Source organism: Quercus robur, chromosome 2 (assembly GCF_932294415.1).
Source record: "Quercus robur chromosome 2, dhQueRobu3.1, whole genome shotgun sequence".
NCBI classification, from domain to species: domain Eukaryota; kingdom Viridiplantae; phylum Streptophyta; class Magnoliopsida; order Fagales; family Fagaceae; genus Quercus; species Quercus robur.
The window spans coordinates 1,249,009-1,316,694 of NC_065535.1; the positions used below are offsets into that span (position 1 = coordinate 1,249,009).

The 67,686-nt window shown below is 34.4% G+C and overlaps 4 protein-coding genes, 2 long non-coding RNA genes and 1 pseudogene across 8 annotated transcripts; 4 read left to right on the forward strand and 3 right to left on the reverse strand.

The window, feature by feature from the left end:
* Positions 1–5,515: 5,515 nt before the first annotated feature.
* LOC126708470 (calcineurin B-like protein 9) lies at positions 5,516–8,343 on the reverse strand (annotated as a pseudogene).
* Positions 7,244–19,954, forward strand: LOC126708487 (uncharacterized). Its single transcript, XR_007649189.1, has 2 exons — positions 7,244–7,333; positions 19,728–19,954. It is a non-coding gene; the product is annotated as an uncharacterized LOC126708487 (long non-coding RNA).
* Positions 8,885–10,595, forward strand: LOC126708491 (uncharacterized). Its single transcript, XR_007649190.1, has 2 exons — positions 8,885–9,144; positions 10,384–10,595. It is a non-coding gene; the product is annotated as an uncharacterized LOC126708491 (long non-coding RNA).
* On the reverse strand, positions 17,916–21,581 carry LOC126708455 (calcineurin B-like protein 9). 2 transcript variants are annotated; one of them, XM_050408252.1, is made up of 9 exons: positions 21,363–21,574; positions 21,087–21,252; positions 20,638–20,720; positions 19,956–20,015; positions 19,113–19,221; positions 18,970–19,022; positions 18,743–18,823; positions 18,546–18,658; positions 17,916–18,400 (listed from the first exon to the last, which is right to left on the reverse strand). In XM_050408252.1, exons 1-9 carry the CDS (start codon positions 21,381–21,383, stop codon positions 18,346–18,348), a joined length of 741 nt encoding a protein of 246 aa, XP_050264209.1. In that variant the 5' UTR covers positions 21,384–21,574; the 3' UTR covers positions 17,916–18,345. The 2 variants fall into 2 exon arrangements, with proteins under 2 accessions (XP_050264209.1, XP_050264216.1); XM_050408259.1 differs by lacking the exon at positions 20,638–20,720 and having other exon boundaries at positions 21,363–21,581.
* An 8,783-nt stretch (positions 21,582–30,364) lies between these two features.
* On the forward strand, positions 30,365–35,426 carry LOC126708496 (histone deacetylase 2). The gene is made up of 13 exons (XM_050408288.1): positions 30,365–30,621; positions 30,691–30,746; positions 31,901–32,018; positions 32,244–32,306; positions 32,668–32,736; positions 32,824–32,990; positions 33,170–33,234; positions 33,314–33,360; positions 33,740–33,784; positions 33,875–33,925; positions 34,101–34,187; positions 34,338–34,425; positions 35,002–35,426. Exons 1-13 carry the CDS (start codon positions 30,391–30,393, stop codon positions 35,091–35,093), a joined length of 1,179 nt encoding a protein of 392 aa, XP_050264245.1. The 5' UTR covers positions 30,365–30,390; the 3' UTR covers positions 35,094–35,426.
* Positions 35,427–38,688: 3,262 nt separating this feature from the next.
* LOC126708504 (K(+) efflux antiporter 6-like) lies at positions 38,689–47,682 on the forward strand. Its single transcript, XM_050408296.1, has 20 exons — positions 38,689–39,220; positions 39,319–39,362; positions 39,660–39,718; positions 39,838–39,916; positions 40,004–40,065; positions 40,164–40,239; positions 40,360–40,434; positions 40,918–40,989; positions 41,074–41,157; positions 41,994–42,062; positions 42,172–42,249; positions 42,423–42,511; positions 43,353–43,449; positions 43,587–43,640; positions 44,920–45,015; positions 45,279–45,467; positions 45,556–45,633; positions 45,853–45,897; positions 46,934–47,023; positions 47,180–47,682. The coding sequence occupies exons 1-20, from the start codon at positions 38,986–38,988 to the stop codon at positions 47,261–47,263; spliced, it is 1,755 nt and encodes a 584-aa protein (XP_050264253.1). The 5' UTR covers positions 38,689–38,985; the 3' UTR covers positions 47,264–47,682.
* Positions 47,683–52,028: 4,346 nt separating this feature from the next.
* LOC126708510 (probable transcription factor At5g61620) lies at positions 52,029–53,948 on the reverse strand. 2 transcript variants are annotated; one of them, XM_050408308.1, is made up of 3 exons: positions 53,563–53,948; positions 52,587–52,780; positions 52,029–52,456 (listed from the first exon to the last, which is right to left on the reverse strand). In XM_050408308.1, the coding sequence occupies exons 1-3, from the start codon at positions 53,852–53,854 to the stop codon at positions 52,229–52,231; spliced, it is 714 nt and encodes a 237-aa protein (XP_050264265.1). In that variant the 5' UTR covers positions 53,855–53,948; the 3' UTR covers positions 52,029–52,228. The 2 variants fall into 2 exon arrangements, with proteins under 2 accessions (XP_050264265.1, XP_050264259.1); XM_050408302.1 differs by having other exon boundaries at positions 52,029–52,460; positions 53,563–53,947.
* Between the last annotated feature and the right edge of the window lie 13,738 nt (positions 53,949–67,686).

Below are 67,686 nucleotides of genomic sequence, written 5' to 3' on the forward strand. Positions count from 1 at the left end.
CCTCTTTGTGATCCTTTCTTGTAACTCCTTGAACGTTCCCACTTTTGACTTTCCATTGGGCATTGGGAGGCCCAAATACTTTTCACATTCCGTCATGACTCGTGCCCCCAACAATTGTTGAATTTCATTTCTCACTTCCCTCTTCGTATTTTTGCTAAAGAAAACTGATGTCTTCTGTCTGTTGATTGCTTGTCCAGATGCACCCTCATATTTGCCCAGTAATTCCAGCAGTCTATGACATTCATCAATTGTTGCTTGGCAAAACAGTAGACTATCGTCGGCAAACAAAAGGTGTGAAATGCATACCCCATGTTTGCTAGACAACACTCCCTTGAGAGATCGGTTTTCTTCAGCTTTTCTCAGTAAAGCAGATAGCCCTTCTGCACATAGTAGGAACAAATATGGCGAAAGTGGGTCCCCTTGCTTTATTCCCCTTGAAGGAGAGATAAAGCCCTTAGGCTCCCCATAGATAATAGCTGAATAAGATGCTGTGGTGATCGTTTCCATTGCCAAATTCACCCATCTGCGATCCAAGCCCAATTTTATCATTATGTTCCGCAAGAAACTACATTCAACTCAGTCATAAGCTTTGCTAATGTCAAGCTTCACCGCGATTTGGCCCACCTTGCCCTTTCTCTTATTCCGCATACTGTGTAACAGTTCATATGCCACAGTGGTATTGTCCGTGATCAACCGATTTGGAACAAATGCGCTTTGAGTCTTCGATATTATGGTTGGTAAAATAGTCTTCAACCTGTTCGCCAAGACTTTAGAGAGAACTCTAGATACCACATTTCCCAAACTAATGGGCCTGTAGTCAGACATCTGCTTAGGATCATTCTTTTTTGGGATTAGTATAATGTGAGTATAATTCATTTTACGCAACATATGGCCAAAATTTAAAACTGACAGGATAGCCTCAGTTACATCAGATCCAACTATATTCCAATATTTTTGAAAAAAGAAAGGTGACATACCATCAGGACCAGGAGATTTTGAAGGATGCATTTGAAAGAGGGTCTGTCTAACCTCATCTGGTGTGTACCTTTGTAATAATGCATTGTTCATGTTTAGGGTGACACGTCTCTCCACCGCCTCTAGTACACTCCCCATTTCTGTGGGGTTTGCTGTGGTAAAAAGCTCTTTGAAGTATTGCTCGGCTACTTGGGCAATTTGCTCGTCTGATGTATGCCAATCCCCATCCGTATCCTGAACACCTGATATATGGTTTTTTCAACGCCGTTGACTTGCCCGTTGGTGAAAAAATTTTGTATTCTTGTCACCTGCAGGTAGCCAAATGGAACAGGACCTTTGTCTCCAAGAAAGCTCATCATGATGCAGGATTGTATTTATCTCGGATTTCAAGGTACTAATGCGTTGGGCATTATTGGCATTATTTTGCAATGAAAGATCTTCCAGTTCTGCATGCTTTGCCTGTAGTTTGGTTTTAGAGTTCCCAAAAATGTCTTTGCTCCACTCCACTAATGCAACCCAGCATTGTTTGATTTTCTCAAAGAGCTTAAACATTGGACTCCCATTATGAGTACCCCTTCCCCAAACTTCACGGATCAAGCCTTCACAATTCGGATGGGTGGACCATTTTTCTTCAAAACGCCTAAGATGCCTTTTCCTTCTCATATGACCTATAGGTGGGTGAGTTGATATAAGAATGGGCACATGGTCCGAATATGTTACCTGGAGATGATTGACTTTCACATGTGGAAAAAGATCCCTCTACTCAATGGTTCCACAAGACCTATCCAATCTTTCTTGGACAAAACCCTTGCCTTCGCGTCCATTGCTCCATGTAAAAATGTTACCTTGAAATCCCAAATCCACCAACCCACATTGCAGAAGTGCTTCTCTAAATTCCTGCATCGGTCTTAGGGGTCGTATGAGCCCTCCTTGCTTTTCCACCATGGTTAAAATCTCATTGAAATCTCCACAGCACAGCCATGGTGCCGTACTCCTAGAATGGAGATGTTTGAGTAAAGTCCATGACTCATGTTTTCTTTGCATCTCTGGCCGCCCGTAAAAGCCGGTAAATCTCCAAAATGAATTGTCTGACTTTATCAAGGAATCAATGTGATTGGGTGAGTAGGTTTGGAAATGCAACTCCACCTCTTCCATCCATAAGAGAGCCAAACCACCACTTCTATGAACACTTGGGACCGCCACCATACACCGGTAAGGTAAATCATTTTGTACGTTTCGCATTTCGCCTACAGATAGTTTTTGTCTCCATTAGAAACAAAACTTTAGGAGCTTTCTCCCTCACTAAATGAGAGAGGACTTCAACTGCCGTCTGGTTCCCAAGTCCACGGGAGTTCCAGCTTAGGAGATTCATTGTGCTCGGCGGGGCTGCTCATCAGCCTCCGCGGTTTGGATAACGTTTTCATTGTCTACCACCACTAACCTTCCCCGCTTACCACCCCTACTCTGTCCATTCACTTGCTCGCCCTCAAGGTCAGATTCAGACCCATGGAATTGCCGTTTTGAACCCACCAAGATAGGCGCCTCAGTTTGTGTTTGCGTAGTAGTGTTTTGGGCACGAAAATTTTTTTTCCATGTTTTGGTCGTGTTGGGTGTTATTGACTCACGTGTACTCCCACGTGATGGCTTAAGTGCTGTGTCTTGGTTCACTTCCTGAGCCGCATAATTTACTGGGACATTAAACAGTTGGTCTGTTGCATGTTGTGTGTCCGTTTTCCTCCCTTCAGTTACTTGATTACTTGGTTTATTGCTCACCGCCAATTCATCATTGATTAATTCAGTTTCCATATGCGGAATGATTGTTTCCGGATTGAGGTGCATTGATTCCGTGTTTATTATTTCCATAATTGCAGAGCTGACATCATGATTAGCGGCTTCCGTTACGTTCGCACTCGAAGTTTCCGTAACGTGTGGCTGTCTCGTTCCAGCACCAGCTGTGTTACCGTCTCCCTTCCCTGTCGACGGTGACTTGGTGGACGTCGAAACATTCATGCTCTGGCGCTCCCCGGTATCTGGTCCCATGTTTCTTCCTCTACCCTTTGTCGCCAACCCCTTCCAACCCGCCTTCAGCCACTCTCCGTAAGGAAGCTCACCATTGCCATGTGATTTCGGACCAATACACTCCTTTGCTTCGTGCCCCATTATGCCGAATTGATAGCAGAAGCCCACCAGCCGTTCATATTTGAAGCCCACCCGAACCTTGTCTCCCTCCGGATTTACAACTACGGCACTCCGACGTACCGGTTTATCAAAAGGTAGTTCAACTCGTATTCTAACGAAGCGGGCTTGTTCAGGTGAGAACACCTTGTTATCAATCTCTATCACTTTACCCAGTCCTCCACCAATGTCCTTACTTGCATCCTCAGATATGAGATTGAACGGTAGACCCCATACTTGCACCCACAATGGGATGTGTTTGAAGGTCACTGTTCTAGCCGTCATACCCCTCTCCCACCTCCGAAGGGCCAAAAGGTGATTTTCGAAACTCCATGGACCGTTGTTGAGAACCCAATTCAGCTGACTTTCTAGTGTGAACTTGAATTGAAACAAGCCTTCTCCCACGTCCACAATCCTTAAATCAGATCCCATCTTCCATACCGATCTTAGAAGTGATTTCGCGGCAGTTTGGTTGTAGGGACGAGATGTGAGAAACTGACCCAGCAAGCTAAGTGAACATTCTTCAAGAGTTTTGCTCCTATGTGTTCCCCCTACCTTGATCTCTTCCCCTTCTTCTTCTGTCAGAGCAATATTTTGTACCCTTTCTATGAAGTCTAAATCCATGCTTCCTGTGGTAGAGACTAGACTTTAAGGAATAAAACAGCGTACTCGCAGCACAAAAACTGTTTCAGAAATGAGAGAAAAGAAAACACCTGTCTCACCTAAAGTGAGAAGTAGTAACCTCACCAGAAAACGTGAGAGAGAGAGCTCACCCTACGTGAGAGAGAGTTTTTTGTTAGGAGAGTTAAGTATAAGTTTCTTATAGGGTTAGAATATTACCCTTCTTCCTCTTTTTTCCTCTATCAATCATTGCGAAAAAGTAAGTGCAACTGCAACCCTCAAAGGGTTAAATACAAAGAAATTCTTGTGATATGGATCATTATCAATACCTCCCTTATACTATAAAATAAAAAAATTTTAAATCCCTGTGTTATTTAAAATAATGCGATAAACCATTCTATTAGACTTGTGTACTTTTATTAGATGAAAAATGATGATGTAGAAAAAAAAAATCCGTTTTCATTAATTGTCCTTTTATTAGAAAGGTAAAATCATAAATAATTTCCATCGATCCATGAACAAAGCATGATCTTCAAAGAGTAACAATGAACACACTTTGTCGATTAGATTGAGATATGATTGCCAGATGCCACAAGGGTCTTGCACACATTAATATTATAGTAGCTTTGGAAATTGGAACCCCAAGACCAATGGTTGTTCGGGAAGACATTCTTGGTCAAGTTCGTCTTGTCTTGAAAATAAACTAGCATTTGTTAGGTCATAGGTGTGTTAATTTGTGTTTGGTGCGCTTGTACTTAAAGTTTGTGTTTGGTTATTTGTGTTAAAAATTGACTTAGGGAACGGAAAAAAAAAAGGATTTAGAGCTCATACTTTAAGGTTTTATGCACTCATTGGCAGAGTTAGAATATTTGTTAAAGTGGGCAAACTAAATATATCATAGACTTCATAGTGTATTACACTATTTTTTCTTTTCTCTTTTTTTAATGTAGGGGGCCAATTTTATTTTTTATTTTTTGTAATGAATAAGTAATTTTATTGGTAAAAAACTCTTAAAGAAAGAACTTCAAACAAAGCAAGGCACTCAAGCTGCCCAGTAACTACAACAACACTCAAATGACACAACAATCTCCCCTGCTACAAACTACACATGCAGCCCTAACCTATAACTACCTGTGTCATATTTACAGAGGAAGAGATAAACATTCTCAATCCCTATGATGAGCCGTGCAGCATTAAAATACCCTAGAAGTTCAATTAGTTCTAGATTGGTAATAAAAAATGGTGAATAATTCACCTTTATCAATAAAAATGGTAAATAATTCACCTTTGGTTGGTGAATAATTCACCGTTAGCAATAAAAAATGGTGAATAATTCAAGGAATCTATTAGTATTTCGTAAGGTACTAAGTCAGCAAAGTGACATAGACAATAATTGAAGATGAAATGCCAATGATTTGAGAAGTGATTTATTTTAAGGCTAGAAAACGAGTCAATAATCCCCAAATTCATGAGATATTCATAAAATAAAAAATTGAAATATATGCAATTCAAAATTAATTTTCACATATACTAATAAGGCCCACCAAAGAGAACATCATCTAAAAGAAAATCAAGGAATATTCAGGATGAACATATTGGCCATGCTTTAATTGATCAGTTAGTTTATTTGGTTATGTCCAAATTTTTTAAAACTTTACTTTTTCTATGTATAATTATACTTTAACCAACTTCAAACAAATTAGCAAATCTGCAAAATGGTCATCCAAAAGCACTAAAGAAAGACTTCTTCAAGCTCTAATTTAAATTGCATCAGATAAACATTATACGAATCAAGACAGATTCTGTAAACAATCAGCAGCATTTGATTATCCAGGAAAAAAAAAACAAAAAAAAACACACACACACACAAGGTAATCAAAAGGCTAAAGTTTGAGGCAACAATGCCATACAAACTAATTACAAGAGTAAGTTCTTTGCAGGCTGAACAATGCATGCTTTGAATGGTGCTGCTTAATTATAAAGCTTCTCCTGGCCTTTTTTACACCAAAGAAAGCATAGCGGCTACCCCTTTTTAGGGGTAATGAACGATGATGAACAATCTGTCATGATTCAAAACCATTTTTATTAGCACAATCCATTGAATTTGCCAATCAAAGTAACACTGCATAGAATTATAGCTTAGAACACCTTCATAAGGACTCTGTTGATGGAAAAATTTTAGGTTCTCAGTCTTCAACCTTTGTGTTAAAAACAAAACTCGGAAATAACGTTGTCAGATCCCTGCAGTATGTACAAATATTAACAAGCACAGTCAGTACTTCAAGATTTATGGAATCCACAATATAGTTGGGCACATAGATTCAAAGAAGAGTAAAAGAATTAATTGGGGATAAAATAGCATGTAAGGGTGTAAGTTGCATACTTCAAATAAGGAAGAGTCATGTTCTTCAAGAGGTTTGGGTTTCTAAGAACAAAATCCTTCCACTCTTCGCTATTGATTCTACCATCCTTGTCGGCATCAGCATCTGCAAATGTCTGCAACAGTGATCTTATGAGTACTAGTATGTTCCAAACAATGACAAAAATTAGAACGATCAAATTTGGATATATGCTTGCTTACCTTGTCAATGATAGCCTCAAGAAGATCATCTGACAATGTCATATCAGACTCCATCAAAATGGTAATTACCATTTGCTTAACCTGATATCAACCAAAGGCTGCTTAGCTAAAATATTACATATGCACTCAAGGTTTCAAAAATCAGTACCTTCAGGAACATAAAATGGCTTACAATTTAGTTTTTGACAATAATTGTTATAGAACCAAAGACTACAGAGTATACTTACTTCTTCTCGCTCAATAAACCCAGTTTGTCTCAGATCATACAGCCTGAATGCAACTGCAAGAACTCAACAAGAAACAAAGATTGAATAGATCCATGAATTGCACTCAATTGTATAAAACAAAAGATTGTCTCTTGAACACTTACAATCAATTTTGTCTTCCATGGGAGAATTGGGATGGAAGACACTGAGTGCATGGACAAATTCGTCAAATTCAATGACATCATTTTTCTTTTCATCAAAAAGATCAAAAATCTAGAAAAAAACAAAAAGTTGTTGAATATATATACTAATAAAGAAAGGAATTGGTTGTTATGGATTCACATCACGAGAAAACAAAAAACATTTAATTTCTCAAGTTTTTGTGTAGATGTTGGCATGTAATTTCAGTAACTAGATAGAAAGTAAATGGATCTAGCATTAGGCGTGCCACCATAGGTTCAAAATTTAACAACTAGTAACTGTATAAAAAACAGCTGCAACTAGTAAATGCGACTTTTAAAAAAAAAAAAAAAATCAAAGGATCAAAGAGTAAAAAAATAATCCTCTACTAAAAACATTGCAACAATTTACTATAGTTCAATTGTTGAATTGTCAAGCAATAAATTTGAAGCAATGCCCAAAATGCTCACAACCGAAGGGAAAGAGAGGAGGAAGTAGAAGTTGTTCCAGTCCATTTACCCTGTCCACAAAAAAAGATTCTCACCGCTTGGAGTTTTGAACTGTGCTAAGCATAAGACAAGTTTTTTATCTGGAGGTCACAGCTAAAGCATTGGACAAGTTCTTTTGAAAAAAAGAATCTTCAATGTGGCTTTTGTTCCACTAAAAATTATCAGTATATAGTTCAACTGTTGAATTGTTACTACTATCATAGTTTCATACCACCAAGGAACCAACCAATAAATTTGAATCAATTCCCAAAATGCTCACAACAGAAGGGGAAGAGAGTAGAAGAAGAAGATAAAAGTTGTTCCAGTCCATTTACCCTGTCCACAAAAAGATTCTCACCACTTGGAGTTTGGAACAGTGCTAATTGAAGCTCTTCCTACAAGATAACAAACATAAATTATAGCTATACAACCATTGATAAAAATTAAACCAAGTGACTGTGATAAATGTTAATGTGTACATAAATTATCAATGAATGCCACTACATACTCAAATTGGGAAGATGATTGTTTAAAAATGTTAATCTATGTCCTTTTCTTTTCCCCCCTCTTTCATAAGAAGAATTAGTTCATATCATAAGAAAAAACCCAATTTTTAAGGATAGATTTGTCTCACTGACTCCAGAAACACTTGACCTTTCCGCCTCTTAACCAAGCCTTAACCCCCCAATAAAAGTCCAAGCAAGAGACGCATATTGGTCCATTCAATCTGAAGTATTAGCTTCACTTTTCATAATTTGGGTCATCCTAATTATGCTATCTATCAATGAATTTGTCAGCTAATTACCCAAGAAAAGGGAAAAACCATACTACCCCTCAGTTAATCATAAACTAACACAACACAAGCAGTATTTTCAATTTTCATCCCAAAAAGACACACACATTACTTCTTGTGAAAATACTAATCAAATTGAAACAAAAAGTAACTTATGGCAATCACAGACCAAATGCTCAACTTCTTAAACAGACGAATTCCCAACAATCAAAATCTATTTACCTTGTGAATCATCCCATCATCGATGATTGAACTACTTAACTTCTTAAACAGCTCATATAATGCCTCAACTTCATTCATAGTAACTGCATCATTAACAAACAACCACAAACAACCATTCAAAACCCACATTGCACATTCCAACAACCTCTTCAAAACGAAAAATTGTCTAATGAGACTGTCCCTTAAGACAGTCTCACAAAAGATTTTCTCCTTCAAAACACTCACAATTAGAGATATCCAATGAAGCAAATCCATCAATTCAAAATTACATTTTTTTTTTTTTTAGACATAGTTTGAAGGAATCTCTTTTGACCCGTTACATTCACATGTAGTATTTATGACTAGTTGAGTTATCTAAACAAGTCGTATGATTATTAAATAAAGTTAATTTAATATACTTATCTTTTGGTATGTCTCGATCATAGATTAATTTTGTGTAACTTGTTTTAAGGTTTAGTACTCAAAGGAAGGGGTTCTAAACCATGAGACGGTTGTATGTATGAAGCTGTTTTGCCCCGACGTGTTGTATGTTACCATATGAATGTATATAGTTACATGACCATGCTTAAAAGATTTTATATTTAGGCATGCATTATTGCCCTAACCTCAAAGCACCTTTTGAAATAAAGTTAGCTCTTCTTCTAGAGATATGGGATTAATATAAGAATATTGGTTTCTCTAGGATTTTGTACTTGTTGTTGATGAATGTATTTTTGTTTGTGGGAACCTCGTTGAGGTGGGATTAGGATTTCCTTGATTCTAAGAAATAGGCTTTGAGATGAATGTGTGAGTCTATGACAAGGAAATTATGGATAGTAATAAGCTTCGATTTATGGTTTAGGTGTTACCAGTATCCAAGTCTAAGCTCCTTCGACTGTAGACTCTCGGTCCCTCTGCTTTCAGGTAAGGGATAAATTATTTGGGCATTTGGTAAGTCATAAGGTTATTTTAAAGTATATTATGCATTAAAATGTTTTTTATTAGAGATATGGCATGTAATCATTATTCTGACAAAGATATGTTCATGAGCTTTCGAAAAAGTTATGTATATGATTTAAGCATATTGATGCTATTATTGATTCCACGAACATGATGTTTAATGAAAAGAATGGAAATGCTATTATTATGAAATGTTATGCAAAATAAGAAATTTCAGTATGATGTAAAGTATAAAATGTTTTCGGGTTATGTCCTCTGGTAATTTGAACTCAGCCAGTAGGGGTTAATTATTGGCTTTCCATAGAAAAATGTTATCTGTTTGGCCATTTAAAGTAGAGGAAATGGGGCTGCCCGTAACTCTAAGCCATATAAAGTAAAGGAAATGGGGTTGCCCGTAACTCTAATCTGAATAAGGCCTTCTCCCCAATGTGTACGGACGACGGGGAGGAACAAAACTTGGAGGGGATGTGCCATCAGGCCTCCCAAAGGGAACAATATCATACACACGGGGGCACCCAAATGTGATGAGGCCTTCTCTGTACAGCTTATCAGATATGGACTAACCAATATGATATGAACAGCTATGTTATGTTATTAATCATGAGAGAATTATTTTGTTTAAATGCGTTATGAAAAGTTAAAAGCTCTCATGAAAAGAAGTTTCTGATAAAGAGAAAAGCTGGTCATTAAAGACAAAAGTTTCTGAAGTTCTGTTGTACTATAAAGATACAATTTCTGATGAAAGTACAAATTTACGTTTAAAAGTTATCAGATATCTGTTTTTATGAAACGTTAAGTTTATGACCATGAAAGATATAGAATTTTATGAGAAGAAGTTTATACAGAAAAGTTTTCTTATTAGTCAAGATGTTTCTAGTTTAATACAAAGTTGCCGATTATCTGATTTAAGTTAAAATAATTATTTTGTAATGAGAATATATATGGCGACTTTGTAGGAAATGAAAGAAGTTTAATCCGAAAGGTTTTGGTAATATTAAATCGATAAGAAAAAGGAGAACAATTATTTTCTATGAAGAGCGTATAAGTTATTATTATGAATAGTATAAAATATTATGCATGAAAAGATGTTCTCCTGTTCGAATATTCATAGAATGAAATGATTTGATTTACATGCATCCTTAGTGAATTCTCATATATCTTACCCTTACTGAGCTGTGTAGCTCACCCCTTCCACTCTTTCAGTTAACAGGTTTTATTTTGGAGTAAAGGGAGCCTTAGTCGAGTTTGGAAGGAGCTAGTTTTAGTTTTGTATGTATAGATCCTAAACTAGCATTCTAACGTTTAGCGTTATAGTTATTGTGTATTGTAGGATCAAATGAAAGTTTTGTATCTAAAAGTATTAAGAGATGTATTATGTAAAAGTATGGAAATTAAATGACTGGTGGATTATGTTATATTTTGAGTATGGTGTAGATGCTCTGACTATCAAGTGAAAAATTATATCAAGAAGTAAAGAAACAAGTATGAAAAAAAAAAAAAAAGTTTTTGGAAAAGTTTTGTAAAAGTTAAGTTGGTTCTTGTTAATATCAGGCTTAAACTTGATATTAGCATGTCGGTCATGGTCACAAATCCGGGTATCGGGTTTGGGGCGTGACATGTAAGGCCTGAAGCTTCGTGAGAACATCCACCAAAAGCTGACCATGAGCCGCCTGAATGATCATGACAGTATCCAACATACTCTGAATGCTAGAATCACCCGAAGTAAAAGGTGGAGGATCAACTGCAGCAGTGGGATCGGCATACTCCTCAGCTGTGGGATCACTTGAAGAAGGAGGAGGAGGTGCAGCACCTAAGGAAGACTCTACTCTAGGCGTTTAGAGCTAGTTTTCATCTAAGCTGCTCTCTGCCTAAGGAAGGTGGCATCTATGGGAGCTATAATGTGTACAGGCTCAGAAGCAAGAAACTCATCTAATCCTAGATGTAACAAAATCCGTTGTATAAAAACAGGAAAGAAAATACCATGTGCTGTAGAACTACTCCTATAAACCTCAACCAAGGATCGAATAAAAAGAGTAGGAAAACTCATAGGAGCATCAATCACAAGGGCATACAAAAATGAACATCTCTCAATAGGAATGATGTGTAATCAGAGATGGGCCAGATGGAATGACAAGAAATCTGGAAAAACAAATAATGAATCTCGGTAAGCCCATGGGAGGTAATCCAAGGATCAGTACCTCACTGAATGGAAGTACCAGTGAGATATGACATAATGTCATCAAGAGGAGGGGTCTCATCATAAGGGTAGACTAGCTGTCATACCAAAGGTACCCTAAGAGCAGAGGCCACTACTGAAGTAGTAATGGTATACTCTTCACCCCTTATCTAACTCATCACATAGTGATTGTTGGAATCATCGGAGTGGACAAAGAGGTTTGAATAGAACTCTTTAATTAAGACAGCCGAAGGAGAATAAGAAATATCTAAAAAAGGAAACCAACGCCTACGCTCAAAGTTTCTCCTAATTTCCAGGTCTAACTCATCTAACACAACTTTCCTCTCAGCCCACACAGACCTAAAAATGTTTAACTTCTCATAGGCCTCTTGGTTTTTCTCAAACCGAAACCGCTCACTATCAAAGGTTGGGGTAAAGGTGGAGGTGGTTTTCTTATTGGCTCTAGTTTTCCTAACCATTATGCTAAGGAAAGAAAAGGAAAGATAGAAAAGAAACCAAAGAAAGAAACACAAAGAAAACCAAGGGCAAACTGCATCAGACAGGGTTAGAAAGAAAACAACAATTGAAAATATCAATCTATATGATGCATGAACAGAAATAACAAATGATGCATGCTCTAATGCATTGTGAACAGTTCAATTATACTTCATAAATCAAGAATTTGACTTGAACATAGAGTTTAGAACAAAAACTTCAAATTTTGAAAAATCCACTTTCAAAAATTTAACCAAATTGAGTAATTAATCATTACATTAGATAGAAATCATCATATAATAACATAATCAATCAATTTCACAAGTCAATTTTACCAATTACAATCCAATTGAACAAAATTCTCAATTTCAAGTAGTTTCAAGCCCTAGAATTTCAAATTGTTCTCAACTCACCAAATTAATCAAATTAAAGTAAGGGAAACATGTTTACATTATCTTAGAACAAAAACCCAATAATCAATTTGGAAAGAAACCAACTCAAAAATCAAAAAACCTCAAATTCCTATAGGTCCGAAAATATCCCTTAAAATGCATGAAATATGGGAATAAAACGAAAAAGAAAGGGTAGAAATGTCTTACCTGCACAAGAAGACAAAATCCTTGAGAAAAATTTGGAAGAAAATGACAAAAAATCACTTGAACTAGATCGGTCGAAGAGAGAGGGCAAAAAGCCTTTTTGAAAAATTTGAATTAAGTGAAGAACACGTGAGAAAAGCTTATTTTAAAAAGCACTCTGATCGATTTTCGATCGGTTGAAAATTAGATTCGATTGATCGAAAATCACATTCGATCGATCTAACATCAATCGAGTAGCGATCGAGCTAGGCAGATTCAAACCAAATTTTTTATCACAATTTCGATCGGTCGAGCAACAGGTTCAATCGATTGAAAATCTGGAAAAATCAATTTTTTTGAAAAACATAGCATTTTAATGCAAAAACTCCTCAAAGCACAATATTTTATGAATAGAATGCATGAGTATAAGATGAAAAGTTTTGCAAAAAGCCTTGAATTCAACCCAGATCTTCCAAAAACAAGATTTTCAATCAATTTGTCCTCAAAGCTCAGACATTAAACACATTTTGGATTAAGATCAAGGAACTTTTAATATTGGATGGCCACAACAAGATCACACATAATATAATGTACTAAGTTTAGCAAAGAATAACTTGTGTAGTGTGTGTAACTAGAATAGCTTGAGATACATGTAAAGTGATAAGTAAATAGTGATCAATCACAATTTCTACAAAATTCATCACATATGTTTGAAAGTGACTATTACCTAAAGAATTACATCATATAACTCTCACATCTCCTAGAAAACAAGCTTGCAATCATGTAAGTTTCTTGTTTTACCTCATAATGTACACACCAATTTTATTTCAATTTGAATTTTATTATAACCCAATAATGTACACACCAATTTTATTATTTAAACCGAGGCTACACCTTATGTTTTCTTGGTGCATGTGCTACACTTTCTCAAGCACAAAATCATATGATATGCACTAAGGTGTTCATGACTGGCTAGTAAACAATGGTAAGATGGTTATTTATGTCTTTCTCTTAGGATTTTTTAGTCCTTACAATTAAAAGCATTTGACTTCAAGATCAAGATCAAGTGATCAAAAACTATAAATAACTCCCACACAACATGCACTACAAAGATAAAACTAGCAAGGTGCAATAAAATAAGCTCATCCAAGCTAAACAAGTTACATAGACATATTATGTAAAGATAATGTGGCCAACCTTGATTTCAAATCCAAGAAAAATAATGCAAAACACATTTTTCCTTCCTTCCCCCCCCCCCCTCCCCTTTTTTGTAATTTTGAAAAGAATTAACAAAAACAAACTAGCAAGAAATGCATGAATGTTATGCAATGCAAATCCTAAAAACAAAGAAAACAAAAACAACAAAAAAGAATAGTCACAAAGAATAGTGAGATAAAGCAAAAGGACCATGTTAGAAAGATTTAATTAGATCGAGCATTTTGCATCCAAAACTTTTTAAATGCAACTCTTGCATTGGAGTTATTATTCATATTAGAATGCTGAGTAACTCCAGGTTTGGAATAAAGGTTTAAAGTCTTTACCAACTCACCAATAAGTACCATGGGATCTTGTGCTTAAGGCACAGATACTTTTGGTTTATTTGCTCGCTTAACAGTTTGCAACTTGAAACAGTTTGGACGAATGTGTCCAGTCTTTCCACAAAAATAACAAACCCATAAAGGTCTATTATGCTCCTTATCCTTAGGAATGGTAGGATTTTTAGGTTTAGACTCTTTAAGATCAACCCTAGTCTTCCTAGGAGGTGTAACTTCTATTGGTTTGACAATTTCACTCACAAAAGGTTCAGAAGAAGAAACAAAGTTTGTGGAATGAGTCTTAGGCACAAAGATGCTATCTCCAAAACCTAGACCAGTTTTGTCTAAGAGAGACTTCTGAATACTCAACATGTGTTCAAGTTTGGAATTAGCAAACATATTTGTTTGTTCTCTAGCAACGGATAATTCAAGTTCCAAATTCTTAACTTTATCAAGCAATAACATGTTTTTAGTCTTCACCTTATCAAGCAATTCATTAGCATCAAACAATTTCAAGAGCAAATTTTTCTTATCAAGTTCAAGAGAAGCAATTTTCTGTAAACCTAAATCAACATTCATTACATCATTTGCAGCAACCTTGCAAAACTTATTATAGGCTTCTTGCAAATCAACATTCTTAGAGAATTCCCCATCAGAAGAGTTCTCATTAACCACAACACTTTCATCAACTATAACAGTAGTTGTGAAAGTAATGAAGTTTTCATCCATATTATTACCAGACTCATGATCAGAAATTTCATCATCACTAAGGGTTACAATCATAGTTTTACCCTTTGATCTCAAGAATGTAAGACATTCTGATTTCACATAACCATATCCTTGACAACCAAAACATTGTTGACCCATAGAATTATTAGAGGTTTGACCTACTTTCTCTTTAGGTTTATCAGTATTGTTTGCTTTAGTGGGTTCATTCCTCCTAAAATTCCTAGGTTCAGCATTATTTTTACCTCTTGCCCTTTTGTTATTGTTCTTAAGAAAATTTCTAAAGTTCTTAGCAAGATATGCAATCTCTGTAGCAAAGAGTTCATTATCAAATCTATTCCCATCAACATCATCAACTGACTTAAGAGCCATTGATTTGGATTTGTTTGTCTTGGGTAGGTCTAACTCATAGGACTGGAGAGATCTTACAAGTTCATCAACAGGGATGGAGTCCATATATTTGCTATCAGTTATGGCAGTCACTTTGGGTCTAAAGTCCTCAGTCAAGGATCTAAGTATCTTCTTAACAATCTTAGGTTGATCATAGATTTCACATAAATTATAATCAGAGTTAACAATATCATTCAGTTTAGTATAGAATTCATCAAAACATTCATCATCAGACATTTTAATACTTTCAAATCTAGTAGTTAACTGCTGTAGTTTGTTAATCTTAACTGCCTTTGTGCCTTCATGCACAGTTTGGAGAATATTCCATGCAATATGAGCAACCTCAACATTAGAGATTCAATTGAATTCCTCTATAGAAACATCATTATAAATAGCATTCATGACTTTGCTATTAAAAGTGACTGCTTCTTTCTCAGAAGTTTGCCACTCACTAACAGGAGTAGTGGGCTTCTCTCATCCATATTCAATAGAATTCCAGATTCTCTCATCAATAAATTTCTAGAATGCTTTCATCCTTACTTTCCGATAGGCATAGTTTTTCCCATCAAAATGAGGTGAGATCACAAGAGAGTGACCATGTTCTATGACAACAGGGGTCAAGGATCAACTCTTAGATCAAAGGATCTAAATGATAGAGCTAACTCGCTCTGATACCACTTGTACGTTTTTAGACCCCTTAAAACATAAGTTGTTTAACCTAGTTATTTAGCTAAGTGATTACTTAGATAAATTATTCAAATCTAGGTTAACACAAGTAAATCATATCATGTAAATAATGCGGAAAATAAATAACACATGATTTGATAACTCAAGAAAACCAAACCGATAAAAAATCTGGGGAAGATTTAACTTAGCTATTCTCAAGGTAAAACATATTCACTATGAAAGAATTGAAGTTTTACAATAGCGACTTAGACCACTAACATCCTATTGCTACCTCGAGTAGAAAACTTACTACCACGACCACGTGACAGTTTCGAGTCCACGGACTACTTCTTTCTTGGATTCACAGCAACCACAAGTACTCCCACTTGTGTTTTTCTTTGAGCTTTATGCAACAACTGAAGCGATCACCAGGCTCTCGACATCAATCTTGATCTTGATAAACCCTAAGTGTATATGAAAGCAAACATCTCTAGATTTCACAAGAGATTCACACACACAGCATATCAATAACCTCTAAAACGTTGTTAGAATTTTTCCTTTTATATTTAAGGCAAAACATAAAACTCCACACGTCATATGGACTTGGGCTGAGTTGGAAATTCTGCAAAAAAAGCATTCTGCACAAGTTTCGATCGATCAAGTCTAATTTTCGATTGATCAAGCCTTGCAAAATTTGAACAGTAATTTTCTGCAATTACTCAATTCCAACTTTACACATAAATTAATTTGAGCAGCCTAAATCTAGACTCTAAGTTTTGATCATGGTTTGTCAACATTATATATTGAAGTTCTAATACATTTAGATCCTAAATCCTTAGAACCTAACATTTGGTATGTTCCAAATAACAATTTTCAATGTTTAAATAGAGTCTTTGAAAAGCTTGTATTTTGGAATTTTAGTAAAAAGCTTTGCCGAGTTGTACTTTTTTTGGTAAAGATTAAATAATTTTTTTTTGTGCTCTATCACGTGTTTAGTTCAACATAGCCATAACCTATAACTACATGTCATCTTTACAGAGGAAGAGATTAACATTCTCAATCCCTATGATGAGCCGTGCAGCATTAAAATACCATAGAAGTTCAATTAGTTCTAGATTGGTAATAAAAAATAGTGAATAATTCACCTTTAGCAATGAAAAATGGTGAATAATTCACCTTCAGCAATAAAAAAAGGTGAATAATTCAAGGAATCTATTCGTATTAGGTAAGGGACTAAGTCAGTAAAGTGACATAGCTAGACAATAATTGAAGACGCAATGTCAATGACTTGAGAAGTGATTTATTTTACGGCTGGAAAACGTGTCAATAATCCCCAAATTCATGAGATATTCATAAAATAAACTAAAACAAAAATTTGAGATATATGCAATGAAAATGTAATTTTTCACATAAACTAAGGCCCACAAAAGATAACGTGATCTATAAGAAAATCAAGGAATATTCATGATGAATTCGACATATTGGTCATGCTTTAATTGATCAGTTAGTTTATTTGATTATGGGTCCGTTTGGATAAAGCTTATTTTGCTGAAAACTGAAAACTGAAAACATTGTAACAAAATTATTTTTAAATGTGTGAATAGTTCCATAGGACCCATTTTTAATATTTTTTTTATGAATAAAGTAATTGTGGATCCCATGAACAGTGTATGAACAGTGCTCTTATTTCCTGAAACAGTGAAACATGTGCATCAAAAAAAAAAAAAAAAAAAAGGAAAGGAAAACGTGAAACGCAGAAACGCTGGATGTAGACTCAGTTCCCAAACGCACACTATGTCTAAGTTTTTTAAAGGCAAAAACCACATTTTCGTTCTTACATTTTCATGCGATTTCCACTTTAGTCCCTAACTTTTATTTTCACCGCTTTTAGTCCCTATCCTGAAAAACGCGTCTCATTTTTGTCCATGCCGTTACATCAGAGACGGAAAATACACACGTGGCAAATGGAAAATGTACACGTGAAAATGTAAGGACGAAAATGTGGTTTTTTTTTTTTTTTTTTTTTTTTTTTTTTTTTTTTTTTTTACCTTACTTTTTCAGTGAATAATTATACTTTAACCAGTTTCCAAAAAAAAAAAAATTATACTTTAACCAACTTCAAACAAATTAGCAAATCAGCAAAATGGTCATCCAAAAGCACTAAAGAAAGACTTCTTCAAGCTCTAATTTAAATTGCATCAGATAAACATTATACGAATCGAGACAAATTCTGTACACAATCAGCAGCATTTGATTACCCAAGGAAAAAAAAAACGCACACACACACACACACAAGGTAACCAAAAGGCTAAAGTTTAAGGCAACAATGCCATACAAACTAATTACAAGAGTAAGTTCTTTGCAGGCTGAACAATGCATGCTTTGAATGGTGCTGCTTAATTATAAAGCTTCCCCTGGCCTTTTTGCACCAAAGAAAGCATAGTGGCTTTTTAGGGGTAATGAACGATGATGAACAATCTGTCATGATTCAAAACCATTTTTATTAGCAAAATCCATTGAATTTGCCAACCAAAGTAACACTGCATGGAACTATAGCTTAGAACACCTTTATAAGGACTGTTGATGGAAAAACTTTAGGTTCTCAGTCTTCAACCTTTGTGTTAAAAACAAAACTCGGAAATATCGTTGTCAGATCCCTGCAGTATGTACAAATATTAACAAGCACAGTCAGTACTTCTTCAAGATTTATGGAATCAACAATATGGTTGGGCACATAGATTCAAAGAAGAGAAAAAGAATTAATTGGGGGTAAAATAGCATGTAAGGGTGCAAGTTGCATACTTCAAATAAGGAAGAGTCATGTTCTTCAAGAGGTTTGGGTTTCTAAGAACAAAATCCTTCCACTCTTCGCTATTGATTCTACCATCCTTGTCAGCATCAGCATCTGCAAATGTCTGCAACAGTGATCTTATGAGTACTAGTCTGTTCCAAACAATGACAAAAATTAGAACAATCAATTTGGATATATGCTTGCTTACCTTGTCAATGATAGCCTCAAGAAGATCATCTGACAATGTCATATCAGATTCCATCAAAATGGCAATTACCATTTGCTTAACCTGATATCAACCAAAGGCTGCTTAGCTAAAATATTACATATGCACTCAAGGTTTCAAAAATCAGTTCCTTCAGGAACATAAAATGGCTTACAATTTAGTTTTTGACAATAATTGTTATAGAACCAAAGACTACAGAGTATACTTACTTCTTCTCGCTCAATAAACCCAGTTTGTCTCAGATCATACAGCCTGAATGCAACTGCAAGAACTCAACAAGAAACAAAAATTGGATAGATCCATGAATTGCACTCAATTGTATAAAACAAAAGATTGTCTCTTGAACACTTACAATCAATTTTGTCTTCCATGGGAGCATTGGGATGGAAGACACTGAGTGCATGGACAAATTCGTCAAATTCAATGACACCATTTTTCTTTTCATCAAAAAGATCAAAAATCTAGAAAAGCACAAAAAGTAGTTGAATATATATACTAATAAAGAAAGGAATTGGTTGTTATGGATTCACATCACGAGAAAACAAAGAACATTTAATTTCTCAAGTTTTTGTGTAGATGTTGGCATGTAATTTCAGTAACTAGATAGAAAATAAATGGATCTAGCATTAGGCGTGCCACCATAGGTTCAAAATTTAACAACTAGTAACTGTATAAAAAACAGCTGCAACTAGTAAACGCGACTTTAAAAAAAAAAAAAAAAAAATCAAAGGATCAAAGAGTAAAAAAATAATCCTCTACTAAAAACATTGCAACAATTTACTATAGTTCAATTGTTGAATTGTCAAGCAATAAATTTGAAGCAATGCCCAAAATGCTCACAACCGAAGGGAAAGAGAGAAGAGGAAGTAGAAGTTGTTCCAGTCCATTTACCCTGTCCAAAAAAAAAGATTCTCACCGCTTGGAGTTTTGAACAGTGCTAAGCATAAGACAAGTTTTTTATCTGGAGGTCACAGCTAAAGCATTGGACAAGTTCTTTTGAAAAAAAGAGTCTTCAATGTGGCTTTTGTTCCACTAAAAATTATCAGTATATAGTTCAACTGTTGAATTGTTACTACTATCATAGTTTCATACCACCAAGGAACCAACCAATAAATTTGAATCAATTCCCAAAATGCTCACAACAGAAGGGGAAGAGAGTAGAAGAAGAAGATAAAAGTTGTTCCAGTCCATTTACCCTGTCCACAAAAAGATTCTCACCACTTGGAGTTTGGAACAGTGCTAATTGAAGCTCTTCCTACAAGATAACAAACATAAATTATAGCTATACAACCATTGATAAAAATTAAACCAAGTGACTGTGATAAATGTTAATGTGTACATAAATTATCAATGAATGCCACTACATACTCAAATTGGGAAGATGATTGTTTAAAAATGTTAATCTATGTCCTTTTCTTTTCCCCCCTCTTTCATAAGAAGAATTAGTTCATATCATAAGAAAAAACCCAATTTTTAAGGATAGATTTGTCTCACTGACTCCAGGAACACTTGACCTTTCCACCTCTTAACCAAGCCTTAACCCCCCAATAAAAGTCCAAGCAAGAGACGCATATTGGTCCATTCAATCTGAAGTATTAGCTTCACTTTTCATGATTTGGGTCATCCTAATTATGCTATCTATCAATGAATTTGTCAGCTAATTACCCAAGAAAAGGGAAAAACCATACTACCCCTCAGTTAATCATAAACTAACACAACACAAGCAGTATTTTCAATTTTCATCCCAAAAACACACATACACATTACTTCTTGTGAAAATACTAATCAAATTGAAACAAAAAGTAACTTATGGCAATCACAGACCAAATACTCAACTTCTTAAACAGACGAATTCCCAACAATCAAAATCTATTTACCTTGTGAATCATCCCATCATCGATGATTGAACTACTCAACTTCTTAAACAGCTCATATAATGCCTCAACTTCATTCATAGTAACTGCATCATTAACAAAAAACCACAAACAACCATTCAAAACCCACATTGCAGATTCCAACAACCTCTTCAAAACGAAAAATTGTCTAATGAGAAGACAGTCTCACAAAAGATTTTCTCATTCAAAACACTCACAATTAGAGATATCCGATGAAGCAAAATAGCAAATCCATCAATTCAAAATTACATTTTTTTTTTTAGACATAATTTGAAGGAATCTCTTTTGACCCGTTACATTCACATGTAGTATTTATGACTAGTTGAGTTATCTAAACAAGTCGTATGATTATTAAATAAAGTAAAAAAAAAAAAAAAAAAAAAAAAAAAAAAAAGTCATGAAATGGATTGAAGGAACTTCAAAGTCCTTACAGATGGTTTCATTAGCTAAACGAGGTATCTCTCCGGCGCATTTCTTGAGGCGTGGTTGCCGGGGCTCAAAGCAATCGGAGAAAGCGAATATCAAAACCTCAAATATCGCTATAAGCGGTATGAACGCCGCACAGATACGCTCGCCAATTGTCAAAGAACTCGATCCCTGATCAATAAACAAAACACACGTTCATATTGCATACAAAACAGTAAAAAGTCTCTCAAAACAAACCCAACTGCAAAACTAAGGTGCTATATTATTATTATTATTATTACCGAGTAATCCATCATATCCATGATTGCACAAAGCTGTGCGTGTTTGATGAGGTCTGAGTTTGATGAGTTGGAAGTTGTACTTCGTACATCTGAATAGATTCAGATTTGTAGGTAACGATGTAAGAGGAAATAAAGTAATTAAGGAATGACAAAGAGAAAGTGGGGTAATTATTGACAAATAGATAGTGCCATAAATGCGTGATTTCTTATTTCAAATAAATTATAAATTTTACTGTAAATTTAATTAATGACAAAATATATATTTATACCGCTCAAAATATTTAATAATTTTTTAGAGAATTATTGATGGATGGAAACTTGGGATTCCGTCGAGGTCGACGCCAATGTCTTTTTATTCTGTGGATTTGTTCCCCACGTTTTGAGTTCTGACGCCATCGTTTTCCCAATTCTCTACCCCATTCAACATACGACTCGTGTGGGGGTGGCACTAGAAAAAGTCCATATATTAATATTTAACTCCAAACATACTTGTCCTTCCCACTTTTTTTTTTTTTTTTGGGAAAAACTTGTCCTTTCTACTTGGTCTAGAGGAAAATTCTGTAATTCTTTGTTCTTGATATAGATCGGTTTAGGATATGGATGCATTTGCTGCAAGATGATTACTCTATCATTACATTTTATTAGATGTTTTTTTTTTTTTTTTTTTTTTTTTTTACTTAAGTGAGAATCGAACTAGAGCAACAAAAGTTTCAATCTAACTGAAATCTAAGTGATAACTATAAATTTAGAGAGACGTAAAAATAAGAGTTGTAACTTCAAAATTCAAATAAACAATATCGAAAATATCTTTATATTAAATGGTTTGTTGTTTTGATGATCCCTACCTTATTGATTATACTTTTGAATTTATTATTGCATTCATTGTTGCTTCTTAGGTTGATATTGATAGGAAAATTATTTTGAAAGTAATGCTCTCTCCATAAGGAGCATTATTCCAAAGTAAGAGATTTGTTGGCCAAATGGAGATTGGCCCAAACACCCCTTGGGTTCAATAAGAGAAACAAAGAGAGTCAAGCTTAAAATTCGCAATACTTGTCAAGTAAAGGCTAGTGATGTATCGCAAAAAGAAGCCCAAAAGTGCTAGACAAGAAAAAGATGGGAAAATATGAATAATGTTTTAAGTCTTAATCATTTCATACATACAGCAGGATGAAGAATTTAAGAGAGGTGGTAAAGAAGAGAGAGAGAGGGGACTTTATTGTGCTATCCGTACACCAAGACACCATTTATATTATGTTGCTCTTATATGACTTAGACTTTGAGTAATGTAAGTATGGTGGTTGAGGCAGTGTAGTCGATACTATACCGGTACCGACCGGTATGTACCGTACTAGTATGTATACCAGTATCAAAACGCCGACGTTTCATACTGGTTTAAATACCGGCTATGTACCAATCATATCAGTCAATTTCAGGCAATATCGGCCAGTAACGACTGTACCAGTTGGTACAGAAAAAAGCTCTTTTTTTTTTAGTTTTGTAATTTTTGAATTTTTGTAAGGGCATAATGGTAACTTATTAGCATTATTTGTTTTTTTAGTATGCAATGAACAATTAAGCTTTCTATATTTTATATTGTGTTTTTTTCTTTTTCTTTTAATTGATGCTAAAATCTAAAACCATGAATAATTCGTTCTAAATTGAGGTAATGTTTAATGGTAAACTTTTATATTTATTATAATACACACACACATACCTACATATATATATATATATATATATTTATTTATAAATATAAAAAATAACAGTAAACTTGATACGGTATACCAGTATTGACCAGTACCAAAATATATCATTCCACTGGTCAAATCGATACAACCTTTAGTACAAGATTAACTTCCTTAGGTTGAGGTAGTAATAAGAGTTGTTAATGTAAGACTTGATGACAAGGTTTTATATCAAATTTGGGACATCCCTAGGGTCACATTTTGCTTAAGGATCAAAGCTATTAATTGAATAATTGTTATGTTGTTAAGCAAAAGGCAAGGTTAATCTTTCACAAAAATAACCATCAACAACATTCAAAAGAATTTATCCTGTTATTTAACTATTTTTAATCCCTTTAATATATTTTGAAGTACAAAGAAAACTTTATGCCACAAATTGTAGGTATTAACTATTAAATGCTTATAGGATTAGAATATTACCCTTCTTCCCTTTTATTCATATCAATCATTGAGAAAAAAGAAAAATGCAAAGCTTGAAGGGTTAAATCATAAATGCAAAGAAATTTATGTGAGGTGGGTCATTATCATTTCATTTATCAAAACATCTAAGTATAACGTAAAATCAACAATTTAAGTCCTTGTGGTATTTAAAATATGCGATTGACTTATTAGACATTTGTTACTTTTATTATATTGAAAATGATCTTGCAGAATTGTCCAATAACTTAGGGGAGGGGAGGAGAGAAATGATTTGAATCTTTGACTTTGTATATCTTTGTTAAAAATGGTATGGAAGGTTAGTTGAATTACAAAGCTCTTGATAAGTCTATTTTCGACCGTCTTTTTACTAGAAAGATAAAATAATATATAAATTCTATCCATAAACAGATCATGATCTTAAAATGGTAACAATGAACACACTAGTCGATAAGATTGAGATTTGAATCATTTGATTGCCAGTTACCACACGGGTCTTGCACTGATTGTGTGGGTGGCTCGTAGTCGTAGGTACCGTTTGCGTGTAAAGTTAATTCTTTTGGAATATTATGCATTTGCTGACGAGATCGGTTAAGGAAGAAAGGAGTAAATCTTTCAAAAAAAAAAAAAAAAAAAGAAAGGAGTAAAGAAATATAATAAATTAACGATTGGTGACTGGTGGTCCCATGCATTTTCTATGTTACAAAGTCGGTATGGTACATCGGTATGTTATAATCTGAGAACTATATTGAAGAAACTAAATTTTTAATCAGCACCTTAAGTTCATTTAATTTACCTCTCAAAAAAAAAAGTTCATTTAATTTAATTCATTATATATATAGCATACTAGGTCATATAATAACTTATTGGCGAAAACATTATTTTAGTCCCTACATTTTGGGGTTACGGTCAGTTTAGTCCCTACATTTTAGTAGCAATCAATTTGGTCCTTGTTATTTTCAACTTATAGTCAATTTAATCCCTACCATTAACTCAATAACGGAAAATAGTTACGTGGCAAACGGTCTGCCTTGTTGGCACACATGTGGCTAACATAATAATATAAAATCAATTAATTAAATATTATAAAAGCCATATCAGCATTTTAATAATAAAAGAAATCCATGTCAGACAAAAAAATTCTGAAAAGATTAATTAAAAGAAAAAAAATAAAGAAAATGAATTTTTAAAACAATTCTCACTTTCTTTTATTTTCTTTAGAATTCTTGCACTTTCTTATTTTCTAAACACAGTATACCCAGCAACACCCAACACCCAGCAACACCACAATATGAAATCAAATCCAAATACCGAGTGTTCAGCCAAAAAAATCCCAATACCGACACTAGCACTAAATAAGCACTCTAGAATGAATTTAAAATTAAGTTTAATTCTTTAAATACCCATTATCTCCCTTTGAGGGACAATTCAAATCCCAAGACTCCTGGATTTGGAAGAGTATCTGCTCATGTCTGAATTCCCCTCTGATACAGGCTAAATGGAGAGTAGGGAATGTAGGGAAGATATGCTCATTTGGCCTCTATATAATAGGGGAGTTTCTGAAGTTAAAAGCGGATATCAGCTTCTTGCAAAAGGCACTCAACATAATATTCACACTAGTACAAACAGTGAATGGATTTGGAAGAATTTATGGAGGTTGAAAATTCCATTCGTACTTATTAATTATTATCCTTCTGTGGAAATTTCTGAATAATTCTCTTCCAATTATATTGAGTATCGAGAGAAGGTATATTGTCACAGATAATTAAGGTGTGCGTCTTGTGTCACTTAGAAGAAGGGGATTTAGATCATCTCTTCCTTCCTTGTTGGGTATTGGGTTTTTTTTGGCTAAACACTCGGTATTGGGACTTGATTTCATATTGTGGTGTTGTTGGGTGTTGCTGGGTATATTGTGTTCGGAAAATAAGAAAGTGCAAGAATTCTAAAGAAAATAAAAGAAAGTGAAGATTCTTTTAAAAATTCATTTTCTTTATTTTTTTTTCTTTTAATTAATCTTTTCAGAATTTTTTTTCCTGACATGGATTTCTTTTATTATTAAAATGCCAATGTGGCTTTTATAATATTTAATTAATTGATTTTATATTATTATGTTAGCTACATGTGCACCAACAAGGCAGACCGTTTGCCATGTAAACATTTTCCGTTAGTAAGTTAACGGAAGGGACTAAATTAACTACAAGTTGAAAATAGCAGGGACTAAATTGACTGCTACTAAAATATAGGGACTAAATTGACCGTAACCCCAAAATGTAGGGACTAAAATGGTGTTTTCGCCTAACTTATTATATATATAAAGCATACTAGGTCATACCATAACTTATTTTATATATATATTAATACCATACTAGCTAGGTTTTATCATAACCTTGTTTCTCAAAAAAAAAAAAAAAAAGTTATATCATAACCTCCTCTTGTCTAACAAGATTTTCAGTCCTAGACCGTTCATTGAACCGTAAAAGAGAGAGGTTCAAGGTTTTTGAGGTCGAACCGTGATGACGTTATAATTAATTTAATAATTATTTAAATATAGATAAATATATTAAATTTTTAAATATTAGCAAAATTTACTAAAAATATCTTAAAAATTGAAACAAAATACATAAAATAGTACATTATAAGGTTAATAAAAAATAGTACAACATAAATAAGCATAAAAAGAAATTTTTATAATAATCCTTTAAGAGAAATCATTTCAATTAACTAAAAAGGACTTTTAAAATAAATTCATAAATTGCATAGGTATTATTCTTAAATAAAAAGTTAATTTAGTAATATTTAATATGTTGAGAAAGATGACATAGAAGTTTAGAAACTATAAATCATGTAAATTTAATATAAATTTAATAATATTGCATATTAGCTCCTTAGAAGAGCATTTGGTTTGTTGGTCATGGCTGTAGTAACCCAAAAAGGGAGGTCTTGTATTCCATGGAATCCCACATCGTCTAGGGAAGCACATGGGAATGTGTTTATAAGAAATGATCTCCTTTAATGTGTAGAGGCCTTTTTCCCAGCACAACCTAGGGAAGAACAAAACCATGAGGGGGTATGGGCCCCAAAGTGGACAATATCTATACAATTGGGGCAGGGCTGTTACAATGGCTTCGGTCTTGCTTACAAGGTGTGAGAGCACAGGTTTGGTCTGGCTTCGGTTCTCTCACAACTCACTTATATCCGGTTCTCTAGGCTTAAAAAAAGGGATTTCAATCCGGTTCTCGGTTTTCCTGGTTGGACCACCCAGTCCAATCCAAGTTTCAAAACATTGCTGTCTAATGCATACAAAATATTTTATCACAAATTCTGGTAGTATGCATTTAAAATATTTTAATGTGAGTGGTTCACTGGTTTGTCCCACATGAACCAGCCTTATTTTCAACTTTTTGAGAATTCAAAATTTGATTAGTGAACTGCTTACAGTAAATTATTCGACAGAAGTTTAGGTTAATTAACTAATTGAATTAGGATTGAGTTTGATTTTTTTCCCCCATATTTTATTGATTATTTTGTTCAACCCAAAACAAGCTTACAAAGTACTCGCGGCTTCTAAAGAATCTAAACAGCAAACACAATATACCAGCAGTAAAAACAAATCAAAAGCAACTAAAAACTGCTAACAACAACTTTGACTATACCCTTTGGCCCTGCTCAACAAACAACTCAACAATATGAGTGTAAGACTCTTGCTTCTAACTAATTTGTTGATAAGGGAAAAGATAAGTATCTTTTTGATTTGTTTGTGAAATTAATACAGGATATTTGTTAGTGAAGATTTAATTTTCACAAATCTGAAGATAGTATTGATGATGTTTAGTTAAAATCAATTAATTCGTCATTAACTTTTAGAAAGAGTTTGAATTTGTTAAATCAAGTATAAGCTAGACAAGTTCCTCAAAAAAAAAAAAAAAGTATAAGCTAGACAAGTTTGAGATTAGATTGCTAAAATCTAATAATTGAAATTTTGAAAGGAGTTTGAGACATATGGATTATAAGGACTCTTTAGAGTTCTTATAATAACTCTCTTGTGAAGTTCTTAAAAAATTATCCCTTCACAATGAAATAAGTGGATTGGATTTTGGGATCGGATGTGGGCGAAATTCCCGTCAATAAAATAAGTGGATTAAATTTTGTCACGTCAAATGATCAATTGTTTTATCATTTTTCAGATTTGACAGAAAACGGATAAGTAGGAAAATTTTGGCAATTCATAATTAGTATAGTATAGATATAATAGCTATTAGGAAAAGCGCATTGGAGTCTTTGACTTGATAAAAAGTTAGAAACAATTCAATTTTTCTAGCATCTTCTCAATCTGTATTGTCTCCTTCACTCTGTTTGCATAGAGCCATTGAACTTTATGCTCAATGCCAAATCTAATAGCTTGGTGGTGCCTATGAAAGTTTGATTGGATTCCAATTTTTCTAGCATCTTCTCAATCTGTGTTGTCTCCTTCACTCTTTTTGCATAGAGCCATTGAATTTTATGCTCAATGCCAAATCTAATAGCTTGGTGGTGCCTATGAAAGTTTGATTGGATTCCTCCGAATCTTGATTGATTAAGTTGAATACGGATGCTGAGTTTTAGGGACTAGTTTAGTGGTAGAATTAGATGCTTTGATGGTGGTATCCTTCCTAATTAAGTGGTTTGGTGGAAATTAACTCTGGCTTGTAGTTGATATATGAAGGAGAACAAAGTTTGGTTCCAAAATCTAAGCTAGTTTGGAGCTATTTTTTTCTCATTCATCTCATGGTAACTTATAAAACTATAAATGTATACTTATTTAATCAAGTCATACGATTCATTGAAAGAAGATAACTCCTAACTAGTTTAGAACAAATATTTTTTCTATGATAAAAAAATAATAGAAAAGCTACGAAATAGAGTACAGCTTTTCCTCCATCAACACACGTCGGGGAAACTGCACCCAAAAAACAGCCACAAAAAATTTAGACGAAAAGTCCATTTTCAAAACAAGTAGGCATCAATGTTTGCAGACATACCTATCAATTAGACAGACTCCCATATTTAACTCTAATCGTATTTGATAAAATTGTGTTTTCATTGATTTGGACAAATGCTTGATCCTACAATTATATAAAATTGAGTTTTCATTAATTTGGACAAATGCTTAATCCTGTGAAAGGTTCCTGTATACGGCATATATGCATGTACCACAACGATCTTAATTTTGACTACTTAACAATTAGCGTATACGTGATCCAATTATTGCGTTGGTTTGATAAAATCAAAAAAAAAGTTACGTGTTCCCTAGGTTTGTTAACACTGAATGTGGTTTCTTTGTACTTGTAGCTGGTTACAAGTACCGAAGTACAGAGCCTCTCCCATGTCTTTCACTATATTGTACAATTTTGCCTTGTATACATGGACAAAATTCACAATTTGACAACATGAGATGTCTCCATCTCTTCTCATCATCATCATCCTCGTCGTCATAATCTTCTTCTTCTTTTTCTTAATAAAGAATTTTGTTAACAAATATTCTAAAGGTATTTATTTATGAAATATTTTTTAAAAACTTTTTATAGAAAATGAAGAAATAACTGATATTTTTGACACTTTTTTATATTTTTTATAAAAATGATATCAATATTATCCTAAATTTTTTTATTAATTAATGTTCTAAAGATACCCGTTAAGGCGTTAACTGAACATTTTAATAAATAAGAAACTTCATTTTAAATGGAAGGGGAGGAACCTTCCCCCATTTATTTCCCAAGAACATACCAAAAAGTTTTGGAATTAGAATGGGAATGGTTCCTTGTACATGACATATGGAAACTCAACTAACAATTATGTGAGTTGCTTGATGAGTATATCTAAGATTAAGAACATGATAAAAATACCAATCGTGTGGCCAAACACAAAAACTGACATAATATCCTCTATAATAAGACACAATAGACATTGAGGAAGAGAAGCTGGTCAAAGAATGAGTTGGATAACGTGGAGATGGAGAGCATCTCCTTCAAAAATAACATTGGCAAGCCCAAAAAACTAGCTTTGGACACTGCCAACAATATGGCCCTTGCTTGTTGACCCAAATAAGAATGACTTTCTCAATTTTAAAGCAAATGGAGACGGTTCATTTCATTAAGAGGGTTTAATTTTTACAATTTCAACATAGTGCCAATTGTCACGTTATTTAAAATGACTTCTTCTTTTTTTGGTGCGTGATAAAAAGGTGAGAACATGGGGTTAGTCACTTCCCACTTACGATATAAACCTTGTCATCAGTGTCATGAATAACCTCGTGACTTTAGGGCAAATTGCAACTCGATCAATTGAATTTAAATGCTAATGGCAAGACGAAGAAGGTCAACTACTATATCCCTCACCCGCATTTATTTAAAATATCATTTTAGAGAAAGATAGAGAGAGATTCATAATGATGTAGCATTATTTATATGCCTTTAGGGAGTAAACAAGCTAAACTAAAAATAAATCCAGCAAATTTTTATTTTATTTTTTTAATTTTAAAACTTGAAAGGCCAACCTAGCCCAATTAAACGAAGTCCGATCCAGCTAACAACCCACCAAATCGCCAATATTGGGCTGGGCTTTGCTGGGCTGGTATCAGTCTAGATAATCAAGTAACCAACTACGTCACCATACACCAAGTGACACGTCATCCAAATAGACACGTGGAGCCAAGCTTGCTATTCATCTCAATTCCCGTTTTCAAAACCCACGCGCCACTCAAAACGTGCAGTACACCTCATAAATAATAACCGTCCGATTAGTCAACTCGATGATCACGTGCCTCACAAAGATCCACAATTAGAAAACCGCCAAATAAAACAGTGTCAATCCAAGTCGGAAAAAACATGAATTACCGAGTCACACCGATTCCAACCGAGTCAACTCGGAATCTGTGCGAATCGGTGGCCATTTTTCGCGTTCTTCCTCAGAATCAAACTCTCTCAGTCTCTCTGTGTCGCTATCTTCTAACAACAATGTCGTCCTCAGCTTCTGCTTCGTCCGATAGCGACGAAGAAACTCTTCGCCGAAGCCGAATTCTCAAAAGCAAGCTCTACTTCGATGTTCCTCTCTCCAAGGTAAAACCCTATATATTCATATATTACTATGTGTGTGTTTTATTGGACTAAGGTTGTTTGATCAATCAGGTTCCTGTGATTTACGCGGCGTCGTATGATATAGCATTTCTCGGCATAGAGAAGCTGTAAGAACGAAGAAGCTCTTTGGATTTCTCATGTTTGTGAGATTTTTTGTTTAGCATTTGATATTTGCTGATTTAGCGTTTTTTTTTTTTTAATCTAAATTTTATATTTTTATGATAATGAATTTTTAGGTAGTATGATAAATGTGTTAGTTGATAAATATATCAAAGTAATAAACTTTAGCACCACTTCTTATGCTCAATTTGCAAATTGAAAACTGGGGCTATTAGGATGGAGATGGGAAATACACAAATCCTAAATCTTTTGAAAAAAAAATGGAATCTTTGAGGCAAAGGTTTGGCATTTGTGAGCTCTTGAAATTGGTTGAGATGATGTAGAATGAGTAAGTCTAATGACAAAACAAATTCCACAACTGCTAAGATGGCAAGTTGTGATGGGTGTACCATAAAAGTAACAACAATGCTAAAGACACAATTGACATTTATGGACCCACCATTTTTTCTCCATCACTCACAATCGACTAACTTAGCATTTGTGAATTTTTTGTGAAAAAATTTGCATCCATATCACTTGAAAGTAGGGAATTTTTTATACAGTATTGAATTAGTTCTACACTTGAAAGCATTAATCTTTGGTGCTTCATGCCAATGATTTTCTTGGCCCGTTTATTTTCTGGAGAACGACTGCAAGTCCTATTATAGCAGTTTATAGATCTTAGGCAGAAAACCAACTGTGTTGGGTTCCAAAATATTGATCATTTGGTGTGCATCAGATTGGAAACTAAGTCATCTTATCCTAAGAAAATGACCTCTATTGTTTTTGGTAATGATTGAGTGGCCCCAAGAGGATGGGGGATTAAGAGATTTGACCAATAATTTGACAAGTTTACTCAAAATCTTTTAGTATGTCAACTGTGGGCTTAAAACCGTGTGCATAATACTTTATAATCAGCAGTACACTGTTTCTTTATATGTTAAATAGTCGTTGCTAAACTTTATTAATTGTTGCCCTAGCTGTAGAAATAGTATGGCATGCTTTATTGCATAATTTTTACGTGATTATGAGTTGATCATTTGTGAGCTAATTTGGCCATTGAAAAAAAAAAAAAAATAGAATCTTCATAGCTTTGTTCTTAAGTGTGGATCTGAGTTGTTGATTATAATCTTGGCCTTGTTTCTACATTTAATTTATGTAGGCACCCGTTTGATTCAACTAAATGGGGTCGCGTATGTCGATTCCTTGTCTCTGATGGTGCTTTGCACAGAAGTTGTATTGTTGAGCCTCTGGAAGCTTCAAAGGATGATCTCCTTGTGGTAATTTCCTTGTTAGCATGGACATTGTGAATTTGGGATTGGACCTACCAAATACTTCAAAGCATGCTATTGTATATTGTATTTCTTGATCTTTTAAACTGATGGTATTACTTGAGATGTGCAACTTGAGTAAAAAGAAGTTTTTGGGATGCCCATTAGTGTAAGATGAGTAGCATGCATTATTTCTAGTATCTGTATGTTAGCTGATCAGTTCTTGTCGAACAGGTGCATTCCGAATCATACTTGAATAGTCTTAAGAGTAGTGCAAATGTAGCCATGATAATTGAGGTAATGTGTAGTATCCACCCTTGTCTAATTTGTTATCTATAAATACTTACTTATGAGTGCTAATTTGTTTTATTGAAGATCATATGCTTTTCCTAAATTTTATTAAAGAAAAAAAAGATGTGATTTTTTTGGAGATGACTTCCATGAACTTGTTAAAAAGATAACACTGATTTAGTGCTAGGTGAAAGAATACAGATAGTCTTGGTTCCGCATGAGAGTGGTTTTATGATATCCATGACCTCCCAATTAAAGTTTTGATGTTTTTTTTAAATGATTTATTGGTTTAAGTTGGGGTTTCGTAGTTGCAAACTATTTTGTTATTTGCTCAGATCACCGGCTTATCTGAACTACCATACTATAGGTCCCTCCTGTTGCACTATTTCCCAACTGTCTTGTGCAGCAGAAAGTTCTTCACCCATTTCGCAATCAGGTAAAGTCATCATCCACCTGAGATTTAATTTTCATAGTTCATGTTATTGTTTCCTGCAGAATTGGGTTATGTAGATCATTGCTGCAGGTGGGAGGGACTATTTTGGCAGCAAAGCTTGCAAAAGAACGAGGATGGGCCATCAATGTAGGAGGGGGGTTTCATCACTGTTGTGGGGAAAAAGGAGGTGGATTTTGTGCCTATGCAGACATTTCTCTTTGCATACACTATGCCTTTGTTCAGTTAAACATATCAAGGTACCAAGAGTTGCAGTTCAGATGAAATAGTTGCAGCCCTTGTAATTATAAGTTAGGAATTTTAATTCACATTTGAAATTAAATTGGAGATGGCTTGTAATTATAAGTTAGGAATTTTAATTCACATTTGAAATTAAATTGGAGATGGGACTTTCTCCTTGTTTTTGCTATTTCTACAGGGTGATGATAATTGATCTTGATGCACATCAAGGAAATGGCCATGAACTGGATTTTGCCAATGACAGTATGGTTACTTATTTTTCCTCATGGTGGTTCAGTTTCACTGTCTTTTGGAATATTGATGATAGAATTTTTACTAACAGGACGAGTCTATATACTGGATATGTACAATCCTGGCATATATCCATTTGTAAGTTGCCTTCTGTAAATTTTACTAGAGTTTTTAGATCAAACCTCTGTTTCCTCTCTATTACCTCCTTTAAAATATTAATCTCATTTGTTTACTATATGGTGCCAGCTACCCTGCTGGAACATTGTTTAGCTGATGTTCAAGGGTAGGGAGAAATAGTGTACCCTACCTTTGTGTAGTCCATTGCCTTGGGACTAGAGAATAAAGCATGAGATCTTTTCTTTTCTTTTTCTATCAAACTTATTTATTGGTCTCTGTGATTAATTTTTGGCTCCATCTGTTCCTATATTACTATTTGTGGATTATGTATTAATTTTAGTTAAACATATACTGATAACTCCTACATCATTTCTTTCCTCTAAATCTTTTTGTTCATTAGGATTATGAGGCAAGGAGATACATTGATCAGAAGGTTGAAGTAGCGGTAAACAGTCATGCTCTCATGGTAAAATTAGATTGTAGTTGCTTTTGTTCTTGACCTACTGTAATTGTTTCTTTTACTGAATGTGAATAGAGTGGGACCACAACAAATGAGTACTTGAAGAAATTAGATGAAGCACTGGAGGTATGTATATTCCCATTTCTGTCTTCAACATGCCCTCTTCTGTCTTCGTATATAATACTATGAGGAGATATTGGCCTATCAGCGTGTGCTACATTAAAGCTTCCCATTATTAATGACCTAGAGCCTCCTGGATTACATTTCTTGCATCTTTGAGATTTTTTTATGTGGATATTAGGTTGCTGGGCATACGTTTGATCCTGAGTTGGTGGTTTACAATGCTGGAACTGATATTCTAGATGGAGATCCTTTAGGCAGATTGAAGGTAATTTTTCCTTGGATCCATTTGGTCAGCACAAAATTGATATCTCCCTTAAGTGTGTATAAAAACAAGAATAAGTCCTTAATATATATGCATACAGAGTTGTTACATTCACCTATTTCCTATATATTGTAAGTTTGCTTCTTTGTGCAGATCAGTCCTGATGGGATTGCCAATAGGGATGAAAAAGTTTTTAGGTTTGCTCGTGAGAGGAACATTCCAATTGTCATGCTCACATCAGGTCCAATCTCAATCTCTTTCTCAAATGTGTTATAGGATGGAAGAGAGTGGCTTATTTTAGCAAAACCCACAACCTTATATTAATTTTCCTCTGTACTTGTATGTTTATGTGATCTTGGCCTAGACAAACTTCCCCCCCCCCCCCCACCCCCCCCCAAAAAAAAAAAAAAAACCACAAAAAAAAGAAGAAGAAGAAGAAGAAGAAGAAGAGGAAGAGGAAGACGACCCAATACCTGCAGAGGGTTAATAGATTTTCCTGATTGACCAGCACTTCTTTGTGTGCATATAGCACTTAGAACCTGTGACTGTGAAGGGGTTGTCTTTGGAATTTCCATTAAATTAAATAATTTGTTGTGTCACTCCATGGGTGATCCACAAATGTTGCCATTGTAGGATACTTTCTCCTGTCTCTTGTCTTAAAAGGGGAAAAAAGAAAGGAAATAAATGGTTCACCAGGTCTTTGTAGTTGGTTACTTTCTCGTCTGTTGTGATTTAAAAGAAAACTCAACTCAACTCAACTTAGCCTCTTGGAAAGTTTGGTATGTTTATTTGCTCATTTAGCCTTGCATGTGTTCAGGTGGTTACATGAAGTCAAGTGCCAGAGTTATAGCAGATTCCATGATCAACCTTTCAAAGAAATCCCTGATAGATTTGGGTAAGAACGCCTGAAGTATTCATCACTGTTCGTGGCATGAGTTTCTGGGGAAATATGCATCCAAAATCAGTTTGTGTAGTTGATCACTAAATCTTATGGTTGTAAATAATTATTACAAATTGTGATTAGTCCTCTTTTTATCTTCATTCTGTTGATACTTACTGGTAGGACTGTATATTGAGAGCAACATCTAGTAAATAAGTGAGAATTGTAGGCATTAGAGCGCTTGCACACAAAGAAGTGCAATTATTGTCTTAGTGAACATTTTGAACACCCCCCCTCTTCTATCTGTAATGTAATTCTGACAATTACTGTCTTAGTGAATGGAAATGCTAAACTTTAAGATAGTCTCTCTTGTGGTGATAGCTCTACTCTGCTATTGGTTTTGTCTTGATCAGACTTTCCAATCTTGACTACATATGGTACAAATATTGCCAGTGTTCTAGTAATGCTTTCAGTACTTTATCATGTGAGAGTAGTGGTTGTGAAAAAGGTCCCCCCTCTTTCTTTTGATTGGATTATGAGCCATTTGAAAATTTGGAACGTATTTTTGTGGGATCAACCTAACATGCCAGGCTATCTTTGTAGGATAATAAATTATGATGGAGAAACTTATTCTGCCCTTAATTGGATGATTGTCACATTTTTATCAAATAGACACGTGGGCCTTATCTGCAAAAAAATGCAAATCAAACGTGCTATACTTTTCTGTCTCAACGTGTTAAGTTATTGGATCTCACAGTCACAGATCTTATGTAACGTTGCAGCAATTTAGGGCCACAGCAATAATGTACATATTTAAATTGAACTAGAGATCCCATTCCACCTGATTGATCTACTCTGAAAGTTAAAAAAAAAAAATGAAGAGCATACAATAGGGGCATTGCATCAAAGGATGGTTTGCATGGCCACAATGGATTTTGTATGATTCTTAAGCAGAATTTGAAGATTCTAGTTGAGCAATTCAATTCCCAAATAGTTACTGAAAGTCTGAAATAACATGGCACAAACTAGACCAAGATGAAGAAGCCAACAACTCTGTCAATTTGTTTGACCCAATAAGACAAGAACAGTAATAATAATAATAAAGGCAAGGAGAGAATAGTGATAAACATTTTCAATGACAAAATGGCAAAAATTGCCAGTTGCAACAGGGAGTGTCACATGTGAGGAGGGTCCCAACTCCCAAGGGTTCATAATATAATATCATAGTGGGACATTATTCTCAGCTAGTAATCAAAAGAAATAAAAACTTTCATTATATTTCATAACATCACAACACGAGTCACGACCGATTTCTGTTTTTAACTAACCCAATAAAGGCCTCGACCAGCGTCATAATCTTTGGACAACCCCACACCCGCTTGGTTACTTTTATTTTATCTGTCTTCTGTAACTCAGGAGGGTTCATTTCTTTTCATCAAACATGACTCAACTGTTCATTAATTACAATGTAAAATGTCTCCTGTAATAACTCAACCGCTCATTAATTACAATAATTTATTGAGAGTCTGTTTGATAATGCCGTAAGTGTAACTTTGTCAAGGATACAGGCATACAGCGAAGGAATTTGCAGTGTGGGAGCAGGTGTATATATATATATATATATATATATATATATTTATAGAATATTGTTGGGTAAGCGTTTTACATCAGCAAATGTTTGTATTTGAAGTACTTTATGTGAGTGTTTCATAAATGTTATTGTTAATGTGCAATGAATGTTTGTAAATGACTCAAATAAAATATCATGATATGATTCCGCAAAAAGTCTAAAAGATTATTCCTATAAAAATAAAAACAAAAAATCTAAAAGATTATAATAGGAATTTTGTAGAAAATAGAAGAAAAAAAAATTGACCATTCAATCCCTCCACAATTAACCCCAATTATTGAATTATAAAATAATAATAACGATATTGTTAGGAGTCCATTGCTTACAGAGCAATTTGAGACCTTTGTCATGCAGGAAAGAAAAGGCTTTGTACGAGGGTTCATTGCCTCCTTTTTCGTAATAACTAATAACTGATTTTTAAATATGGTTTGCTTTCCATGATGTAGCCTAGTGATCTTGTTGAATACGTTTCTAATCCTTTAATGAGTAATATAATTACCATTCTCAAACTAGTCTTGATAAACATCCTTCTCATTCTCCAAAAAAACAAAAATCATTTTCCCCCCTTACTAGGATAGATTATAGAATATATATAATGAGAGATCCATGACTCCATATCGATACTCTATAGAACCATACTAGTGGTTGGATGGGCCATTAGGCCCCAAAACCTAGTTCTAGTACAAATTTAGATTTGAGTTGTGATTATGGCTATCTTGCATGATGATTTATAAGCATCATGCCTCGAGAAGTCTACTGTAACTATTGACCTTATCATGTTGAGTGATTAAAATAAAGGGAGCTTTGTTGCCCGTAAATCGTAAGGGTCTCACCTAACATTGGTTGGATTAGATGTTAACCCACAATCACTAGATAGGGTGGCATAAGCCTCATAACTAAAATTGTAGAGATTCATATTATTGTTTCAAAAACTCTCCGAAACATAGCCTTTAATGCAATCCTATCAAATCACATTAAATGTTATTAGATAATCATCTACTTATTGCTTTTCTTTATAATACGAGAGATGTGAAGATTGTTGCACGCCTCATGTTTCCTTGAAACATGACTAAGGAAAAAGAATACTAAGGTATAATCTACAAGTATGGCATACTGATTTGGAATAATGGGGGATGGACACATTGCCATACAAAAAAATCCCCATAGATAGTAAATTTTTACAAAAACAAAAAGGTGTGCAATCTTAGTTGAGACACTACAGATTCTCATTAAAAAAAAAAAAAAGTTGAGGCACTACCATTTTTGTTTTTCTTCTTATCCCATTGGTTTCCAAGTGAAACTATCGGAGCTGCTTTAGTCAACTTTTGAGTTATTCTAGACCAAATTGAAGATTTTATTTCTTAAGTAGAGGATTTGTTAGATTGCAAAGACTTATAATTGAAGATTTTAGTTTGTCCCTCCTATGAAAATTTTCCCACCCACAATATCTTAACCTATAGAAAATAATCCATAATTGCTTTCCCCATTAAATTAGTGTTCATCACCCAAATATATCTCTCTTTCTCTCTCTATTTTGGGATTTATTATAGAATTTATCTTTAACTATAAATCAAGATCCTTAAGTTTAACTGTATTTACAAGTAGCATTGTAATTCAGTGACATCATTGAGTTATTTATTTATTTTTATTTTTTTTGAAACCATCATTGAGTTATTTTTTACAAGCAAAACCAACATTCAAATCCTCCTAAACCTACTTATCATTGGCAAAAAGAAACAAAAATCTTATTAAAAGCCACTCACCTTTATAACACCAAAGAGGAGTGAGAGAGAGAGAGAGAGATCAGAAATCCAACTAATCCCTTCGACTCCATAGACTCCTTTTCTTTTTTTTAATTTATGAACCCATTGACTCTTATCTCGAGTGGATGCTCTTGCAACTTACACTCTGATTGGACTAGACCATAAGTCCATAATAAAGAATTAAAGATACACACACTGCTTTTATTTATTGGGTACAGTACTCTCACAGTTGAACCTAAAAATAACCATCTTTCCTTTCCTCCCCAATCTATCCTTTTATTATTTCGCTGGAGGAGGAGGAGGGAGGTTGTGTACACTATACACTCTCTATCTATCCACTTCCTCACTTTCCACTCCGTCCCTTTTCTCTCTCATTCCTCATTTCTCTGCGCCTCTCTCTCTTTTTACAAATCCCAAAAACGACGTCGTCGGCTCTTTGCGAAAAAAGCTCAAAAACGCTTATTATTCACCAGCGTCGACGACTCGCTTATTCTGCGCCTTTATTTTTTCCTTCCTTCTTTCTCCGCAATGTTGAAAAAGTTTCCATTTTGGGAGCTCTTCAGTCTCTCTCTCCTTCTTTGCTTCGCTCTCTTATCTTCTACCTCACTCGCCGACTCAGACTCTGACTCAGATCGCCTCGACCTAGACCACTCCAACTCGTCCGAGTTCAATGTCTCTCTCTCCAAACCTAAAGAAGGCAGCTTCGCTCACATGATCGATCGAGCTCTCGCCAACGAGTTCCCCGAAAACGATCAACCCGAAGGTCCTCTTAGATCCAATCTCTCTCTATCTCTCTCTAGCTAACTCAAATTATTTTCGAAAATTTTATTTTATTTTATTTTTTGAATTTCTTGTTGGCAGTGGCTGATTCTGGAAGCTTCAACAACAGTGTAGCTGAGCAACAGGTTAGTTTGGCAATTTTTTTTGAATTTGAACTAGTTTATTACTATAAACAACTTCAATTACACTACTGAGTTGCATTGTTTGAATGATTTTCAATTGAAAAATCCTGATCTGTTAAAACGCTATGTTCAGTTAAGATTCCAATCATAACAATTATAAATTTATTCAATTTTTGCATTATTGTGATCATTTATTGTTTTAAATTCGTGCTCTTAATTAGTTGGATACTCTAGATCTTATCTCTCTGTGCTAGTTTGAATTTGAATCGTTTTATTTCTTTATCTGTTCGTGTTGATCAGGCAACTCTGGAAACTGTAGCCAGAGTTAGAACGAAGAAAAATGACACAAAAGAGGAAAAGTATGCGTTTGTTTCTTTTTTAAAAACTTTTAAATTCGAGGATTCATTTGTAGTTTCTCACTCAAATTCACCATCGGTTTGTGCGTTTCTAACTCTATGTTGTTGGTTTCGACTTTTAGGTCATTTCAACTTCAAAATGTTTTTAATCTTGATAACGATAATCGAGCTGAAGATACACCTACATTGATAGATCGGAAGGTAAGGTTGCTTCATTAAAAAAAAAAAAAAAAAGGGTACATATACGTATTAGATTTAAATTAATAATCCGTGTGCTTTATTTTTCAGGACAATGTCTTTATTATATCCAATTTTAAATCGAAATATCCAGTTCTGCAGCTAGACATAAGGTAAAACTTGTGAATTAGTTTCGATTTTGTGAAGTCATGTTTCAGCACATAACTCGTAAGCTTATCTGAGCTCTTTTTTTCTAATTATTTCTTTGTAGATTGATATCCGATTTGGTAGTTGTTATTGTGTCCGCAACATGTGGTGGCATTGCCTTTGCTTGTGCTGGACAGCCGGTCTGATTATATTTTTGATCTATACTTTATTCATGACAAACTGCAATGTTAGAATCTGTTCAAGTGTTGCATCTCACTGATTGTCTGATATTTTTTGTTAATCATGCTAAATTTTCTCAGGTTATTACTGGATATTTGCTAGCAGGATCGTTTATTGGACCTGGAGGGTTCAGCTTCATCAGTGAAATGGTCCAAGTATGTTGCTTTTTTCTTTAAAACCTATTAGCCCTGCTTTCTTTTATTGCTTCCTTTAAATGTCTTGAAAATGATGGGTTTTTTGTTTGGTTCTTGGTTTGATTATTATCACGTTAATTCCTTTTGAAATTAGTTAAAGCCTAGACATTTTTCACTTGTTCTAGAATTTTTGTTTGCAATTATTTAGGTGTTTGTAACTTGTGTCAATGTGCCTATGTCAGAAATTTACTAAAGATCATGCATCTTGTTACATTGCTATCAAGGAGTCAAGGGCACAAAAATTTAAAAACAAATCATCAAGCATGAAATGGTGGTCTCCATCATATAATAGTAACTGAAAATAAAGATGATTTACTCATGTAGTTATTTGCTAGGCTCATCTGCTCTTATTGTCACAAGGTGGAGATTATTCATCTTAGTATTCTTTTTTTATCAGATGTCTCTACAGGTCACTTACTTTTTTGCACTGATGAATGCACATAGGTTGAAACAGTGGCCCAGTTTGGTGTAGTTTTTCTTCTTTTTGCACTGGGCTTGGAGTTCTCCATAACGAAGGTCAAATTCTGTTCTTTGGCCTGCTTCATTTTCTTTCTCTTTTAGTGAAATTGTGATTCAAACTCTATAACTGTGTGATTGCAGCTTCGCGTTGTTCGAGCAGTTGCTGTTCTAGGGGGCCTGCTACAGATTTTCTTATTTATGTGCCTGTGTGGCATACTAATATCGGTATGTCTACAAATTCTAACAGAATATTCACAGAAGTTTGCCCCTTTCTACTTGTGAAAACTACTTGCACCTGATTATGTGCCATAGAAAAGTTTGATTGAACTGGGAATACTGGAAACGCTTAAAAGAGATGCAAGTTTCAAAGTGATAAAGAACAATTAGAAATGGATGACAAGTTTACTGAAGATTCTTGTATGATATCAACTTCATCTCAAGTCCATTGAAGAGTTATTTTGCTCTTTAGTTACATATCTTGTGTTATATTTTGTAATTATTTTCTTAAGCTTCGGATTTGGGCTCTCAAGTTAAAGCTTTTTGCTTAAAGGCAGCATTAATATAGAGTAATTTGATGGTGTTGAGAGGTTTCCAGCATAAGAAGTAGTTGAACCAGTAGATGCTGGTGATAATAAGTCCATGTTAGGCAGAAAACTTAAAAGATAGTTTTGATTTTATTTATTTCGGTTTGGTCTTGTTCCTTAGTTGTGTGGTAGTATCGGATCCCCTTTTGATTGAGCCAACATTAGGACTATTTTCTATTATAGCAGTTTGAAGCTTTCACTCCATCTAATCCTATACATTATTGATGATTTTTTTTGTGTGAAGCCCCCGGGCCTTGAGTCAAGTGATAAAGGAGTATGGTTTGGTTTGGGGTGGGTCTTAGGTCTGACTTCTAACAAACAAATGGGGTGAATAAATTTATCATATTGTAATGCTGCACTTTCATTGGATAATGCTAATGCATTGCTTTGATTCTCACATTGTCAAGTTTTGAATATCTAGTAGACTGTTTACATGATCTCATTAACAATGCTGTAATTAGTGGATGCTTTTTGCAGTTATGTGGTGGTAAAGCTTCTGAGGGGGTATTTGTTGGTGCATTCCTTTCCATGTCTTCAACAGCAGTGGTAAAAATTTATGTGAATTGTCTTATGCATGCATGTGCTTCCAGTTCTAGATGTATCTACTTGGGTGAATAACAGGCATAATGCTGAAGTTTCTCTCTTTGGGACACAGGTATTGAAGTTTTTGATGGAAAAAGCCTCTACTAATGCCCTTCATGGCCAAGTTACCATTGGCATCCTTATTCTGCAGGTATTTAGTTTCCTTTCCTTTTCTTTCCCCTTTTTTTTCCCAAATGATATTTCTTCCATAGACTCCCCACTTTACGTGTAAGTGTTTTGTTTCTAACACTCAAATGATTGATTTGAACAATAATTTCCTCTTTCAAACTCTCTTTTAAGTCTTAAGAATTTTTTGCCCTCCAGGACTGTTGTGTGGGTTTACTGTTTGCTTTGCTCCCAGTTCTGGGTGGGACTTCTGGTGTTCTTCAAGGAGTGATGTCCATGACTAAACTGTAAGTAAAGGACTTGTGAAGCACTACAAGTTTCCAGATTCCTTCCTTTTTGTCTGAGAAGTGTCATTGTGTTTAATTAGGGAATAGCTCATTTGAAGATGCGTTTTTGCTACTTAGTGTATTGAAAAAGGACTGTTAAGGGACTTCATGGTCTCTTAAAGCTATAACACTTAATAAAAGAAAATACTTATAAAAAAAACACTACATAAAAGAAAAGGAATAGAGTGAGTATATATTGATGAGGTTGATGAGGTTGATGAGGTTGATGGGGAATTACATACAGAAACATTATGAAACATGCATATCTAAAACATTCTATAGAAACGTTTTAAATATATGCATATAGCTATTCTGCAGATGAAATGAAACTCAAAACTTTAGATGTTATCTTCATTATTCTAGATAAGACCACTTGAATCTTTACAAGTGAAGGTAAAAGTCATTTCTGCTTGAGATGACGATACCATATGTGGATATGAAGAAGAAATGGTGAAGGAAAATCTATCTTTGATGAGCTGAAAGTATTAAGGATTAGAATTGGGACAGTTATGACTGTTTCTTTTTTAGAACTTTTTCCTCTTCTTTTTACTTCCTTCATTGTCCCTTCCAATTATGATATCTGTTAATACAATCTGGCTAGGGTCATACCTTTTTTCACAACTTGCAAAGGTGGTAAGTTGTGATTGGTGGGCAATAAGTAACACTACTTCCACATGGGCTCACAACTACCACCATTTGTATTTCCTACCAATCACTACTTGCCACCTCAACAAGTTGTGGAAAAAAGTTATGTCCGTAGACTTATACTCTGTTATGACATCCTACTTCTTTTCTTTGCCAGGTTGGTGGTGTTGATTACGTTTTTGGCTGTTCTGTCAATATTATCTCGTACTTGTGTTCCTTGGTTACTTAAACTGATGATAAGCCTATCATCACAGGTATGGTTACTTGTCTTCCACATAATGTTGAAGATGGGAACCCACACACACACGTTTCTGCAAGATTGCTGAACATGTGTGCTTGAGATATTGTAGTCGTTTTGATTTGTTCTATAATTAAAATTTTATCTGTGCAGACCAATGAACTATATCAATTGGCATCAGTTGCGTTCTGCTTGCTTGTAGCCTGGGTTAGTTATGCTTCCTAATTTTTTATTTTGTCTAGAACTCTTGCTTGCACTTAGACAGTTTTTTTTAATCTCATTCCATATGTATTTGTAATTACTTCATGTTTGGATAAACATATTTGGTGAGGCTTATTGATGCATTGACCCCTCATATGTTTGATAGCAGTTTCCCAAAATTGCCACTAATTTGATTAGCTATTCATTTTTTCATTAATAAGGTTAATATGAGGAAGTGGGGATTTCAATATTTTCATTTAATGACACATAATTTGGCATGAACAGATATGTAAGTGACAAAAGACCAGATCTGTTATAATAAACAAGCAAGAAAGAGAAAGAAAGAAATAACCCTAATCCACAAGGGTCATGGCCAACAAAAAGTACCAAACTCTTAACAAATTTTGTAAACCAACAATAACAAACCCGAATACCTATGCAAGCTCTTTATAATCATCAGCCAACTTGCTCTTGAAGTTATCTTAGGCTCTAAATTAAACTCATAAGTTAAACAAGCCCGGCTTTATCACTAAACATGAAATCCCAAATAATTAAAACCCATAAATTGCCCAGTCCAGATTTTATTGAATTCCTAAATACCATTATTGACTAAAATAAAGGATATTGAATATTATAAATCTGAAAATTTCATAACAAAGCTTCTTCCTTATCCTTGTTGCTGCTGCATCAGAGAAGGTTGACACTCAATAGGGAGTTGTTTTCCTCCATGCTTCTTATTATGAAAAAAACCACAATCAGATCTGTACTTTTTCCATACTTTTTCATAGTCCCAGTTCAAACATTAAAGCCACTCAATTGCAAATGACTGGATTTTAAACCTGTTGTAATAGATTGGAATGATAGCCTATGAGAAAAGGGTTCTCAGCTGGTTGAAACCAACTTAGGTTATTTAATTATCACCCAAGAATTATCTTCCATTAGAAATTTGTGATTGTCTTTATCTTCTATGCTTAAGATAAAGAAAGTAGCTTTAAATATTCTTGTATCAAGGACACATGCATGAGTTTTTGACATTTGACATAAGAGGGTACCTCTAGAGAAGAACTGTGAAAGGATTAGAATAGACATATGAATGGTACATTTGACACGGCTGAAGGCTATAATTGTAGTTTCCATGTTAATTATGTTGGTTGCTGCAGAAATATTATATATATTGGGTATTGTTGCTGTTGAAAGGCTGTGAGTCATGACCTTGTATTACTTACGCACACTATAGATAGATCCTAAGCATGCAACTATTGTCTAATTGTACATACAATTTCAGTGTAGTGATAAGCTGGGGCTAAGTCTAGAACTGGGTTCCTTTGCTGCTGGAGTGATGATATCAACAACTGATCTAGCTCAACATACACTAGAACAAGTAAGAATATCTAATATATGATCTGTTATCATAATTGCTATTTTGTGTAACATCATGTCCTGGAATTTTATCTTCCTTCAAGTCTAGTAATGATGGTTTCACAACCCCTCCCCCCCCTTTTCTCTCTTCCCCTATTTCTTTTCTGTAATACTCTGTAGGATAATATTTTGATAATATGTTGTGATTCATCTGGGTAAGATAGCATGTTGCTAGTTGTTATCAGGTTGGCTTTGAGAAACCTCACAATTTTGTAATCTGTGCAGATTGAACCCATTCGCAATTTGTTTGCGGCTCTTTTTTTAGCCAGCATTGGGATGTTGATCCATGTTCAGTTTCTCTGGAACCACGTGGATATATTATTAGCGTCTGTTCTTTTGGTGATCATTGTAAAAACATTCATAATATCCACTGTTGTCAAGGGATTTGGTTACAACAACAAGACTTCGCTTCTTGTAAGACTCCAATATCTCAATGGTTATATCATAGTTCTTTGAAACAAAAATTATTTTCAATTTTTATGGAACTTGGGTGCGTGTATAGGTTGGAATGTCTCTGGCACAGATAGGGGAATTCGCTTTTGTTCTTCTCAGTCGTGCTTCTAATCTTCATCTAGTTGAGGTTAGTGTTACAGATTCAGTTTGTCATTCTGATGCCTAAAATTTAAAACAGAAAATTTCCTATTATGGATATCAAACGTGTCTGGTGTCCTCATTGTTACTAATGAACATAGTGTATCCCCATGGCCATGTTTTCTAGTTCTTTGTACTGATAACTTCTAGCAGGAAAGTAAGTGAAAATTATGAGCTAATGTAGTGCTAAAACTTTGAACATTTACAGGGGAAAGTGTACCTTTTGCTTCTTGGGACTACAGCTCTTAGTCTGGTATGAAGTTGTTTTGATTATGTTTTAATTGACTTAATGCATAGTATATGGAGTCTATTGATGTACATTGGTCTGTTTTGTCATGAAATCATGCAATTTTTCAGTGTTTGTTGAGGAATAATAAAGTTGTGTCATGCAATTCAAATGGAATTGTTAAAAGAGTGTCTGACTGTATTGTTAAATCATTTTTATGGTTCTTTTTAGAGGAATGGCAAATTTCTTGCACTTACTTTTACAAATGAAATTCTTTATTTATTTATTCTTTTCCTGGAACTGAAACCATGAATGATGGATTAACTATTTTCTGAAACCATTTTGAAAGAGTTTTATGATGACAAAATGCAACTCAGCCCAGAAATGCTTTTAATGTTTACTTTTCCCTCATGCTGCATGGAGATGGGCTGAAAACTCGGACTTGAAATGATAAGCACATGCTGATGTGACATAATCTTATAGAAATGAGAGGAACAGGCCCTGCAAGGGGCTTGGAAAATATATTTATAAAAGCTTAGTTTGCAGTTTTCTGTACAATTATATATTTGTTCCTTTCTTCTTTCCCAAACCTAACCAAAACAAAATGTATTTCTTCTTTTCTGTATGTTAAAATGAAGGTTAGACGTATCCATGATCTGTGCTTGATCCGTTGATGAATTTCTTCAACAAAACAAAGTGTGTTTGGTCTTTGTTGGTTACATGTAAATAAATAAACACTAGTTTCACTTTCTGGCCATGTAAGTGTCAAAGTTTTGTTAGTCTCAATTGAAGCATCCATATTACCTTTTTTGATAAAAAAGAATCATGCATATAAGAAGGCACTGTCTGTGGGAATCCATATTACTTTTGTTTATTCTAGAAGATTAGGTGTTACTGTGTTAGTGATAATTTTGAGATCATGGAAATGAGAGCATTTGAGGATTCGAGATTTTTGAGGAAGTGGTCTTATCATATGCACCAGTGATAAATATGATCGTGTTTGTGGCTGCAGTAATCATCTTCCTTATAGTAATCATGCGTTTTTTCACAAAATCTTCTCTAGGTAACGACTCCTCTCCTTTTCAAGCTAATTCCTGCTGTAGTGCACCTCGGTGTGCTACTGCGGTGGTTCTCCCCTGACAGTTCTGTGGAGGTAATTGCCAGTTTACATTTAATTGTCTAGGTGCTTAGCAATGATTGAACATAGAAGTACCAATTCTGTACATTCTTTCACTTTCTTGGTAGTTTTTTACCTTATCCTTCCAAATGTTTGTTTTTCCAATGGCTCTTTTTTTGGGTGGAACTTCAGATTGGATTTAAAGGAGATAACCTCCGCACGGAAAGTGGAAAGCAGCGTGTTATATTGATTGACCCAGGATCTCATGATTCATGAAGACTGTATATGAACTGAAGGGGGATTTCAGTTTTATATGACAAGTTATACATTTAGCACTGGCTTTCGCGTTTCACCAAGTTGATCAGATTCTATTCTGTGTACAAAGCTTTTCCATGATCTGTTACCTGTTACTGATCAGACTAGAGATCAACAAATCAATTTGAGCATATGAAATTTAAGAACGGGAAAGAGGTGTAAATCTAACTGTTGAAAGGACTAACTGATGAAAGCTTTATCTGTGATATTCATTCGTCTCCACTGGGCAACTTGTGGAGACCATTCTTTCTAAATGTAAGTTGTAACATAGTTTCAGTTTTGTAATATAAAGTGATTGATTTCAAATAGTACAGAATTTTGAATGTATCAAGGGACGTCTGTTTCTTTATAACTTATAAGATTTATTTTTAGAGTTTCAATTTTGTAATTGTAAGTGAAAGTTTTCATTTATATATGGTGTGTAGAATTTTGAATGATCAATGCATTTCTGTTTCATCATAAAATCCTTTTCTGATACACAAAACAGCGAGCTCCCAATCTGTATTTCTAAGGATATGCATGGTTTTGCCACCAGGAAAAAGATTCAAAAGAACATAACTACATAAGAGCCTCTTTTTTCTTTTTCTGAAAGAAACACGAGACCTAGTACGAGAAGGTTATCCAATCTTCACAAACATGTCTCCTGAAAGGTCAACAAAGGGCGCCTCCCCCCACTGTCTAGGAGTAGAGAAGAGAGCACCTTCTCTTGGCAAAGCACTTATTTCCTGCTTGGCCAAGATGTGTTAAACAGAACCTTTTTAAAATTTTTCTCTAAAGGCAGATAACCCAAATATGCGTAGAGCCCATGCAATCAAACTGGAAATTTAACTAATAACAACTATGTGCACCATTTTTTATGATGCTAAATACATCGAAACCAAGATTGACAATAATGTGCCAAACATTGAATGTCCCATATTTATTTATAATTGCATGTTTAAATAAGAAATAATAAATAAAATTTAATATTATATATATTCTATATCTATATTTACTACCTCACTTTCACAACATCATTATTTTACTTATTTTATTTTTAAACCAAATTTTACCACTACAAACATGTCTATTATATTTTTGTTGTGTACTTTGGTCCATTTGGTCCTATTCGGTCCAATTCAGTCTCATCTAGTCCTATTCGGTCAAGTCTGTCAACTTTGGTTCTATTTGGTGTACTTCGGTTCTATTCGATCCAAATTGGTCCTATTCGGTGCATTCTGTGAACATTGGTTCTGTTCGGTCCACTCCGATTCTATTCGGTCCAATTTGGTCCTATTCGGTCCATTCCGTCAACTTTGGTTCTATTCGGTCCACTCCGATTCTATTCGGTCCATATTAGTCCTATTCAGTCCATTGTGTCCACTTTAGTCCATTTTGGTTCTATTAGGTCCATTATTTCCACTTTGGTTCTATTCGGTCTACTTCGGTCCAATGAGGTCCACTGGTATTTTCGTTCCACTTTGGTTCTATTCGGTATATTTTGGTCCTATTCGGTCCATTAGGACTTATTCAATCTACTTTGGTCTTATTTGGTCCACTTCAGTCAAATTTGGTCCTATTCGGTCCACTTTGGTACATTTGGTTCTATTCGGTCCAGTTTTGTCCATTTTTGTGCACTTACCAAATGGAAAAGACAGGTTTAGGTTGAATGTTTGTCAATTAGTTTTATGAAAAATAAATGGATAAAATTTAGTTACAAAATGTAGCCTAAGGCTACAATCTTACTCAATAAAATAAATATTACTACATATTTTGAAAATCTAACTATTCAATTGCATGTTTTTTATGCTCTTAATTTATATGTCAAATTTTGTATCAATTGGATATTATTCACTATATAATCTATAAGTTTATATTTTATGCATAATTTTAAATTACAAAAACTTGCAATTTAAATAATTTATCGATGACATAGCTATTGATCTTTAATTTTCTAGAAATTTTGCAAGCATGGAGAATATAAGAAGAAAATGTAATCTAATGGTGAATTTGTCAAAATTCACCTATAATAAAAAGATATTGAATAAGGTTGTAGTATTAGGCTACAACTAATTTTGTAACTAAACTTTGTTCAAAATTAATAATATAGTAAAAACATAAGTAGCACGTCTTTGCTTCATTTGTGAGTTCCAGTTAGCTCAACTGGTAAAGCTTCTAATGGTTGTATAAAAGATCCGGGGTTCAATCCCCGCCTACACCAAAAATTGATTGGTGTTTTGGTCTGATGATAAAGAACTATTATCAGGAACAAACGCCGTAGGTTGAAACCCTCTAAAAAAATGTATTTGTTTCATCTAATAAGAAGTCATTTATTTTGAATTAGAATTATTGGTTTTCATTTGTTTTTTAACCAACTAATTTGTTTTAATTATGCAAACCTTTATCGGCACCTTATTAATGGTTACAGGGAGTAAATAAAACATTCTTTGCCGACTGACGACTTGAATTAATTGTTATTGACAAATACTTTATGTACCAATTGAACCAAAGTTTTTTTTTTTTTTTTTTTTTTTTTTTTTGAGGGAAATTGAACCAAAGTTGGGGTTATATATTAACAGAACCAAAATGAAGTTTGAGATCATACATTTCAACTTTCGCTCGACTGTCCCTATATAACTGATATAAAAATTATTAATTACTAAGAGGTGATATGGAGTCCTATGCAAAATGATCTGTTTTAATATAAATCTATATCTGTATGATATTTAAAAGTTTTAGCGTAATATTTATTATTACTAGTTTTTTATTGAGCCATCCCATAATAGTGTAATTTGGTCAACTTCGGCCCATTGTAAAATCTATTAGTAAATAACTAAATAAGTTAATTATTAAATAAAAATCTATTAGTATATGAAGTCATTTAAGCCTTTTTTAAATTAATATTAATAAAAAAAAGATCTTTTAAATAATGTATCTTATGAATGTTTTTGTAGAGAAGATAAGCCCAGAAATGTATATTGGGCTATGGGCCCTATTCGAGGACACTTAGTAGTCTGAGAATAAGGAAACATTGATATAGAAGTACAAGCTAGTGAATGCAGGAAGGTGGTTGGTCATAAGGGTTTAGGAAGGTGGCCCAAGGACAAATGCATCCTTAACTTAACAGAGCAGACGTTAGAAGGGCTGACGTGCCATCAACAACAACATTCTAGGTAGTTCTAATGGTAAGGACAAGCATCAGGAAGGAATAAGACAAATGGGAGATAAGAAATATATAGGGGAAAGCTGTTACCACTACATTAAATGCTCTGTAGCTAACTCTCTGGTTGCATTAATGTGGAAGTAATACCTGAACAGTGATGTTCAGCCTTACAGCTGCCTCTAAAAAGCTTCAGGAAGGTGCTAATTAGACAAGGATAGGAGCTGGCCATTTGATCTACACGTGGAGGGTTGAGATAGAGCAAGGGGAGGTAATATAAAGGAGAAGAATCCCATTACAGAGGGGGATCGGATAATTAGAAGGAAGAGAAAAAGACTGTAGCACTAAGAACTGTAATTGTAACCAAATCTAAGAGGACTATATATATCCAAGTATTACTCTTCTCGGACATTGCCAAGGAAGAATTTCTTCTCACAAACTTGTTTTTTCATTGTTTTTCTTGCTTTCTCAATATCTTTGGTCCATTGTGAGCGTTGTCCGATTCATTGAAGCCTAGTTTTTAACCCACTATCTACAAATTCATTGTATTGGGCTCTCTGAGCCTTAATCCATCTATCTTTTGGGTTGAGGATCCAAAACCCGCCCTTACAGTTTTCATTTAACTTTTTAATAGTAAAAAGAACATTTAAATGGTTTCATATACTAATTAAAAAATTTACAAAGTAACATGTTTGGTTAGTTTCACAACAACAACATAATAAATAAATTCCTAATTATTTTTTAATTATACTATAGTTAGCATAACTTTACTATTTATACATCTTTCAAATCTGTATAACATATAAAAACTGAAGAGAAGCATTTATTTGAGTAATATCAATTGTAATTATATAATAATTTTTTACCATCATGATAATCTTTGTAAGAAAATGAAAATTTTGAATAATAAATTTGAAACATAAAAATTTCAGTTGTACCAAAAGAAATTAGGAAAATATAATGCAAATTAACAATAGTTAGAAGAATGTAAACCACTTCAAAAAATAATAATATCAATTAAAAACACCCATCAATTGGATATTATTTACTACATGATCTATACTTTATATTTTATGCATAATTTTAAACTACAAAATTTTACAATTTAAACAATTTATTGATAACATAGCTATTAAACTTTAATTTTTTTATAAAAAAAATTGCAAGCATGGAGAATACAAAAAGAAGATATAATCTAATGGTAGATTTGATAAAATTTACCTTCAATAAAAATATATTGAGTAAGGTTGTAGCCTAAGGTTTCAACTAATTTTGTAGCTAAACTTAAATTTTTTTTTAATTTTTAGGAAAAAAATTATATACAATAAAATTTAGAGAATAATTTATACATTATACCACATCTAAAAAATAATTATATATTCCCATACATTGCATGGAATAAATAATTATTGAATATGAATAAACCCAAGAAAACATTCTTGTTTTAATCGAATTAGACTATTGGAAGGAAAAAGAAAAAACAAAAGTCAATAAAAAAATTATTTGATCTTTCATTGTTTTTATTCTAGTCGTTCTTATATTTGTATATGTCCATGTCCTCAAGTGATTCTTCCCAGGAAACTGAGGTGCTCATATATAATATATTCATAGATTTATAATAAAATAAAAATGTTATACACCAGTTTTCATGTAACACAAATGGGTCCAAGTAGAAGCCATTGAGAAACATAATGTTACTTTCAATTCTTCCAGTGGCATCGGAGTTACAAAAGTGTTAGTTCCAAATCAGGGGTTGCACTTGGAAGTCTGAAGAGTGAGCTTTGTGGTCAAACCTGAAGCAGCATGAGCAGGGAGGGACTCAACAATATTATTATGAAACGAAATAGGCATTGAGTAATGAGTAGAAGAAGGCCACTCAGAATAGCCAACTTTTCCATGATCAAGCACCTTAGAATTTGTTCTCTTCGATGGAAACTCAAATGAAACAGAAGCTGCTTCACTACTAGGCTTGAAAACACATGAATTGACCAGTTGAGGTCTGAATTTGTTCCTCCCTAGCTGCCACAATAAAGGGTACAAATAGTTACATGACACTAAATACACCTATAAATCTATAATATCTAATAAATATGAACTGCAAAATAGCTATTTTTCAAATAAAGAAAATCATTTTCAACTAATTACATCGAAGAGGCTGGGTCGACGCTTTCTTTTGTTGTGGTTGTTATGCCGAAGAAAGTATTTTTGCGCATGACTGGCTACTTGGGTTGGAGTTTTTGTAGTCACAAAGTTCCTAGAGATTCCCCTCCAATCTCCCTTACCGAGCTTCTCGAGACCAACTAGAAACATTTGGTGCTCCTTCTCAGTCCATGGCATGCCTGAGATATTGGTGGTAATATAAATTTTATTACATAAGCATGATGTGTCTTCAATTATAGAAGAATAAAAAAAGATAATTCAAACATTTATTTATTATATTATATTATTAGAGTGATATCAATTATATTTCATGTCATGATCGACCAATTAATTTGTAAGCATTTTGCAATAAGCTTGATAGTAGTTTTAGCATTTTTTTTAATGTATGATCAAAATAATTTACACCTTTTTCTCCCCTCAATTAACAAAATCTTTGTAACTAGAGAAAATCAAAATATGAAAAAGATAACATGAAAATAACACGTAACTTAAATTGAAAATTAGAAATAATATTGTACAGATGATCCCGAAATGAATAGACGAATAACTAATTTTGTTAATTACAATACATTACTGCTTCTTTTCTTATTTCTTCTTTGGTGTAGGGGTTTCATAATATGTATAGATATCTTGAAACATGATGCTTAGAACATCTTAAAGAGCACACTAATTTCATATGAGAGAGAGAGGAACTCATGAGAAAAATGTGTTTTTTGGGGTGGTTGAAATAAAAAAAATGATAGAATGTGCTGAAGGAAGAATTGGGGAATTTCACTAAAGCATTACTACGAAATGTAAATTTCACTTTAGGATAAAATAAGGTCATATATATCTGAGATTGAACACTAGGAGAAAGCCCCCTATATTATATAATACTTACCAAAATAAGGAGATGAAGATCCATGTATAGAGAGAGACAAATGAGACTGAGAGATAAAAAGATTGACAAACTGATTCTTACCCTTCTTTCTTTCTTGATTCCTTGCAATGAGGCCATCAGAAACATATCCATTACTCATTTGATCAAACTTTTCACCCATAGCAAGGAGAGAAGATGATGAAGAAGAGGTAGTTGATGAAGATGGCAAGCAATCCACGCTAAAACTCTTCCTCATAACAAACGAAGGTGAAAAAGAAGAAGAAGATATGTCAAGTTGCACACCAAAGAGCCTAAATTTAGAACTCCTTTTACGAGTGTTGCAAGTCCTTGAATTGTGACCCATATTCCCACAATGTGAGCATTTTCTTGCCATTCTCGCCTAGACAAAATGACAATCTTTCACTTCACAAACTAACCATTAGCACCCGCAAATATAGACTAAGTGAGAAATAATACTTTTTTGACAACTAGTCTGCTATTTAGTGGTTATATAAAGATCGACAAGGTGGGTACAAAGTCAAAAGCAATAAATAGGGATATGGTTTTTTATTCAAAGCCAAAAATTACAACTTGTTAAAGTGATAATTCGTGATTGATGAAATATCACTTTCAGATAAGCTTATTGTTGTTATCATTGTAATTGTGCGTTAATCACAACATTCCACCTTAATATAATTATGAGAATTTTTTGTGTCAATAAAATTTATTGTAATAATATTGTTTTTTGGCTCGAGTCATCTCTCTTTTTCTCTTTCTCTCTATCTAATAGGATCAAAATTAAAAAAACTTATCCCTAAAATGGCATCTCTCTAAGTGCGCATGACCTAAATGGGGTCCTCATGAAATGAAATTATTCTAATTAGTTGTATGCATACAACTATAGTACGTATAGACATTGAAAAATACGAATTACTATATATATATATATATATAATTGGCTTTGCAAGCTGAAACATCAAGAAATGAATGCCCTTTACCGTGTAGTAAAGAAAAGGGTCCAAATTCTATTTTACTTAAAGGACGTCACTATATTAAGTTATTAACTAAAACTAATTTTCCTCTCCAAAAAAAAAATAATAAATAAATAAATAAAACTAATTAATTAAACAAGAAGGTGCATGCCTACCAGTTTCGTTTTTATTTATTTATTTATTTTTATGTTTAGCATTTTATTTATTAGTAGTCGGTGTCTTTGAATTAAAGCAAGAAAGTAAAAGCAAGAGCACGTTTAACCTATGGGGCGTCAATATAAAAAAACATGAAAGAGATGGTTGTTGAGGAGGGAGTGCAAAATCCACTGCTTCTTTGGTACCCAAAGTGAACTATATATAAATAAATTTGGAAGGTGAGAGTAAAGGTGCTATTGATCGATTAAGCAGCATTTTTATTTGGAATGCGATTAAAAAGGATCCCAAGGTTTTTACTTTTGGTTTGCCAAAAAGTATTAATAACCGAAGTTGAGTTCTTCACCAACTGCTTTTGAACAATTTAATATATAGAATTCACTCCCACTAATTTAGTACTAGAAGTGTAGAACCCTTCCCATTTGGCATTATTCGTTATGGAATCTTTTCCAAAAATATAAAAGAATCTCTCTCTCAATAGGGTTCATTATAATAAATTTCCTATAAAGTAGTTTTTAAGTAGAACGCTATAATACCACTCGTTCGAGGTGCTTTAGTAGTAGGATACTCTTTGGGAGTCAAAGGTTGAGACTTGTTGATCCCATGTTATTCATAAGGTTCAAATAGACCGGGAGCAATGAACTTACTTGTAAGTTGCCTTTCTTTTATTCATTAAAAAAACAAGTACAACTACATAACCAATTATATCATCTAACATATGAATCAAGCTTGGATTTCCTCTATGAGTGTTCCCATTAATTAATTATCTCCCTAGTAATGATGTTATTACCTAATCCAAATAAATAATAATAAGGCATGATTCATACCCAAAATTCCACAAATTTTCCTTTTTCCTCTTTTCTTTTGTTACATTTAGAACTATAATTGTATAAATATATTTGGTTAGCATTTTTCGTTCACTTATTTGTTTATGTGCTTTTTTTTTAAGTACCTTTTTTAAGATATAATTATACTTCTTGTCAATTTTTAGCAAATAAATTTTTTAATAAAAATACATATTGTTAAATATTCTACTATATATACATATATTATGGTTCATTATAATACAAGATTTGTACTACACTCTAATATATTATTGATGTAACCCTTTAGAGTTTCCTTAATAATATGTTAGAATGTAATACAAATCATGTGTTACAATAAACCATAACATGTATATATATTATATATAGTAGGCTAAACCCTAGACTAATAGACTTATGGTACAAGTAGGAGATTTGACTTGCACACAAAGTAGAATTAGGCTTGAGCCTATACTAATAGGCTAATATATCTCTAACACATATAATAATAATAATAAAAGCTATTTAAACGTATGTTAAAGTCAACAATTAATGGTTATGCATGCACATCCTAAGATCCTAACCATCATGAATCTGAAAAAGAATTCAATTTTGCTGGAAAATGAGCACCGGTCTCATTCTGATCATGATTAGGTAACTAATAACTAGCTTATTTGGCACGCTACAAAGGTAATTTTTTATCAGTTCTTGGGTGAGGTTTGTCTTGCATTCTTATGAACATAATGCAATTTGGTGGTAATTAACACATACCCATTTTATATAGAACCCAACCTCTGTATATGTTGTACATAACGTCAAAGAATGTCATCCTGAAAACATGAATTTTGTTAGAATAATAGTTTAATGATTAAATTCATTTTTTTTCTTAACAACTAAAGCTTTTGGAAACAAAAACACTAATTTATCAAATCTAATTACATTTGTTTTTTGGTCATGCACATATTAATGTGATGCTAATCTCAATCTGAACAACTAATGATTGGGTCATAGCTCATAAGGCAATGTGTCGCAAGGTAATGATCCCATTATCCAAAAAAAACAAAAACGAAAACAAAACAAAAAACAAAAACGAAAACAACTAAAGTACCTTGGGTGCAATTTCACATGGACAAAACTTATGATTCAGTACCTTAGATGCTGTTCTTTAGAATCCTCTCTTAAGATTCTGCCATGTGACCACTTAACTAAAAAATGCACTTTCATCTCATGAGAAAAAAGTCACATGACAAAATCTTAAGAGAAGAACTTAAGAAACAGTACATAAATATTATACTTAAGTCTTGCCCTTGTTGCATATATACTTACTAGCTAGTGAGTTTCAATCCTTTGTTCATGAAACCGCAAGAAAGTATATATGCTAATTCAGATGGCATACACTAGTAAATACATTAATTGATAGTTAGTACTAAGATCCTAAGAAAGTTAGGGAATTTCTGATTGGTAATTTCCCAGCAACTTTATATTCTATTTTCTATGGATATGGGTACCATATCCGGATCCACATATACAATATTACTATCGAGTTTTCCCAATGGTTTATTGTTGGTAGGATTGTAAAGCTTTTAATATGTGCTTGAAAATACAACAATATAGTAGGATGTTAGGTTCACAGTTTTGACTTGAAATCATGGCACCTTGGTAGGTGAAAACTAGTTAGAGTCATCTAGGGTTGTTTTCTTTTTTTTCTTTTTTCTCTCTTGGCTCCCTAGTAATAATTATCTCCTGCACCCATTTTATGCAGCGGGCCTTTTACACCTTGTGGATTGGATTCTACAGGCATGTAGAGGAAATGCTGACTATAAGAAAGATGAAACGGACGTTAAAGATAACTTTTATTTTTCTCCTGATAAGTTTTACAACATAAGATAATACCAAAAAAAAAAAAATACCATATAATAGCTCCCTCACTAGTCTGAAGTTATAAATAGAAAGTCATGAATGTTCTCCAGTGAACATTTTGAACGTGCATGCATAAGAAGAGAATTGAAACAGAAATCAACATTTTTTTTTTTGTTTATATAGGAAACATGTTTTAACCTGTTCACATTCAAGGAATCCACCGCGCCCTAATGATTAATATGGTGAAGAGTCATTTTTATTTTTTTATTTTTTAGTTTAGAAGTGCACACTTGTTTCACGTTGGTTTCCACGATTAATAGCGTTCAACTACAAAATTGATCAACTTATGTCATCTTGCACAATTAAAAGATTGGAAAATATTTAACTGGTAAAGGTTCATATCAACTCAATAAAAGACTTTTTTTTGCACCCAACTCAAATAAACTACTTAACCAAAAAGTTCGCATTAGCATTGCATTAAACTTAATATATATACAAATTAAGAGTTAGATTAAAGTTTAATCCACATACTTGAAAGCTCTCGATGGTTTTGTGGATCTGATTTCACCTTCTTTGTTTGGACTTGGTTCCTATTCTCTCTCTCTCTCTCTCTCTCTCTCTCTCTCTCTCTCTCTCTCTCTCTCTCTCTCTCTACGATCTTAAGATTAAACAAAACCTATATTATGTCATCGATGCATATAAGACTTGGTGCATTCTTTTTGAGTGATTTTGGGCAACTATTTTTGATACTATAAGTTTACATAATAATTCTTCTCCCCAATAAAAATTCTTATATCATGGTAAAGGTAATTTATACATGATAGAAATTTGTGATCCTTTATTCATAAATTAAGGGATGAAGCATCCTTTTTCACTAATATTGGTTCCTACTCAATTTGGCGTGTCTCATGCATACTTGATATTACCTATGAGAGTATTTGTAACATACATACTTGATATTAATCCATCCACTAACCTAGGAGTGTTGCATACTTGAGAGATTAATCTACCTACTAATCTATTTATTAGACACTAATTTTAATAGAGAGAGAGAGATGAACATTAAAATTATTTTCAAATTATAGTCTTGGTCCTCTTGGATCCAAGATTTTATAATTAATTTAAAATATACGTTGCAAATATCATCGTAATTGAAAGTGAATAGTGGTAATTAATCCATAATTAAAAACAAATCCCTCTCTCTCTAAAAACAAAGCAATGTCTATAAACATGATATCTTAAAAAACAAGGCAACAACTAATTTTTTTTCCCAAGTGTGATCCTCAAGACATTGTAAAATTTTAATTTTTGTCAAAAAGGACCCACAAGTGGTCATTGTCCACAAAACAAAGGATACAACTACAAGTCTACAACCACAACAAACATAGGATGCATGCATATGCAATTCACGGCCTCTTTTGCAAAATAAGATAATGTATTTTATAAGCTATTGTATAATTAGTACTAAAAGCATTATGTTATTAAATTTGATTATGGGTTATAATGTCGCCCAAAGTTGAATGACTGAATCATGAAGATTACATCACAATCCATTCCTAATTCTAGAAGACTAAAACTAGGTTGTTGCAGAGTGTCTCTCTATTAACTGCATGATTATATTCTATCCCATTCCTAATTCTAGAAGACTAAAACTAGGTTGTTGCAGAGTGCCTCTCTATAAATTGCATGATTATATTTTATCTTTCTTTAATTTTCTTAGACCTCCTTTTTGTAGGACTATGAGAAAAGCTTGTTTCTACTTTCTTTCCCAAGTTTTTAACTTTCTAATTAATTTCACTTTCTATTGCATAATAATCATTAACCATATATCAGTCAACTAGACAAAGAGATGTATTTTTCCATGACTTCAACCTCCAAAGTCTCACAAAAACGTGAAATACACTTTGGTATATATCATGGTGATTCTAGAGGAAAGCATATAATTATCAAAAAGAAGAAAGCAAATGAATAATTACAAAAACTTTTGTCAATTTATTTTTTATTTTATTATCAAACAATGTTGAATAGTGGATAATTAATTAATCTCTCTAAATTTTTTTTTAAGTTAATACATTTTGTATTACTATATATTGTAGGGTCTCGATTTGTGGCTTAAGCCCAAAGTGTATGGAATCTCGGCCCAATGAGCCCAACACAATAAATTTGTAGAGAATTGATCAAAGAACTAGGTCCTAACGATTTGAACAATGACTAATATAGAATTAGATGATAATCAAGTGCAAACAAGATGTATTAATATCAATAGACTTTCGGTCTGAGGAGGCTATAATTGTATATAGATCACAATTGAATACAGAAACAATTTGGATTACTACAGTGCTTTCTTTCTTTTTTTTCCCAATCCTTCATCCATGAAGAGTCTTTCACCTTATATATCCTCTTTTGAATCATCTTTACCCTCCACTTGTTGATTATCCGAACTCTTACTTGAGTACTTGTCCCATTAGACGCCCTCTCTAACTCTCTATGAGTTGCGGTAGCCAAAGTAACACTGTTCAGAGGTCTTCTCCACATAAATGCGGTTAAAAAAGTAGCTGCAGTGCATTTAATGTGGTGGTGTCAGCCTTCCCTTAGATATTTTTAGGTTTCCTTCCTTCTCATATGTTCATGAGACACATCCCTATCATTGAAGCTTCCTAGAAAGTCACTTTAATTGCTGGATTATATACTTTGAACCATATTCATCAAGTCCAAGGAGGATGTAGTACTCCTTGAACAACCTTTTATTTGCTCTTTACTTATGGAACTTGGTCTGGGAATATCTAATAATTATTTGCTTCTTCTCGGATACATCTATATCCTCAAATAAAGTCCAAGACCCAATATACGAACTTGGGCCCTTGCCTCTACAACTATTTACTTGCAGTTTGTCCGTGTGTTGTACATAGATTAATTAAAAATTATATGTAGTTAAAAAAAAAAAAATTCACAAACATTGTAAAAACTGAAGAATAGAATTATATGAAGTTAAAATAAAACATAGACCATAACTTTTATTTTTAGGCGAGATGCATGATAAAAGCACATCATATATATACATTAGCTTTTACATATATAACGCAAGCATAACACACTGACCATTAGTCCATTACTTGAATGATATAGTAATTAAAGATTATATGCTATCGTTGAATCATTGTCAAGAAGCATAAGAGTAGTATCATGTTTAATTATATACGCAAAACCATGTGTCAGTTTTTGAAACCTGCAGGACCAAATGTTAGTTGTGATGTCAAGCTAATCCCTAGTTGACAACCAATGATTATAAGAATGAGAAATCTCATTAGACTAATCCTTTATTGACATCAAAACTGCAATCCCTTCAAATTACATATATAATTTATTCGAAAAAATTTGTACCATGGAGGTGGGAACAAGCACAAAGCTCTTTGTGCCACTACAAATTTCTAGTAATCAAAGCTAGAGCAAGGAATGCCTAAACCACCGCAGCCCACTCGCAATTGTTGAAGCAATAAGCTCATCTTTCTTGTGGATCTAGGCAAGCCTAATTGGGCTTCTCTCGAGGGCTTAAACAGATCAAATTTTTAATAATTTCCCTTCTCATCATCGATTGTTCCTTCTCTCAACTATCATATTATCATAAAATAAAATCTCATCTCTCCCTCTTAAGTCATACCCAACTCAAAGAAGATTAAACCCAGCAAGGCTGAGTCCACTCTCAAAGCCCAAAATACCACATTGCAACCCCTTAATTCTGGCCCAGAACTAACTTCTAAGTAAATGCTTAGTTTTTTCACGTCCTCCTTGTTTTTGGGCTGAATGATTGCTTTGTTTCCCTTTGCCACACCATGACAGAATCAATCACCCTGTTGTAGGAATAATGATTGTTAATGTATATTATATTATATTATGGGCTTTAGGCCCAATTACCTTTCTTGTATAGCACACTTGTACTTGTACTACACTTTACTTGTACCGCACACTTACGCCTCCTATATAAGGCCCTGATGTATATTCTCTCATTATGAAATACAATACAATCTTCCAGTATTTTTAACATGGTATCAGAGCCACTGCTCTGACCTTTTCTTAGCAGTCTTATCTTCATTAGTGTGGCTTCCTTTTAACAACGCTTCCACCATCACACTGCCGCCGCAGGCTCTCGCCGTTGAACTTCCGACGTCATCCAGCCGTCGTCCTTGGGTTCCGGACCTGCAGCCGCCGTCGTTAAGGAGTTTCACACTGCACAGACCACTACTCCGCTGCAATTATTGCTCCGATTACAATTTTGAAGGTACCACTAAGATCGTCCAGAGCCGATCTACACATTCGTGGAAGCCTCGTCGCCATCGGAGACTGCACGCGCCCCCACGCGCCGTTCAAAGTTGCTGTTCCGCCGATCACGCGCCACCACGCGCCACAGCTTCTTTTCACGCGCCTCCACGCGCCGTCACGCGCCTCCACGCGCCTCAACAGCCTCGCTGACGTCAGCCCTAACAGCTTGCTGACGTCACTGCTTGCGTCATCCGCTGACGTCACCTTCTGAATCTGGATTTGACCGTTGACTTCAGGTTGACCGTTGACCGTTGACCGTTGACTTTTCCAGGGTTGACTTTTTCAGTCCAGGTTCTCCTTACCCAGTTTTTCGCGTAGATTTCATTTTTGCGCTCCATTTTTGCATATTTTGCTTCAAAATGAAGAATAAGGACAAGTCTTCTACCTCTTGCAACAATCGTCGCCGACAATCCAACAAACGTTTTGCAATTTTTGCAAACGTTTTGGCCATAATATTGAGACTTGCTATCAACGCAACAAATCAGCTGTTTCCATTTCTGCTGCTACTGTTGCTAACACTGAGAGTGTCCAACCTATGGCTCCCGTCTCTGCAAAGTCTCAGTCTTCTGGATCCACTTTCACCATTTCCAGAGATGACCTTATAAATATCATCGCCAATGTCATTCGTACGGTTGGTAATGCATCTTATTCCTCTTCTCTCTCAGCTTTATCTGGTATGTCTCCTACCTCTTGGCTTATGGATTCTGCTTGTTGCAATCACATGACACCTCACTCGTCCTTATTTTCTGAGCTTAAACCTGCACCGCACCCTCTTAATATTCGCACAGCAAATGGTTCCACAATGTCTGGTCATAATATAGGTTCCGTTATGACCTCCAATCTCTCGGTTCCTGGAGTCTTTAATATTCCTGACCTTTCTTATAATTTATTTTCTGTTGGACAATTAGCTGAGTTGGGTTATCGCATTATCTTTGATTTTTCTGGGTGTATTGTGCAGGATCCGAGGACGGGACAGGAGCTTGGGACTGGTCCCAGAGTTGGGCGTATGTTTCCCGTGGACAACCTTCGTCTTCCACTTGTTGCTCCTGTTTCTGTTGCTGCAGCTGCTACAGCTTCTTCAATTCCTTCCCTTGCACTTTGGCATGCTCGACTTGGTCATGCATCCTCCTCTCGGGTACAACAATTAGCTTCTAGAGGTTTGTTAGGTTCAGTGTCTACAAAAAATTTTGATTGTGTTTCGTGCCAATTAGGAAAACAACCAGCTTTGCCCTTCAATACTAGTGAATCAATATCCACTGATATCTTTGACCTTATTCATTCTGATGTTTGGGGCCCTTCTTCTGTCTTTAGTATTGGTGGGTCTCGATATTTTGTTGTCTTTGTTGATGATTACTCTCGCTATAGCTGGATTTTTAATATGAAACATCGTTCTGAATTATTGCAAGTATATTCTAATTTTGCAAAAATGGTTGAAACTCAATTTTCCAAACGCATCAAAATTTTTCGATCTGATAATGCTCTTGAATATACTCAATATGCTTTCCAAGCTGTTTTGCATTCCTATGGCACTGTTCATCAACTAACTTGTCCAGGTACCTCTCAGCAAAATGGTAGAGCCGAACGGAAACTTCGTCATATTCTTGACACTGTTCGTGCTCTTCTTCTCTCTGCCAAAGTTCCTGCTCCTTTTTGGGGCGAAGCTGTTCTTCATGCTGTTCATACTATTAATCGCATTCCGAGTCCGGTTATCCAAAATCAAACTCCATATGAACGCCTTTTTGGGTCATCTCCAGACTATCACCACCTTCGCTCCTTTGGTTCTGCTTGTTTCGTTCTTCTTTAGCCACATGAGCATAACAAACTTGAGCCTCGGTCAAGGCTTTGTTGTTTTATTGGCTATGGCGAAACTCAAAAGGGGTATCGGTGTTATGACCCTGTCTCTCATCGTCTTCGTGTTTCCCGCAATGTTGTCTTTTGGGAACATCGCCTCTTTGTCGAGCTCTCTCACTTTCGTGCCTCCCTATCTTCCTCCTCTGTTTTAGATCTTTTTCCAGATGAGGCACATATTCCTTCTGTAGCTGCTCCTGATCCTCCTGTAGTTGCTCCTGATTCTCTTGTAGACTTCTCTGTCCAACCACCAAATATCACTGATCCCTTTCCTAGTTCACCCTTTAATGAACAGGTGGAAGATGAACAGGTTGAAGACGAGCTACCCAACCCCAACCCTGAGCTTGGGTCCCCTGCTCCTGCTCCGCCTGAAGATCTTGCACAAGACATTCCACCTCGTCACTCAACTCGAGTAAGATCTATTCCTACACATTTACTTGACTATCATTGTTACACTGCTCTTGCTACATTACATGAGCCTCACACCTATCGTGAGGCTTCCACTGACCCTTTATGGCAGATTGCAATGAAAGAGGAACTTGATGCATTATCTAAAAACCATACTTGGGATTTGGTGACACTCCCTCCTGGGAAATCTGTGGTTGGTTGTAAGTGGATCTACAAGATTAAGACTCGCTCTGATGGGTCCATTGAGCGCTACAAAGCTCGTCTTGTTGCAAAAGGTTTTACACAGGAGTATGGGATTGATTATGAAGAGACCTTTGCTCCGGTTGCTCGTATCTCATCTGTCCGTGCCCTCTTAGCTGTTGCTGCTGCCCGTAAATGGGATCTTTTTCAGATGGATGTCAAAAATGCATTCCTTAATGGGGATTTACATGAAGAAGTTTATATGCAACCTCCTCCTGGTCTCTCTGTTGACTCAAATAAGGTTTGTTACCTTCGTCGTGCACTTTATGGCCTTAAACAAGCTCCACGAGCTTGGTTTGCCAAATTCAGCTCCACCATCTCTCATTTGGGTTATATGGCCAGTCATTATGATGCTGCCTTATTTCTTCGTCGCACTGACAAAGGCACTATTTTACTTCTCCTGTATGTGGATGATATGATCATAACTGGTGATGACCTCAGTGGCATTCAAGAACTCAAGAATTTTCTCAGTCAGCAATTTGAGATGAAAGATCTTGGACATCTCAGCTACTTCTTAGGTCTTGAAATCACTCATTCTACTGATGGACTTTATCTTACTCAAGCTAAATATGCTTCTGAACTCTTGTCTCGAGCTGGACTCACTGATAGTAAGACTGTTGACACTCCAGTTGAGCTTAATGCGCATCTGACTCCCTCAGGGGGGAAACCATTGTCTAATCCCTCTCTTTACAGACGATTGGTTGGCAGCCTAGTTTATCTCACAGTTACTCGTCCAGACATCTCCTATGCTGTTCATCAGGTGAGCCAGTATCTGTCTGCTCCACGATCAACTCACTATGCTGCTGTTCTGCGCATTCTTCGATACTTGAAGGGCACCCTCTTTCATGGCCTTTTCTACTCAGCTCAGTCTCCTCTTGTACTCCGTGCATTCTCTGATGCTGATTGGGCAGGAGATCCTACTGATCGCAGGTCTACTACAGGTTACTGTTTTCTCCTTGGTTCTTCTTTGATTTCTTGGCGAAGTAAGAAACAAACTTTTGTGGCCCGCTCCAGTACTGAAGCAGAGTATCGTGCTCTTGCTGATACCACATCTGAGCTCCTTTGGTTACGATGGCTCCTTAAGGATTTGGGTGTGTCCACCTCCTCTGCTACTCCCCTCTATTGTGACAACCAGAGTGCCATTCATATTGCTCATAATGATGTCTTTCATGAACGGACTAAACACATCGAGATTGATTGTCATTTTATCCGTTATCATCTTGTCCATGGTGCTCTTAAGCTTTTCTCCGTCTCCTCCAAAGATCAACTTGCAGATATTTTCACCAAGTCACTTCCTAAGGGACGCACTCGTGATTTGGTTGACAACCTCAAGTTGGTCTCACATCCACCTTGAGTTTGAGGGGGGCTGTTAATGTATATTATATTATATTATGGGCTTTAGGCCCAATTACCTTTCTTGTATAGCACACTTGTACTTGTACTACACTTTACTTGTACCGCACACTTACGCCTCCTATATAAGGCCCTGATGTATATTCTCTCATTATGAAATACAATACAATCTTCCAGTATTTCTAACAATGATAAATATAATATCTAGCCCTGGCTTCGATTGTGTATTATATTCTCTATTGACCATGTCTCGTTGCCAAAGTAAGAAAGTAAGTATGTCTTTCTTCAATTGTTCATTATTGATAAGGAGAATCATAACTTTTAAGAAGTACTAACTTGGTTGTTTATATAATCAAATTCTCAAAAATCATGACTTCCATGGAAAATCTAACTTTACAGTTTTCAGTACAATATGTCAATTTTTGTATGTTTTGCAGTTGTAAGAAGTATTAATTTAACACTCAAATTTCACTCTTCTCTAGAAAAGTAACTAAGTTAATTTTAGAAAGAAAAAAATATATATATTTCCCCTACAAAAAATGTTAGGTTCTACAAATGTTAGCAAACCATGATAAATTGTTACCACTATGAAGAACTCTTTGGAGAGGTCTTCGAAATCTCAAAGATAGTCTGTAATGGGTGATCCATATTGGAAGAGTTCAAAAGTGCTTGAAATAGTGTGGAGTCATAATGCAAGTTCTACTACCGGCAGCAATGAGAATCATGGGAATGATTCAATCGTAAAATTTTAATTCAAATAATGAATTATTCGTTGGGGTAGATGGTTAACCACTCCTAGTGGTTTTTCCTGTGAATCCGTTTATAGGTTTTCCACTTCATCATCAGATTAATGCGTGCTTTATTTTATTGTTTATTGCTTCATTTGGTGATTTGTTAAATCTGTAAGAGAACTAGGCAGGGCGCGGGGGCCACTAAACTACGAAGCCCTTAGCAGCCGTCGATAATTTTATAATTAAGATTATGAGTTTATGACCCTCAAATATGGTTCTAAAAGTAAATTAATATATTGTAAAAATTCTTATACATGAAAATCTCAGCATCTTATTTGATGTGCATGAAATGGCACAAGCACTTACATCTTTTCGTGTACTCCAACTAGAAAATGGGTAAAGCTTATTCCGTGGGAAAAGAAGTGATAGCCTTTTGCCCTTATGCATGTATAATGAGAAGATTGGGATTTTAAGAGGACTGGGATAGTGCTAGTTGGTAAGCAACTTGGTGCAAGTGTGCAACACATTTTCGTGTGGCTTAAATGTCAACCCTGAATTCAACGGCAAGAACAAAGGAGATTTACTTTTGTGACTTGTGAGCTCAACCTTAGAGAGGATACATGTGACCATGAAGCCTCATCAATGCATCAACCTTGTCAGTCACTTATATTATCATATTTCAACTTTTCTGAATTATGTAAATGTGCAAATATAAATTAAAATAAAAATACTTTACTGTAAAAATGGGGAACAAAGCTTTTTAAGTATGACTTATGCTCACATTAAGTCTACTTTCTAGATAAAAACACATGCTTAAGTTAGCTAGTTAGTGATCCTTTAAAATTTTTAAAGGTCAAAAAACTGCATTATTAGGTCAATTTCTTGTTGTTAAAGGTTTCATAAAAAAAATAAAATAAAATATGTGATTAAATAAATCCTCCTCTATATCTGTTAGAGGTCGAGGACTCCTTGTTCTCCTTATGATTTTTTCCCACATTATCTTCCAAATTGAAAGCGATCTTTATCGTGTGTTGTACCATAATTAGTAAACATGATTGGTATATATATGCGGCGCCGCTGATTGTATTTTTACAACATTGTTTTAAATTTGATTAACATTAGTCTCTCTACACATTATCTGTCTTCATAATTAGGACCATCAAACTGACTTATTTTGATAAGTTAAGTGTATTAAAGCGACCTTTTCGTGTTTAGGACCAGAAAGTGCATGCATTTGGTGTAATTAAGTTCTAAATAAGCCAGCTATATTTCAACATCAAATGATAAGTATGGCTAAGTTTGAAAAGGATGGAGTCACTAGGCTAGACTAGCATTATTTTTCAACGAAGATTTTTCTTTACTTGCAAGTTGCAAGTTTGAACTCTAATGTGGTTTAACTTACTTCACTTAAGTATTAGGAAAAAATAACACAAGTTAAAAAGGGTGTGTTTGGATGTTTTTGTGGCAATGCTTAAAGAGGGGGAAAAATCAAAATGTCATATAGAGTCACTGAGTAAATTG

Excerpts from the sequence above, each read along its gene's own strand:
- LOC126708496 (XM_050408288.1), top strand. The coding sequence starts at position 30,391 with ATGAATTACCGAGTCACACCGATTCCAACCGAGTCAACTCGGAATCTG. Across the intron at positions 33,361-33,739 it reads ATCCTGGCATATATCCATTT|GATTATGAGGCAAGGAGATA; the intron begins GTAAGTTGCCTT and ends TTTGTTCATTAG. Across the intron at positions 33,926-34,100 it reads AATTAGATGAAGCACTGGAG|GTTGCTGGGCATACGTTTGA; the intron begins GTATGTATATTC and ends TGTGGATATTAG.
- LOC126708455 (XM_050408252.1), bottom strand. The coding sequence starts at position 21,383 with ATGGATATGATGGATTACTCG. Across the intron at positions 18,824-18,969 it reads GGTTTATTGAGCGAGAAGAA|GTTAAGCAAATGGTAATTGC; the intron begins GTAAGTATACTC and ends GGTTGATATCAG. Across the intron at positions 18,659-18,742 it reads TTGAGGCTATCATTGACAAG|ACATTTGCAGATGCTGATGC; the intron begins GTAAGCAAGCAT and ends TCACTGTTGCAG.
- LOC126708504 (XM_050408296.1), top strand. The coding sequence starts at position 38,986 with ATGTTGAAAAAGTTTCCATTTTGGGAGCTCTTCAGTCTCTCTCTCCTT. Across the intron at positions 39,221-39,318 it reads CGAAAACGATCAACCCGAAG|TGGCTGATTCTGGAAGCTTC; the intron begins GTCCTCTTAGAT and ends TCTTGTTGGCAG. Across the intron at positions 40,240-40,359 it reads TTGCTTGTGCTGGACAGCCG|GTTATTACTGGATATTTGCT; the intron begins GTCTGATTATAT and ends AAATTTTCTCAG.
- LOC126708510 (XM_050408302.1), bottom strand. The coding sequence starts at position 53,854 with ATGGCAAGAAAATGCTCACATTGTGGGAATATGGGTCACAATTCAAGG. Across the intron at positions 52,781-53,562 it reads GAATCAAGAAAGAAAGAAGG|GCATGCCATGGACTGAGAAG; the intron begins GTAAGAATCAGT and ends CCAATATCTCAG. Across the intron at positions 52,461-52,586 it reads GTCGACCCAGCCTCTTCGAT|CTAGGGAGGAACAAATTCAG; the intron begins GTAATTAGTTGA and ends TTATTGTGGCAG.